The 72,089-nt window shown below is 40.0% G+C and overlaps 5 protein-coding genes across 5 annotated transcripts in view; 3 read left to right on the top strand and 2 right to left on the bottom strand.

Moving 5' to 3' along the window:
• Window positions 1-11,896: 11,896 nt before the first annotated feature.
• Window positions 11,897-18,973, bottom strand: LOC139466028 (multimerin-2-like). The gene is made up of 3 exons (XM_071248043.1): window positions 18,862-18,973; window positions 18,724-18,786; window positions 11,897-12,285 (listed from the first exon to the last, which is right to left on the bottom strand). Exons 1-3 carry the CDS (start codon window positions 18,971-18,973, stop codon window positions 11,897-11,899), a joined length of 564 nt encoding a protein of 187 aa, XP_071104144.1.
• A 10,282-nt stretch (window positions 18,974-29,255) lies between these two features.
• Window positions 29,256-34,865, top strand: LOC139465225 (uncharacterized). The gene is made up of 4 exons (XM_071246898.1): window positions 29,256-29,526; window positions 30,029-30,226; window positions 33,614-33,799; window positions 34,373-34,865. The coding sequence occupies exons 1-4, from the start codon at window positions 29,274-29,276 to the stop codon at window positions 34,573-34,575; spliced, it is 840 nt and encodes a 279-aa protein (XP_071102999.1). The 5' UTR covers window positions 29,256-29,273; the 3' UTR covers window positions 34,576-34,865.
• An 8,729-nt stretch (window positions 34,866-43,594) lies between these two features.
• On the top strand, window positions 43,595-50,256 carry LOC139466027 (uncharacterized). The gene is made up of 4 exons (XM_071248042.1): window positions 43,595-43,847; window positions 48,366-48,566; window positions 49,303-49,488; window positions 50,048-50,256. Exons 1-4 carry the CDS (start codon window positions 43,595-43,597, stop codon window positions 50,254-50,256), a joined length of 849 nt encoding a protein of 282 aa, XP_071104143.1.
• Window positions 50,257-60,570: 10,314 nt separating this feature from the next.
• On the top strand, window positions 60,571-65,556 carry LOC139465224 (E-selectin-like). The gene is made up of 3 exons (XM_071246897.1): window positions 60,571-60,923; window positions 64,305-64,490; window positions 65,064-65,556. The coding sequence occupies exons 1-3, from the start codon at window positions 60,770-60,772 to the stop codon at window positions 65,264-65,266; spliced, it is 543 nt and encodes a 180-aa protein (XP_071102998.1). The 5' UTR covers window positions 60,571-60,769; the 3' UTR covers window positions 65,267-65,556.
• A 5,305-nt stretch (window positions 65,557-70,861) lies between these two features.
• The window catches only part of LOC139466026 (innexin unc-9-like), a 2,147-nt gene continuing 919 nt past the window's right edge, over window positions 70,862-72,089 (bottom strand). The window contains exon 2 of the mRNA XM_071248041.1: window positions 70,862-72,077. Coding sequence (XP_071104142.1) covers window positions 70,862-72,077 — 1,216 coding nt within the window. The remainder of the gene's footprint in view (window positions 72,078-72,089) is intronic.

Here is a 72,089-nt window from a genome sequence, read left to right as displayed (position 1 = left end):
ACTATTGCTGTGTGCGATGTTCAACATAAAAAGAAAAAACAAGCATATATTTTGCCGTCGTACATGTTTTACACTTTTGTCCCATGACAATTTTTCCTGACAATTTCCTTCACAGGTTTAACGCCATTTTCGTCTCCTCGGCTTATATCGCAATCTATACAGTACCAACGGAAGAATGAGAATATTTTACATGCCCACCTTTCACAAATGCGTCAATGGGCATTATCAACAGATCTGCGTCAGAAGTTCAACAGTACTTCCTTCATACAATCTTTACAGTGCTGACTACGATTTACATCATCCTGTTGCCGCAAGAATAATGTAAATTATGCAGATTGCAGATTTGAAAATTTACGTATTTTACATGCATAAGATACAATCGTAACATTCATCACATAGTATTCATGGCACATATGTTAGGAATAGTGGTCATTGTTTAGTGGGTAAAGCATATGTAAAACTTAACATGTATTGTCAACACATCCCAGCTTCCAGGACATATGGTAATAGAAAGTTAACATTCATACGAGTATATGTAGTGGGTCGATCTAATGGATATTGTTAACTGGATCAAGCGTACGTAAAAGTCACTATATCACAGGTGTTTGCTGCAAGATGGCATTTACATCACGAGCAACCTTGCCCACGTTCTGTAACACGTTCCTGTAATAGAAGAACGTGGATGAAACGGTGTTCGTGTGGTAAAATGAAACTGCGTGAGGTTGTTTGCCCGATTCTCCTCCGTGTAAGCATGTATCAGTGTATACTTTGATATGTAATTAGTTGTGCAAGAATAGCAAGACTGACCCAACAAGCGTGTGAATTAACCTTACGAAATATAAACATTGTTTGACAACGTTTTTGGTCTTATGTCAGCAATTTGAAATGAGAACAATATCATGAGCTCAGCATAAATGTTTAGCCTTTTAAATATTAGTATTTGATCTTAAAAGGCGTCAACCCCAGATAATAACCAGTCTCGAATATCAGCCGAAACAGACCTTGCTGGAATGTGACCTAATTAAAAGTGAGTGAGTGAGTGAGTTGGGTTTAACGCCGCTTTTAACATTATTCCAGTTATATCACGGCGTGTCAGCTTAATGTTTGAGGAAAGCCCGAAGTGATGCAGGTTTCAGACGTTTACCACTTCGGTGAAACCCACGAGCACGGGTATGGTGCTGACAAACCTAAAAACATAATCTGGGCGAACCTGGATCCGAACCCACAATCATAGGTTTCTGGCGTGTCCAAGGGACGCAACTCTGCACAGCGAATCGCAGCGCCTTAGACGACTGCCCCCGTGCCCCCCTAATTAAAAGGATGCCTTTCTGAAGTGCCATAAAACCTTCCAAAATGGTGTCTATGTCAATACGAATAGTGGACACAGTCCTGTATTGCTTGAAGTGTACATTAATTTTCAGCTTGCTCCCACGAAGGACACGTTATCATGGATAATCAACTTCTTTAATACAAATGTATCTGCTTCATGAGGATGTTCGAGATGTGTCTACAATTGTAATATTAAAGTTGAACATCCGCGCTTTCTTGTCATTGGCTACAATGAATATGAATATCACTCAAAAACATTGCCATGATCACCAAGTTTGTTTTGATGTCTCGTATTCGCCACATTTGCTTCATGATTGAAAGTATCATGGTAAAGGGGTTCAAACTCAAAGCAAGTGCGTGATCTGTCTTTTCACGTGGATGCATTTCTCTGAGTTGCTCTTGTGTGTGTGAGGCGCTATATAGCGATCAGTATAAGTGTGGCACGTCAGTGGTTCAGTATGTGAAGATGGTTGGTTAACAATGTCTTATATATGAAGATTCAGATAATATATGCAACAAGATGTATTTAGACAAACAGTAACCTACGTTTATAACGAACTGACCGGTGTAACGAACTTATTTTTTAGTCCCGACCATTTGTTGTATAAATGCTGTATATACGCATATAACGAACTACGGTTATTACGAACTAAAATTAGTGGTCCCTCCGAGTTCGTAGTTTACTTTATTTGATTATAGTTTAAAAATCATGAAATACATGGGAACCCAGAACTAGATTGGATTAGAGAGCATACATTTTGTCGAGTATCCAACATTATGTCATATCAGCTGATTAATAAACAAACTTTATCTATATACATGTGTCTGTGGTCTTCATTTCTATAACTCTTACACTTTTGAATAAAATGGTTATTCAATCATCATTGACAGTCATCACATTGAAAGGATGCGTTTGTATTGCAACGTCTTTGTCAGCTAAAACTCCAAATGGAATGAGTGAGGAAGTAAGTTTGGTTTTACGTCACCTTGAACAGTGTTATATTTCCACGTGTGAAATTCATGTGGAAAGAAAGGCTGAAGTAATGATTCTTGTACGCCTAAGGGACTCTTTACGACTCTATACAACTCTGCTCGACTCTGTTCGACTCTGTACGAGTCTGCTCGACTCTTTACGACTCTGTTCGACTCTTTACGCCACTGTTCAACTTTACACGGCGGTTTGTTGCATGTTTGACGCCTGCGTCAGCGATGCCAACTTTAAGAAACAATGACATTGTACCAAAGTTTATAACATATAGTGCATTGGTGTGAATTGGTTAAGCCCATTACGACTGTGCAATCTGTGTGTAATGGTGTAACTGTAAGGTAACAGATCGGGCTTGCGCCTGGCTGTTCACAAGAATAACAGATGGACATCGCTGATTAGAGTAATTGTTTTTCACAACTCGGTGTGCAGAGTAAGTCCCGCCAATAAAGATAAAATCTGTTGCATGATATATTCAGGTGAGATCACCATGTGTTATGCAATATGTGTTATGCTCAACTCGGAAATAACGCCATGTCAGAGACCGTACCGTGCACTCGCAATCTGAGCATGAAAATGTTATGAAAAAATGTATTTATGAAAGAAGATGAAAGCTGAATTGATACGTCTTAAATGCACAATAGTTCGTATTTTGTCACTGCATTTACTTGGACTGACATTATATAATTATATCTACTGATAGCCACCTAATATATGTAGTCCGTACCATAGTTCTATTGTTCAGAACGAAATCATCAATGAGAAACAAGAAATGACTAAAGGAAAAAAAGGGAGGGGCAAGACGGCTTTAGAACATTTTAAATAGACGCCACAATTGTGTGCCATTTTGTTTAAAATGGATCAAACTTCAAATGTCATAACACCACAAAACTTTTGAACATCATTTGTTGTCAGACTGCTTACTTACTTACAGAAGTTAGGAATTTAACGTGCGCCTTCCGACATATGCGTATTTCGCGCACGGGCCCGCCAGGCCATTTGGCGTTTGGTCGAAAAGGGTATGTCCGAAAAGGTGAGGCAACCTAGGTGGGGCTTTTAGGGTTGCTTAATTAATTTGGAGAACAAATTTTGAATTTTGAAATATGGCATGCAAAAGGTGTAGTGTGTGTGTGTGTGTGTGTGTGTGTGTGTGTGTGTGTGTGTGTGTGTGTGTGTGTGTGTGTGTGTGTGTGTGTTGGGGGGGGGGGGGGGGGGGACTAATAAATCACTTTGACAAATGATCTTTTTCATATACTATTGCTGATATTGAATCTGGAAGTCATTTCGCACACAAGCTGTTCCCTCTTATCACCAAGGACCTCATCTCTCACAAAACACAATTTTATATTTCAAGTGTGACATCAATTTCTAAGAAACGTCTGATGTTTTTCTACTGCAACACGTCTGTGAAATTAAAAATGTTTTTTAGGTGTTACATCCTTCCAGTAATAATTTTCAATTGATTACGCACAAAGAAGTTTGGAAAAGATATCTAGAAAACTCTTTACGAACTATTCAACATTCAAATACCGCAGGTATCCAGGTGCTAGTATCTGCTCAAATGCAATTTTATTTGTTTCCTGACCAGTAGATATGTTTGCATTCCAGACATCAATCTTAACTCCCTAGGAAGTATACAACTCAGCGTGCCTACGGGCGCTAGGTTTTTACATCCATCTGACATATCGGGTACCCATTCCTTGCTGCGTCAACAGAGGCACATTTTAACGATAGTCACTAATTATTATTATAAACTTAAAATGAATGAATGAATGAGAATGGTTTTACGCAGCTTTTAGCAATATTCCAGCAATATCACGGCGGGGGACACCACAAATGGGCTTCACACATTGTACCCATATAAACTTAAAAGGTAGAATTGCATGTGTGTAAGCAAACAGAAATGTTGACAATATTCTAACCCAAAGTTTCTTTATTCAGATTGACTGGGGGTGTTACAATCAGTGCTGATGAATCAAGGTTCCTCCGTAACCTGAGTGGATGGTACACCAAATGACTGTTGTGTACGGAAATGTTCGAAACCACACTTTCTCTCCCCGCCGGACTCGTACCATGTATGAAAAACTCGCAGGAGCCCCCTTGGAAGTAGTGGAAAACATTGCATGTTTTTCTTTCATTAGGACGACGTGGACGTATTTACCTGAATACGGCAGTATGCTGGCCCAGAATAGGTAAGTGCCAGTCACAGGACATTCAAATATACCAGTAGGTGCGTGGTAGCCTCCTCCATTGTTGAGAGTTACCCTTTGAAACTTGTAAATCTGATTACCATAGAGGGTCAGCCGTGATTGGTTCTGGCAGGTAACCTCAAAAGAAACGTCAGACACCGTCATTTCTGAAAATATATTACACGGAATATTAGACAGAGGAGGCATTTCCGGTGTATATATGAGTAACATAAATTGTATCTATGGTTCATCGTTCTGTCAACAAATTCAGCCTTCCCACATAATGATGCTGATCTTGGTCAAAACCTTTTGTGATTATAAGGAGTATGTTTTTTTCCGGAATGAGGACATAAATTCTTGGTTCAGCAGACATTCTATATATAGAATCTTTGCAGGCCTTTAATGACAAAAGTATTGACCTTGACCTCAGTCATGATCTGTCAGACAATTTCAAATTGCATGCCACCATTTGTTTCAGCTTCATTGTTCCAGTGATTTCTGAGTAGATGACGTTTACGGCGCGAGAAAATACATTTTAATGTATTTAAAGAAACAAAAATTCAGAAGCGAAAATATGTTGCGACCCAACAATAACTACTTACAAATCAAATTGCATTAAACTGAGTTAAATGTTCTATGCAATAGCTATAAAAAAAGGGTTTTCAATATGGTTTCCTTGGCGGCCATATTGAAAATCGGATGTGCAGGTCTTTAATAAATGCAGGTGTCATCATAAGATGGAACCAGCAAATATACAGAGAATACTACACTCATTCTCGTTAGATACCATTTTTACGAAACGAGTATCTGACTGAGCGAAAAGCGAGGTCAAATACCATAGAAAAATCACGAGTGTGGTATTGTATTTATTACCCACGTTGAATATATATTTAAGTGTAAATTCATAACAACTTTCGTTCGTTGCCAGACGAAGCTAAAACCGGTTGCAAAATCTGGTTGCGCACGAATAGTGATACATGCCCAAATATGGGCATTGTTAACATTTCTATGCATACGCATTAACAACATGCTCTTGCAAACATAACAGCACCGACGCTCAAGATCCTTTTTGAAGAAATTCTTCAACTTATGGTAATTCAAGCGCATTGTTCTTAGTACACAGGAAACCTATAAGAATAGTTTAAAAGTCACACATGCGCCGCGCTTTGAATGTGGACCAACGGTCGGTTGCTCGCACTGCAGGGGTCCCGGCTGTGCAATCAAAATCATCAAAATTTATATCCTGTCCGTACTATTAAGGAAGAGGGAAATCAGAGTGTTCGCCAAAGACATTCATGTTAACCGTACCACCCTATACTGAAGACGTGAACATCAAGTCTACTTTTATGTCAGTGACAGCTTTGAACGAAGGGCAAGGTCACCTCCGGAACAAGAAAAGACAACCGTGGTCTACTCACAGCGTTTTACGCTAGAGATAGGGAATGTTATTGTTCACATTTGGGATGTTTTGGGACACATAATCAGAAGTCAGGCACACTTCTACGGAGTTTTCGAATGATTTGTATCGGACATGTTCCTTTTCAGTGATATGGTCTGCAGTCGTATGTTCATTCATGAACAAACACTTTCGGAAACATTGTCACAAAATACGCTTCGAATGGCGACACTGGTGGCACAACCGGAGCATCGAACGTAAGTCTAGATATCTGTCCAGATCGTTTAAACTGACTTCATTTCACCACGCCTAACCTTTTACGATAAATCAAATTGAAAGTCGCGAAAGTGGTCGAGTGCGTCACGCTCATTGGGACCCTCGATCTATCGGTAGACATTGCATATGGATATGGCTCGATTATGTAATGTCTGCAGTAGCTCTGTGCATAACATATATAGAATGCAAAGCGAATTTAATGCGTGGGACGATCTTGTTTGGTTTAATAAGTGTGTGTAAATGTCTCTCGCTTTCGTGAGATTCCTTTAGTTCTGCCTTGTAGTTGAGAAAGCGAATGACGTCTCGCGATTTGTTTATGAATGAAAATCCGGTGTGATAGGTCATGGTTATCCAATCAAAACCAAAAATAAATCTTGTACGACACACGTGTAACGTAAGGATTTAGTATCTTACCACCATCTTCACCACGTGGGTAATAATGTAAGAAACTAATGTCAATCATTGTAGGCTGGCATAATGAAATAAGGACGTATTCAGTTGTAGTTTGCAAAATACCGAATTTTGGTTACTACAATATTCAAAGTATAGAAGACAATACTTTGTGAGCAGAAATCATAATGGAAATGGACAAGAGTACTTCAAAATTTCTGGAGAACTGAAATATTGGAATTTTGTGCTTTCGTTATCTTTCATAATGGTGATGACAACTTACGTTGGTGCTGGCACAAATTTATAGAGCCGATTTCACGATTTGTTTGTAACGACGCACTTAACAATATGACGGCCTGAAATTTAACTTTCAGAGCCAAACCTTAATTCTAATGGTACATAGGCATTGGAAGGCACGGGGGGGGGGGGGGGGGGGGGGGCCCAGTTGTCTAAGGCGCCGCGATTCACTGTGCAGAGTTGCGTCCTTTGGTCACGCCAGAAACCTATGATTGTGGGTTCGAAGCCCGGTTCGCCCCGATAATGTTTCTATGTTTGTCAACACCATACCCGTGCTCGTGGGTTTCACCGAAGTGGTAAACGTCTGAGACCTGCATCACTTTGGGCTTTCCTCCCACCTTAAGCTGACACGCGATAAAACTGGAATACTGTTAAAAGCGGCGTTAAACCCAACTCACTCACTCACTCATAGGCAATGTGGTGTCAGGTGAACTTAGCACAAATTGACTACTTAGAAACTGCTGTGACAAAACTGATAGTTTGTATATATGTATTTCTGCTCTGTAGCTTCTACTGATCGAGAGCTTTAAACCAGGAAGTCACATGTTTCTAACTTTAAAAACACAGATTGAATAAAATAATCAAAAGATCAACTTCTGGAACGAATTCTGATGTTATCCTTTGTGGGAATAAGCATGCCAAGTTTCAGCTTAATTCGTAAAATGTGATCATATATACCATTATAAGGGCCTGTCGGGTAGCTCAGTTGTGAAAACATTGGCCCGTCATACCTCACATCATTGTTCGATTCCCCACATGGTTACAATGCGTGAAACTTAGCATTCATGTCCCCAGTCATGACATGGCTGGATTAATTCTGAACGTAGCATAAACGAACTTAAACTAATTAATGTGTAATTTGTTTCAAAGAGGATATAATGTTTTGAGAAACAGACAATGCATACTCACTTTCGATGATTGCTTCTTCTTCATAGAGAGTTGAATTGACAGCCAAAAGATGACGTTCCATGGCCTCGAGTCGGGCATTCACTGACTCCAGACCATCTGGTTTGTTGCAGTCGAAACCTGCAGTGAGGGCGATTGTGGCCAGAAGAAAGATGTCACGAATGTGGACCTTTCCCATGATGTGCGGCTGTGTGCAGTTAGCTGACATCTAGTGTACATTTATACTCTGCTAAATTGTAGTTGTGACATCATGATAAGGCGGGTGCGACATATTGAGTGGGTGGAATACCAGATGGCACATTCATAAACACAAACCGCTTATGTCTTTCCCATAACGTGCAACAATCTCTCACCCATTGTTTTTGTACAGTAAAAAGTAATGGGTTCGATAAGTTGAGGTCGGAATCAAACACCTAGGTCTGTACTTGATGTACATATGTAACTTTTACAAGACCCGTGAAGATCCGGGATAGAATAGATCTTCAGCAACACATGCTTGCCGTAAAAGGATTCTAAGCTTGTTGTAAGAGACGACTAACGGGATCGGGTGGTCAGGCTCGCTGACTTGGTTGATGCTTGTCATCGTATCCCAATTGCGTTGATCGATGCTCATGATATTAATCATTGGATTGTCTGGTCCAGACTCGATTATTTACAGACCGCCGTCATGTAGCTGGAATATTACTGAGTGCGGCGTAAAACAACAAACCAACCAACCAACCAGACTCGATTATTTACAGACCGCCGTCATATAGATGGAATATTGCTGAGTGCGTCGTTCAACAACAAACAAACCAAACCAATCCAAGGTTTGTCATTCAAGTTGATACGAAATTTGATGGTCTTTGGTGATCTTGTTTGCGAACCAGTATAAAAGACTCTCGACACGCCGCTGTGTTTACGTTGTCAGTAATTGTCTGAAACTTCCGCCACCTTGCGGGCTATAGAAGAATAGGGAGTTTTCTTTACATAAATGCGCTTGTTCTTCTCTATAGTAGATATATCTATAGGCCCTATCGCCAATTCAGAAAACAAGCAGGACTGAAGGCTGTAGTGAAAGTTAATATTAGTAAAGTTCAGTTCATATTTCATAGCGTGTTGAAATTTCACTTGTGACAGATTGACTGCAATAAATAAGAAAATATAGCATGACATAATGCTATTTTACATTGTGATACTATTACAACCTTATGTATCAAACATCACCAATAAAGATATATTTTTACAAAGTCTACATCTTTGAAATTCTGGAGAACCGAAACATGTCAGTCAAGTCATATAACCAATATTTCTATAAATATGCATTTACTCTTATATAAGTTTGAAAAGCCCTCGCAAAACAACCTGTTGCAAAATCTATTTTAAACATCTCGTGCAAAGCGAGCGAGTTTTGAATGCAGCCAACAGCTTCAAAAGCCATGTGAAAATACAGACTTAATAACGTGACTGAATACTATAGAAAGTGCTGCTGATAAGTTAATAATATTAACACAAAATGCTTCCAAGCAAAGACTGCTAATACAGTAATTCATACCGTTTGTAGACCATCTATTCTTCCAAAAGAATAACCCACATGGCAATGATGGCAGGCATGCCAGCGATATACTTCCAAAATAAAACCTACCAGCAGTTATCCCCCTTTGTAACCACGAAAATTGCAAACCGCTAAAAAACAAACTTGACAATAAATCACTGCTATTTGCACTAGGGTTAATCATAGCAATTCTCAGACAATCTATCTAGAACACATAAATACCAAATAATAATTTTATCATTTTGGCCGTAACAGCTCTGTAATGTGCGTACCGTAAGATCACATCGCATGACACGACAGTGGAAACATATAGTTTAATTCGAATAACTATTTTAGCATTTACATCTAGATCATGACAAAAACGTAAATGGAACATAAGAGTTGTGTTGGGATTGTAATGTGTGAGAATGACTGGCAAGAGTTATATCAGCAGAACCAATATGAAAGTGAGCAGTGGCAGTAGCCTACGACAGCTGCAGTGCACTCGTGAAAGTGGCTCTGTAACCGATACTATAACAGCATCGTGCACGTTGCAGTCAAATGTATGTGTATACCACCCTTGCCTCGCGTGGCAAGGCAAGAAACCTATCAAAAATCGCGATCATGCCTAACAAAGATCGTGCCTACCTTTCACAAATGTGGCTCACAGACTGTATTAGCAGTCTACCCGTTTCCAATATCTTGTATCTTTTGTGTTGGCTAAGATGACTTCTTGGAATGTGTGAAGCAGATTGTGAGCACACATATACATAATCCGGATGATGCACGAATCATAAATGCATGCCACATATAAAATCGTTTGCATTCATAATAGTAATATGTAAGTAATGGATATTGTCTACTGGGTCAAGCGTAACAATTAACATGTACAGTCAACACGTCAGTCTCCCATACAGTCAGTTACAAAATGTAAACACGCCAAAGGGCATGGCGTCAATCGCTTCCTTTGTTTCAAGTGAGTGAGTGAGTTGGGTTTAACGCCGCTTCTAACATTATTCCAGTTATGTCGCGGCGTGTCAGCTTCAAGTGGGAGGTAAGCCCGAGGTGACGCAGGTCTCAGACGTTTACAACTTCGGTGAAACCCACGAGAATGATTGATTGTCAGGAAAGTAGTACTGTTTAACGTAAGTAGTGGTGAGGAAAATGCTATGTTTACATGCTAGTGTAAACTTCCAGAATACCGTGGGCTGATGTGGAATATTCTGTCAGGCTGTCAGACTGGTTCCAGAAGCTAGTTCAACTGTATATAAGGGGACAAGAGCGTTCCCTCTCGTATCTCTCTCACACATCAAGACCAGCTTTCCCTACCTAGGCCCATCACGGAAGCTTGACCACCGTCGCCACTGGGTGACTATATTATCATCATTGACTTTTGCTATCACCACTATATTTTTGGTTTTTGATACTGTCATTTTATGTATTGCCATTGGAGATTGTACTACAACTCTATTGTGTATTGCCATTGTAATTGCTGTGCAGTAATTTGTATTGATTTGTAACATATTCCTGTGTTAACATATTGTTTCAATTTGGGAATTGACACGTAACAATAAAGCTATATTATTACTCAGAAAATAAGTACCTGTACCTAGGAATTTTGAAGAAACACGTTGAAACTGACCATGATTTACGTGTTACAAAGTACAAACTATGACAGCTGTTGCATACATTTGGTTACAATGTATTTCTGGAGTGGGTGAAAGATAAATTAGTCCCAGCTTTGCCAACCAAGTCTCTCATTGTCATGGACAATGCACCGTATCATAGTGTGCAGGATCCAGAAAGTAAGACTCGAATCTCTAATAACCGTAAAGGAGACATGGTTACTTGGCTGCAACGGAGGAACATTACTTTTCCTTCTCGAGCGACGAAACCACAGCTCTATGAAATCATCAAAACTATGAAACCTGACCCCGTGTATAAAGTTGACAGTTACATCAAGGGTCAGGGTCACGCTGTCTTACGACTGCCACCTTATCACTGCGACCTGAATCCAATCGAGTTGGTATGGGGCATCGTCAAGGGTGACGTTGGAGGATCGAACACAACGTTCAAATTACGAGACGTTGAACAACTCGTAAAGGAATCCCTTGGTTTGGTAACAAGAGAAACATGGAGGCGTTGTGTGGCCACAGTCGTTGACGAGATAGAGCCACGTTTTTGGTCACGAGATGGACTACGGCCAGCAACAGTCCAACCTCTTATAGTGGCAGTCGGTTCAGGCACCAGCAGTTCCAAAGAAGATATCTATGGCATGAGCGAGTCAGATTGCGACTGAAATTATCATGAGACAGCCCCTATAACGCTCTGTCATTTCCCCTACCACAGAACGTTCAGTGCATGCGTGTTTGCGCTGTGCCTTCCACGGTTTGTCCCCCCTACGTGTTATGTACACATTTCTATACAACATTACATGATAGTTTCTTAAAGAACTTCATCCGTCATGGGTCTTAAAATAAACAAAATTCAGATTCATGATAAACATACCGTTAAACGTCCAACCACGATGAACGTAAAAACAAATGTAATGACAAAATTTAGACTGGCTTAATTTCTTTATTCAGATTTAATCTGGACAGGAGAATGTCGCATTGTTACAGCTGATGAATCAAGGTTCCTCCGTAACTTGAGTGTCGATTTCCCCAGATGGTGGTTTGCCCACGGTGTTGAAACCACACTTTCTCCCTTCGTCTAAGTCGTACAATGTATGACAAACTCGCAGGAGACTCATGGCTGACAGTGAGACATATTATTCTTCCTTCTTTGTATAGGAACACGGAGACGCCTTTCTTAGGATATGGTAGTATGCTGGCCCAGAACAGGTAGGTGCCGGACACAGGAGCTTCAAATATACCTGTAGCCGCATGGTACCCTCCGCCACTGTTTAGGGTCACTGTGTCAAACTTGTAAACTTCATTTCCGTGGAGAGTAAAGGGTGACCTACTGCATACTACCTCAAATGACACATCGGCCCTCGCCATTCCTGAAATAAAAGAAGTCATAAAAGTATATTAATATATGGAATACTTTCCCATTAGCCGCTCATGATTTTTCCACTCAATAGGTCACAACCAGAGGTAAATGTTGAAGTAGGTTCGTAATAATGAATATAAGCTTATAGATCAAATGACATCACTAGTACCCAGACAATTGGGCGGTGCTGGGTAATATGTTGAGATTACGCGTTAGTCACATGATGAACGTAAAATAAGATGTGGAGGGCACGTGAAAAAGGACTGCGATTGACAAGGACGTTGACTGCTGCGAGGACCGACATCCTACTCATGAAAGGTCAATCTCCTGACGAAGAAGACGGCATCTGGAAAGCTCCATTTACACAGTACTGACAGAAACCAAGGTGAAGAATGTCATTCCTTCCAATTGTTCAGGTTTTTTTGGATGCAAAACTGGTTACTCATAAAAGGGATTTCATAAATGAATCTCAACAGTTGAATTTATCATTGGCTAAAAAGTATTTTAAAAAATACTCTACCAATTCTAAGATCAATTGTAAATTTGGGATTCTCTTGAATTTATGAAAGCAGACTGGTTCGGAAAAGATATAACCTCAATCTGATATGTTGCCTCTGATTCTGAAGAGAAGAGGAAGTTTGAAAGGACTAATGCCGATGCCTCCAGGAACTGGAGTTGGGTCCCCAGCAGAACAGACATTCGTTACAGCCTGCCGTCGGAAGCCCAAAGCGATCCACGATCAGGTCAGAATACCAATAGTTTATATGATCAGCCTTCTAGTTCTTTTCTGAGCACTTTACGTAGGAGTCCCAGCCTCATCAACAGTACTACTTCAATCAATCTTTATTTCTAAATACTGAGAAGGCCATTGGCCTATGGTACATTTATCAACAATAGTTCAGGGTACATTTATACAATTTACTATACAACAATAGCCATGGTAACTGTTAAATAACATCACATCGTTGAATAAGTGCATGGAAAATGAACATTGACAAATGTTTAATTGTTACTGTATTTTTAATCTTCATTAGTAAGAAAACTTATACATGTGAGGATCCTTGAAAAAGTAATCATTAATGAATTGGTTTCTAATGTCAACATAGAATGGACAAACAAATAAAAAGTGATATTCATCTTCTATATTATTAAAACTACACAGTTGACAGATTATGTCTTCTCTTGGAATTCTGCAGTATCTTCGTGGGAGATGCATCAACATCGGGTTAACGCCACTCTATAGTTCAAATAGTGCTCTCTGTTTAAGTTTGTTTTGATATCCCGAATAGTGATTTAATTATTGGACAAGGATAGAGAAGATAACCATTTTTGGCAGTATGTGTCTTTTAGTATGTCTGAAGTCAATGAATTGCTCTGGCTTAGCTACATGAAGTTCAGTCCACACGAACACATACTCAGTTGAATTAATTAACTTTTTGACACACGATGCCCATTTAGAATGACCCTGACGATGCGTAGAATCACATCATATTGTAACATGTCTTTGGCTATCTTGAAATTTGGCATCTGTAGAAATTTAGACCAGTATTTAATAACCTTGGGCATTGGGCATTTTCCTCATTCACCATATACCACTACATTTGGTGTGCTAGTTTTAAAATCGAGAAAGTTCTTACAGGGCATATAAATGAATCTTTCAACAGCATATTTATTTCTGGATCCCCATATTTCGGCTCCATACATCAACATGTCAAACATCCATTCCATTCATCACATTCATCACAGAAGGATGCAAGTTCAAATATTTGTTTTTGTGATCAAAGTATTGTGCTTGAAAACATTACTACATCATCAGAGTACAAAAGAAGAAATAACTTTACAGTTTCAGGGTGTATCTGTATACCATCTGTATAGTTTGCTTTGATTTGCTCTGTTTATTCATTTATAAAGAAAGAATAGTCCATGCGCCTTAAATAGCTCCCAGAGTTTATCTCTATCAACAGAGTCAAATGCTTACGCAAAATCTAAAAATAAGGCATATAATTTGTCACTATTTGTTGTTAGACATCTTGGTATAATTGACTGTAAAATAAAAACCTTATCAATTGTGTTAAATCCCTGTCTTTTTTTGCAATTACTCTTTTCCATATGTGAAACAGCCGTACATAAGGCCTCCGTAATATATCTCATGCTTTCATCGATGTTATCATATGCCGTATGCTCAAATCTCATTTGTAATGAGTTCATTTTCGGACCATTAACGTCATGGAAAAACTCGAGAGCCCACTGCCAGTGAGACCGCTTTATCTGTTTCATATTCAGATATGTGCATAACGATTAAGAGTGACTTCAACTTTCCAAATTGCTCAAAAGATGATTGCTGAAGGGTATAACAAGCAAAGTAAAGCTTTCAAAATGATTTATGGTAGACGTGAAGAACATTTGAAAAACTTGACTTATCTGTGACAAACATTATGTCTGATGCAATTTCATATTTTGACTTGCACCATATGTTTCCGTGTTTATTAGGTGAACAATTGACTTGTTTTTGCATGTATGTATGAACAGTGCCGCCGGTGGGGTAGGATACTTGTCGCGAACAACTGGTATCACTGGATAGTGATTCATGAGCACATGCTCATGATATAGTCAGAATCGTACAATGGACTCTGTCTTTTGCGACGTGTTTCTGACAGGTGCCGGCGTTGGGGCAGCATACGCTCACCTTTTCGCGAACACCTGGTATCATTACTCTGTGATGATAAACACATTCTCATGATAAAGCCGGAATTGTACAATCGACTATGCTTTATGCAGAGATAATGATAATATTAATCTAGATCTTGTTTCTCCTTGTCGACATTTGTCTTCTCCAGCTTGGCAAATAGTTCGGCCGGAAGTTGATCTTACTCTTACTCAATTTAAAAAATCTGACACGAATCAATTGGTCTTTCAACAGGAATATCTACAATTGAGAGCACAATATGACTCACATCGCTCAATATTTACAGATGGGTCCAAGGATGGTGACAAAGTAGCGTGTGCCACTGTCATTGGAGCAAAAATTATATCTTTCCGAATACCAGACTGTAGCTCAATTTTCACTGCTGAAGCAAAGGCTATTCTGACTGCCTTGGAATATGTGCAACATCAATCGAGATGTAAACAATTTGTTATCTTTTCAGATTCCCTGTCATGCCTTCAGGCACTAAAACATGTATCTTCCAATCATCCATATGTTCTTGACAGTTTAGAATTGTATAATGATCTTTCTACTGCCCAATACGACATCGTTTTTTGTTGGTTACCGAGTCATGTCGGCATAACCGGAAACACACAAGCTGATGCTGCAGCTAAAGCAGCTCTGGATAAATCTCTCTCCCACCTTCTTATACCGTATTCTGATTACAAACCTTATGTCAGCAATTATATCAGGCGGTTAATGCAGACAAGGTGGAATACCCAGTTAGGTGCAAACAAACTTCACCAGATTAAACCAACTATAGGCTATACTTTCTTGGGTTGCCAGTCCAGGTATGATGAAGTTATTCTACAACGATGTCGCATTGGCCACAGTCGTTATACTCACGAGTATTTATTGAAAGGCGAAGATCCTCCCTTTTGCTTCAATTGTGATGAGAGAATCACTGTCAAGCACGTTTTGCTTGATTGTGTAGAGTTTTCTCTCACAAGGGATACTTTTTATCAAGTTTCAAATTTAAGGGATCTTTTTATCAATGTCAATTCTCATTTAATTATAGATTTTTTAAAGGAAATAGATCTGATAAGCAGCTTTTGAGTAAATGTGTTTTAACTTAGTTAGATGCAATTGATAACTTCTATTATTCTGGTTGTGGCATTTTATGGGGTTGAAGTACAGTAAAATTATTGTCCCCTGATAGTGAAACATAAATCCGCATAATATTTAGTACATTGCTGAGAACTAGAATTTTAATACTTTTCCTATTTTGATTTGAATGTGTCTTAATTTATGGCTAGTATTGTCTACTCCTACCAGTGACTAAAGCTATGACTTAAATCCTGTTGGGGATTCATGCAGGTAGCTAAAGTACTGGAAGTCCCCATGATCCCCAATAAGGTGGTCTGGCTTTAGTTACTGGTGGTATATAGCTCGTATTTTAAAAATTAAAATAAAATGTAAAGTTGCTGTATATATGTTTGTTAGAGGTTTTAGAGTTGAATTTGTTAGTTTTTAGACTTCAATCTGTGATACCATGCTAAAGTTTTACTGTCCTTTGTGACAGATATTTATCTTTCAATTTGTTCTCGTCACTATATGGCTGAGATACTGCCGATGTGACGTAAAACTTTAACTCACTCACTCACTTATGCAGAGATTTCTACTGGATATGGAAAGGGTTTTGTGGCTTTATTTATGAATATAGAAAGGGTTTTGTTACTTATATATAATGATACAAGTGTTGCTCATGTTGGAAAGCCTTCGACTTACTACAAATTGAGGGTGACAAATGCAGGTGTACCTGACGGCCCTTTTAAATTCCATGGTAGATGGTGTTCGGAGACTGCTGAAGATTTATTGCCAAGTAAGTGTTACCAAGATTTTAGGCTTGTAATTTGGAGTGAATATGTGCATACGTCTTAGCATTATCCACAGTCATTAGGATAATTTGATTTTAGAATAGTAAACATTTTCTCTCGTAAACCAGCTTTTCGTAGTACATGTAAATACCTTAAAGCGATTAACGGAATCAATAATCTACAAATTCTAAATACAATTTATGCTTACGAAAGTTTTTTGAATAAGTGTATAAAGTGTGAATATATGATCCGAGGTAGAATAACTTTTTTTCTGAAACCAGTTTGAAATTCAGGCATGTTCGCCCATTTAGAAATACTATTGTTTGATATTGTAGTAAATACATTTTCCAAATACTCATAAATGAAATACCTCTATAGTTGTGTCTCGGCCTATTTTTATGCAGGGGAAATATTATGACAGGACATGACCATTTGCGAGGGATAACCTCAGTTTCAAATAAAATATTTATACATTTGCAAAGAGAAGGCATACTTCAAAATAAGAACACTTCAACATTTCGATAACTGCAGTACATCACGAGGGCCAGCTGCTTTTCCCTTTACGGGGTGAATTATCGCATCTATTGTTTCGTTTTCAACAATGGGTGAATCTAGTATAAGTTCATTAACATCGGTAGTATTCAGTTAAATAAGTTAGCAAATCATCGATTGTCGTTTGCATCATTTGAAACAAAAAACACCTTCTTATAATGACTAAACCACTGTGCAACGACTGTTTCTATTGCATTTGCAAGGGCTTATAATGGCCCAACAGACGATGCGTGCCCGTCCGTAAACTGACCATTGCATATTTCATAAGAGTGTTAGTTTGTTTGTTTACTTGTTGTTTTACGCCGCACTCAGCATTATTCCAGCTATATGATGGCAGTCTTTATATAATGGACAATAAATAAACCAGACGATCCCGTGAATATGATATCATGATATCATGAGCATCGATCCACGCAACTGGGATACGATGACATGCATCATCCAAGTGAGTTGCTGAAGACCTAGTCCACGTATAATAAGGTAGCCGCTCCCATAACTCTTTGTCCGGAGGGCATGGTTTGGAGGATTCGGATTTACGGGTTCCACCTCCTATTAATACCCGACGTCTAGTACGCAGATGTAACAGTAGACCGTTGATACCAAATATCACCCAGAATGGTGCACGCCCACTCCCCACGTGCACCCCCTTTTCCTTAAAACATAAAAGTTGAGTGACATATTTTCGATAAAAAATAATTGACCATTTTAACAAACGCAAATTGTTTGCCGAAAAGTTTCATTTATTATTGTTTACTTTTAAGCGCACCCCCTTTCCCCCAAAACAGTATCCGTCACACATATGAACAACATTAAAATAACGGGTGAAATGAAAATGATACACGATTAAATTCTCAGGACATCTTTTTTCAAATAATCGAGTCTGGACCAGAAAGTCCAGTGAATGATATTATGAGCATCGATCCAGGCAATTGGGATACGATGGCATTCATCAACCAAGTCAGCGAGCCCGACCACCCGATCCCGTTAGTTGCCTCGTGCGACAAGCATAGTCGTCTCTTACGACAAGCATGGGTTGCTGAAGACCCATTCCTACCCGGATCTTCACTGGTCTACATGTAGGTTTTCCTGTTACTATATCCTAGAGACGCATCTCTCTCTCTCACCCTCCCCAATTTGTTGAAGGAGCTGGCTATTGCAGGATTTGACATTATATTATGACAGGTTATGTCTTACGAATACGAATAGCTCTTAGGTAGATATTTCTTTTGATTTTGGAAAGTGTTTGTCGCTGTTATTCATAAGATAAAGATGGCTATTGTATAGTTTCAAAGATGATACATCCTATTTAAAAGATATAGTTGCGCTTCAAGAAATTTGGAGGCCCCTATGTTCTGTTTGATACATTTTAACTTACTGTTGTGGTGTCTTGTTCGTTCGTAGAGTGTTGAATTGACTGCCAAAAGCTGACGTTCCATAGCTTCGAGGCGGGCCAGTTCTTTTCCACTCCTTGCATAGTGTGTTGAGTTGACTGCCAAAAGGTGACGTTCCATACCCTCGAGTCGGGCCTTCACCGCGTTGCTATCATTTGATTTGTCTAAATCGGACCCTGCAGCAAGAACTGCCATGAGCATAGCGGAGATGACATGCATTTGGACCTTCCCCATGATGATGGTACATTGTCAACTATCGGGCAGTCATTTATAGGGATCTGGAGAAGGAGTGTTCTGTTTCTGGTAACGTGAGCATGCAATGTAAACACGCACACAAATGACATATCATTGATTCTCTCCATGGCGGTGATGTCTGTGTAAATATATGTTCATACATCACATGTCAAGACCCAGCTGGTACATATATCGCATAGATGCAATCATGGTTTCATTACATGGACATAGATTTCAGTAATGATAAATGTGAATCCGAAACAAGATCTAGCATCACTTTCGACAGTTCTCGTTGCCGTTTGATTGAATCATCAGAAGATAAGTTATCCTCACTACACTGGTACAGTAACATTGACTTCAGACCGTTCCAAGGGCCAAAACCATTTCCATAATTACACGAAATCTCTTCTAAAAGCCGAGTTCATTCTACGACTCGGACTATGTCATGAGAATGTGTTTATGAATCATTATTATATAGTGATAATACCAGGTGTCCCCTAAACACATGCAAGGGCAAGTGAATTGTTCACTCGAAAAGGAACAGGGGAAGTTATGGCACAAGTCAAGACAGGGAATGGCTTATGTTTGTCACATTGAAAAATTTAGAAATGTCCATCACATGTCAACCATAAAAACGTTTTGAAGTTTTAAAAGCGTTAATGAGGTACTACACTTTATAGTAAGAGTCACATGGCATCTTGGTCGAAAGAACTTGCTGTGAAATGTCGACACCACGGGGATGCTTACTCCTTGCCTAAAGGTTTCATCTCCTACTGGAAACCATTGTTTGAAATATGAAATGTTTTCTCGGACAATTCACATTAGCAAATTACTAGTGACTGCTAATAAAATGTAAACCAAACATCAGTCAGTGTTACTTCTATATTAACATTCCAGTTTGTTTTGAAAATATCTAACATACAAACAACTCCTCACTCCCCTGCATATCAAATATCTTAAGATGTGTGGAGCAGTTGGTGGTCACAAGAATCTACTTCACAGATATTTGCATACGGTAACACCATGCTATACAGATACTGATTGCCTTTCATTTTTGTTATGGTGATCATATTTACCCATGTAACATGCTTCAAAACCATGACGCATATCACATACACTGCTTCGTTCTTTATCAACACCCAGAAACAGTGTAAATATCCAAATATGCTAAACAAAAATGTTAAGACAAAACGTTGGACTACACTAAAACTTAAAACTCGAATCCAATTGAACATTGGATTGCAGCGTTAAGTTTTATTAGTTTCATTAAATGATTGTTTTCAACCTTTTCTGGTGTTTCTCAACTCCTGTTGAAAACATTTTCCTCGCCATTCTATAAGTTGAGAAAGAATTGAACTACTGAATAAGTGACAAACTGATCCTCCTCACAGGCAAAATAAATTATATGGAAAGTTATTTTCCTTGAACAATAGTGTCATCCGCCTAGATATTAGGGGAAAGGGCTATGATAACTGGAATAATGTTCAAAGCAGCGTTTAACCCAACTCACTCACCCAGTGAGACCTGTTTCTGTCATGCGTATATCATGAACAAGGCAAGTTGTTGCACAACATCGTGGTCAAATATTGTTTTTGACAGGTTTGCAATCCAGGTTTGCAATAGTTTCTATACGGCAATGCCGAACGTGCTCATCCTGATAATGAAGGCACTTTTCCTTCCTGTCAAATCTATTTAAGTCAACTCTTTTCACTTGATCTATTCTTACAGTCTCCTGAATGTTACTGTATATGTAAATAGCGTTACTACGTTTAAAAACAGAGCAGATAATCTACTTAGTTACACACTTATTTTCACTTTATGTTAATAAAATATGTTTCAATCAAAGTCTAGCATAGAGCACCAATGATGATTCATAACCAATGACCAACCGATCCTTGCACGACTAAAGTATCTTGACCGAAGAAACTGCGACTGATAAAACTTTTGTCCCTGTACTTATTGCGGCCGATGTCAAGGTCAAGGTCACAATAAAGGTCGTACAATATGAGAAATAATTTTATGTCTAAATTGATTAAGTGCCCTTTGGAGAAGAAGACCTTTTTTTCATAAGTGTCATTATATTGTGGTCATTTATTAACAAATATACTATCGAGTACTATCGATCATCTAGTTCGTTCAACATCATTAACAAACAGCATCCTGTGTCTATCTTTTTCCATCTCGAAAAAGCATACATGTACGATACAAAATGGGAATACGGTATTTTTAAAGATTTACATGACTTCGCATTGAGAGGCCGTTTGCCTCAATTTATATCCCGTTTTTTATCAGACAGACAATTTCAGCTTCGTGTGGGATCTAATCTGTCTGATAATTATACTCAAGATCAGGGTGTCCCGCAAGCCAGTATTTTGTCTGTCACGCTGTTTAGTATAGACATAAATAGCCTGTCTAAGGTTTTAAACGATTCCATTGATGGATCTCTATTCGTGGATGATTTTAACGTTTCCTATCGTGGTAAGAATATGAATATTATTGAAAGGCAGCTACAGTTATGCCTAAGCAAAATCCATAATTGCTCATTAGCAAAAGGTTTTAGATTTTCAAAATCTAAAACTAATTGTATACATTTTTGTAGAAAGCACAAGCTTCACAAAGACCCAGAACTAGTTTTAGATGGCACTCTGTAAATAGTGATCTCACAATCATATCTCCGCGTCAAATTCTCTCGTCTCCTCAATGGCTACTAGTAAAGCCACAGGTAGATCTTTCATTAGCGGCACAGTCCCCCGCCGTGATATTGCTGGAATATTGCTAAAAGCGGCGTAAAACCAAACTCACTCACTCACATTAGCGGCACTAAAGAAATCAGACACCAATCAACTAATGTATGAGCAAGAACATAATCAATTAAGAAGCACATACAATACTTACAAGTCTACATTTACCGATGGCTCCTAGGATGATGACGCAGTTGCTTGTGCCACTGTCATGGGATCCAGAACCATATCATCCAGATTACCAAATGAAAGTTCCATTTTTACAGCGGAATCACAGGCAAAATTAATAGCTCTCAAATATATAAATACTCAGTCCAAATATAATCAGTTCATCATGTTTCTGATTCCCTTTTTATCTTCAAGCCATTAAGAATATTTCATATGAACATCCACTTTTACACGAAATTATAGAATTATTTAATGATCTTGCTTCTGGCCAATATGACATCGTCTTTTGTTGGTTACCAAGCCATGTTGGTATCATTGAAAAAGCTGCACTCAACAAATCTGTGACACCATTTCTTATCCCATACACTGTATAAACCTGTAATCAGATCTTACATCCGTGATATTATGCAAAAGAAGTGGGACATCCTGGTAGGTATAGATGAATTACATGAAATTAAACCTCATGTCGGTTACACCTACTTGGGCTATCAGTCCAGATTTGAAGAGGTCATAATGCGACTATGCCGTATTGGCCATTCGAGATATAAACCGGGGTACAATAGGTCTTCAGCAACCCATGCTTGCCATAAAAGGCGTTTATGCTTGTCGTAAGAGGCGACCAACATCAAAACAAACAAACAAAGTGCTCAACCACATTTCACATCCAAGAGTAGAAATGGGCATCATGTCCTCCTTTAAAGCTGAGACAGCGGGATATCACTGAAACACACTTTAATGCCGCGTAATACCTAACTCATGATTTAACTCCTAACTCACCCCGTATGAGGTGATACCACGGAGTGTCATGGTCACGAGTGGAAGAGATAGTGTGTTATGACGGAGTGAGTTAGGTTTTAACGCCCATTTGAACTCACACTATATACAAAATATCAAGCATGACATAATGTGGCAGAGAAGCCCGAACAGCTGAAGGTCTGAACCATTTACTCTTTAGGTTTACCATATGAGAAAGGGATTGGTGCTGACAGACAAAGACTCATAATCAGAACCTATCTGAGATTTGAACCTATATTCATAGAATTCTCACAGGCCACCAGGACACGGAGTGTGGCACCTTGGACCTGTGCCGGAGACCATGTGTATGACGCTTGGCTGTTTGACTCGGATACCAGGATGTAAGATGAGTATAGCGGATAAGAGTCATTGATATACATTTCACCCCTGGTAAACAGACCTGCGTGTTATACGCTATCGTACAAAGATAAAACTACTTCCCTGTGTTTGTATTACCGCCATGTGTGACAAAACATCCTGGTCGACACTGTGAGGCTGCAATCACGACTTGAAACAAGAGCCTCGGGACAATCACGATTCGTAGTTAGCCATTCCATGTGAAATTTCAACGTCAACATGACCATACATTTCTCAATTGATCCTCTACCATGTTTCATGGCATCCTGTTTCACAAAGCGACCTCAGAGCTGCTACTGACGTCAGTCGACCCGTGAAAACCTGGGGTAGAATAGGTCTTCAGCTACCAATGCTTGCCGTAAAAGGCGTTTATGCTTGTCGTGAAAGGCGACTAAGGGGATCGAGTGGTCAGGCTCGCTGACTTGGTTGATGCATGTCATCGATGCCAATTGTGTGGATGGATGCTCATGATATCAATCACTCAATTGTCTGGTCTAGATTCGATTATTTACAGACCGCCGTCATATAGCTGGAATATTGCTGAATGCGGCGTTAAACAACAAATCAGCCAACAAACTTCAGCAGCTCATGCTTGCCGTAAAAGGCGTCTGACAGGATCGGGTGATCAGGCTCGCTGGCATTGTTTGACGATGCATGTCATCGTATCCCAAATGCGTGGATCGATGCTCATGATTTCAATCGCTGAATGGTCTGGTCCAGACACGATTCTTTAGAGACCGCCGTCATATAGCTGGAATATTGCTGAGTGCGTCTTTAAACAACAAACAAACAAACAAAACTGACGTAGGTCAATGTTTAGCGCTAAGATCGCTTTGTAGAACAAAACCCTGTTCAACCTCTGGATGGTCTGATGTCTACTCTGTCCTGAAGAGGGAATGCAATATATCACCAGTTTCTTTTGTATTACAGAGGTTTCACATACAATGACCTTCATATGACGTTTTCACACTTGCTGACTAAATTACATCTTTAATTAATTAACATTGTGTGAGTTGAGGATCCATTCAGATAATAGCAATCACTCGTTTGCCTGTTACGCCATATGGAATCTGTTTCGTCAGATATTTCAGACTGATTATTCTCTGGCGCTGACTTTTTTAATTTGGCATGAAGAAATATAACTTTGATGTCAACAAGTAAGTAAATTGGGTTTAAAAATTAGGTTTAATTTCGTTCTTCTTGCCCTTTCAACGTAATGTGCAGCGTTTACTACAGTGGTGAAACCCACAAACATTGGTATGATTCTGAAAAGGTATTCATGAGGAATATCGGATCCGATCGGTGGCTCCTGACACGGCCAATGGAGACAACTCTGATCCATGATGTCTGCCACACTCAGCAATATTCACAGCGGCATGCTCATAATGGAGTCTGGACCAGACAAACAAGTTATTGATATCATAAGCATTGTGAAACAGCTGGATTTTACTGAATGTGATGTTAAAAAGCAAACAGGCAAAAACAGATAACTGTATTGGGTTCGTCATGTGGCTGGCATTCAGTAGTTATCTATTCTCAGTGTATTTATTTCAGCATACAATATACTAACTTCATCCTCATATTTCTGATCAGGTACATTCCGAGTAATGTTAAAGATCTGTGTGGTGAAGATTTCCTCGTCAAATAAGGAAAGTGTGACAAACAATCCATCTTGAGTATTACCACATTTGATACTCTGATGCTTCGCAGGGTTGTCAGCGATGAGTTGCTGAAATCTGACGGAAACCTGAACCGTCTGTCATATATTTTCTAGACATAATTCCAAAATCTATGTGGCTTGTGGCTTGCAAAGCAAAATCTTTTAATATTGAAGTGTGAACTGGTTAAATTTGTATTTAATTTAGATTCAATCTTTTGATTGGGAGCGGCTTCAGTCTTCATTCAGCCCAATTAAGGTACCAGCTTATGATCTTCTCATATTTGTTGTTATGGATGATAATGCTTGGATTTTGAGATAAACATGATGGAAACATAATGTACACAACAATCTGTATTGATAAATCCTACGTTGTTTGTTGTTTAACTTCGCACTTGGCAATATTCCAGCCATATGACGTCAGTCTGTAAATGATCAAGTCTAGACCAGATAACCCAATGATTGATATCATGAGCATCGATCTACGCAATTGGGAAACAATAACATGCATCAACCAAGTCAGCGAGGCTGACCACCCGATCCCGTTAGTAGCGTGTTACGGCAAGCATGAATTGCTAAAGAGCTGTTCTCTACCCGGAACTTTACAGTTCATCCTGTGTTGGCAGATGGTGGATTTACACTGATGACTGTTTGCACGAGGCCGACAATAATGATAATATAAGTGAAAAGCTGAAGCAGTTTCATTGACACCCATTGAGATTTGAAGTTTTGTGGAGTCCGGGTACACATCGTGGTCACCTGCTTTGATATCACACCTCTCAGATGTGACACGCCTTTCTGTTTCACATCTGTCATTGGGGCTGATGTGAACTGCCTGGTCTCAACAAACATCCGTCAAATAGCATTGGATCACGAAATACTGACTATTTGTTTGTCAAATTGGGAAACAAATAGACAAAGAGAATAGGGCACATTTTATCAATGGAACAAAACACGTCGTCTATCATGTGTCCACCAGTATTACGTGATAAATGATAACATTACACTTTCCGTATAGAATCTTCCAACTGACAACATGAGGAAGCGACGTGTAGTATATATACTACTCAAAAGAAATTAAAGAACACCCAATTTGTTCACATGACTACAGTTAATTTGTCATGGCTGGTGCGTATTGCAACACACTGCCTTTCAATTAGGGGCGTTCCATACTACTTCTTTTGAGTAGTATATAACAACATGTGTAGTGATGCGAATCGAGGCTCTGTAACTGAAAAATGAAACTGTAATATGTCACTTGTATTTGTACATGCATACTGCTCCAAGGTTTAAAAGAATACATGAATAGTAAACCTAAATGGTTTGTGTGAAATGCATGTCTTTTCTTTGATGAATGACATATTGGACGGATACGGAAAGAAATGCATTTCGTATAATTCAGTTTCCATTTCGTAAACCTATACATTATGGAAAGTGTGTTTATTTGTTTGTTTGTTGTTTAACGCCGCACTCAGCAATATTCCAGCTATATGACGGCGATTTGAAAATAATCGAATCTAGACCAGACAATTCAGTGATTTACATCATGAGCATCGATCTATGCAATTGGGATACGATGACATGCATCACCCAATTCAGCGAGCCTGACCACACGATACCGGTAGTCGCCTTTTACGGCAAGAATGGGTTGCTGAAGACCAATACTAACCCGGATCTTCACGATCTTTCGTGAAAGATTTTAATGTTTCTTGTCGTGGTAAAAATATGAAAATTATTAAAAGACAGCTATAATCAGGTCTAACAATTCATAAATTGTCGCTTGCTAACGGCTTCAAATGTCCTAAAGCTAAAAGTAGCTGTATATATTTCTTTAGGAGATATTAACTACACAAGGTCTGGCAGCGTCATTTCTGACATAGAGAAGTGTTTAAACCACCAGGAGGAAGCCTTCTGAGGGATCAAGACACTCCTGTATCTTTGGCAGAAGTGTGTGGACCTCGGGGGCATTATGTTGAAAAATAGTTAGCAACCACCTCCATCAACTCAGTCCATCATATATTGAACATCAAAAGTTCCTGTGACACTGAATAAGATTGAATGCAAAGTTATGTTTTTTTACCAAATCGGAAACAATTTCGGTTTGCAACAGATGAATGACTCCTGTAAGTGTTCAAATGGTTTGATTTGCCATATTGTCATCAGAAAATGCGTGATTTCATAAAAAAACATGAACATGCCAAAATGTCAATTTACAAATCAATAGAGTGTGTGTTCACCTCTGGTTGCGATGCAAGCAACACATCTTCGTCGCATGGAATGGACCAGGCGTCGCACAAAGTCCTGTGGGATATCTGCCCGTATCTGCTGGAGCATGTTTCGAAGTCACTGGATTGTCTGTGGAACACGTGTTTGACGTCGATGGCGCCGATCCATCTCATCCCACGTGTGCTTGATTGGTGAGAGATCAGGGGAGCGAGCCGACCAGGGGATGGCATTCACGTTGTTTTGTTGAAGAGAATCCTGAACAAGTCGAGCAATATGAGACCGGGCGTTGTCATGTTGAAAGGTAATGCCTGGGCCGTGACGACGCAAAAGCGGTAAAACAACAGGGCCGATGATCTCATCGCGATAGCGCTGTCCATTGAGATTTCCCTCTACCACTATCAAACGGGTCCTCTGTCTTGCTGTAATCCCAACCAATACCATAACGCTGCCGCCCCCGAACCGATCTTCTTCCATGACACAATGATTGACGTAACGTTCACCTCGACGTCGGTACACTCGAATCCGTCCATCGCTGTGGCTGGGGTGAAATCGAGACTCGTCGGTGAAAAGAACTTCTGCACCACTGTACTTGTAGACGTGCTTGACGGTGGTTTCCTGTCAAAATGGGGCGTCTGGCGGGTCTTCTGGCGACAATCCCTGCACATCTGAGGCGGCGACGTACGGTTTATGAAGATATCCAGTTGTCTTGTCGATTATCGGTTGTGCGTGGCCTGCCACTCCGAGGATGGTCTCTGACTGCATTCGTCTGTTGCCAACGTTGACATTAACACCCAAATGGTGTTTCTGTGGACGTTAAATTGTCTTGCATCATCACGTTGACTCGATCCTGCTTCAAGCATAGCAACGGCCCGCAGACGGACAGACGTGGCATTTCGTAATTTTGTTGTTGTTCTGGGTGGTTGCTGTCAGCACGATGCTAAACAATGCATATGGAATCCCGTTAACGCACATGTTTTTTATACCCATTCTTTGGTAGTGAAATGCATTGGGCTTGCATAAAAGTCATCTTTTGCATAGAATGCATGTTTTTTTCTGTAGCAGTTGCGGTTTTGTGACTTGATTCCATACATGTACATGTACTGCCATATTGAGAACCAAACTTTACTTGTTTGAAAAATAGGCTAAAATATTGGTGTCACAGGAACTTTTGTTGTTGAGTATAGTTCGGCTCGGACGTCTTCATCCACCACTTAGACCTTCCTCCATCACATAACTGTGTGCGTCAGCATGAGGTGAGGGGTCATGTGAAAGACGATCATAGATGCAATATCATAGTGTGACCTACTTAGTGAGATGGTGCTGACCCACAGCGACATGCTGTTCAGTTTATCAGCGCTTATCTTTACAGTGTAATGATGTTGGCGTTACCAGACTCCACCACATCTGTCTCTTATTTAAGTTAAGAACCGTGAAGATCCGGGTTAGAATTGATCTTCAGCAACCCGCCATAAGAGGAGACTGACTTGGTTGATATATTGTATCCCAATTGTGTGAATCGATGCTTATGATGCTAATCACTGGATTGTCTGGTCCACACTAGATTGTTTACAGGCCCGTGTCTTATAGCTGGAATAATGCCGAGTGTTCAAACCAAAGGTCTCGTCTTAAACCAATTCATGTTGAGTCAATGAGGTGGCTGGGAAGAAGATATCACCATCACTTAGGTTGATTAAAGTGGGTCTCATTTGAAAAAATATACTCTCTTCAAATGTATGAAAGCAATTTTATTCAGGTTTCCACGAGAAAGGAATGTCATCATTTCATCAAAAATTAAACGTAGTGTTTTAACTTTATTTCGTGAATATGACAAACAAACGGACTCACAAATTGGTTTCCATCTAAAATCTCTCAATAGCTTCAACTTGCTTCAAAGAATTTGTAACGAAGCAAAAGTGATCAATTCATGGAGACTTTAACTTCCTGATAATTGTGCTGTTGCTAATGTGTCAGCATCTACCCGTTTGATGTTAATGAAAGCCCTATTCCCATGCGTTTGTGCAAGAAGTAAGGAACCTGCAACTACGGTGTTTTAATTATGCAAATGTCCCATATTTTGGGAAAATAATTTGGTTGTCCTTTAAAACTTAAATGTAATCATGCAATGTTGTTTAATCGGAATAGAACACAGTGGTGTGGATTAATTCTCCATACTGACATTTAACAGAAAAAGAAGGAACTGTGTACCTACAACGGGAGTTGCATGGATAATGAATATTCATGAATAGTCAAATTATATCTCTGCGAATCCCGACCATTCAGCGACTCTGCTTCTGACCTAGAGGGCACATATGCATGTTATTTAACAGCCACAGTTCTGTTTGTCAGAACGTTCACCATGGGGTTTCAGTCGAGTGTTCCGCTTCTCTGTTTTGCTGTACTGGCAGTGATGCAGTGTGGTGGCCACACAAAAGATGAGAGGAGAATGTTTAGTAATTTTCAGCAAATGCTACAAATTACTAAACAGAAAGTAGGTGCTGTTGGGGACAAACAGAGACGGGATATGGAAACACTGAATAGTGGACTTAACAGTCGTATTGAGGAGCGCGTCAAGCATCTTTTTCGGAAGTGGGCAGGAGTGCCTGAAATACGTAAGTACAACACATTTGTCATTCGATGACAGATTAACTGCAGTTATATGAAAGAAAGGGTTGGTCCTTAATTTCTTTTGAGTTTGTTTGTTTGTTGTTTAACGCCGCACTCAGCAAAATTTCTAGCTATATTACGGCGGTCTGTAAATAATCAAGTCTGAACCAGACAATGCAGTGATTGATATCATGAGCATCGCTCCAAGCAATTGCTTGGTTGCTTGGTTGGTTGTTTAAAGCCGCACTCAGCAATATTCCAGCTATATGACGGTGGTCTGTAAATAATCGAGTCTGAACCAGACAATCCAGTGATCGACATCATGAGCATCGATCCACGCAGTTGAGATACGATGACATGCATCAACCAAGTCAGCGAGTCTGACCATTCTTTGAGAAGAATATCTAAGGTTTTAAAATAGTTTTTATTTACGTGTTTCATGTGACTGTTACGTGTTTCCTGTTATGAAGGACACTTTCATATTACAATGATTTTCGTCTGGCACAGCTATCTACTGCCCATATCCTGTGTTATCTGATAAGACCTTGGAGATGTCCTGTAAAGGACCATTCACGGAGGGTACGGTGTGTGAGCTCAAGTGCCCAATGGCCATCCGCCTGATTGGATCTTCTATCATCACATGCACCCGGCCTGCAAGTGGCTATGCTGGCTACTGGGATGGAGATGGAGAGCCACAGTGTAAAAGTAAGTACAACCAAGAAAGGCTACTGATTATAACGTTCGTAGCATTGGGGATTTAGGTTATTCGCTGTGCAGAGTTGCGTCCCTCGGGTACGCCAGAAACCTATGAATGTGGGTTTGAATCCCGGGTCGCCCCGATTATGTTTCTGGGTTTGTCAGCACCATACCGTGATCGTGGCTTTCACCGAAGTGGTAAACGTCAGAGACCTGCATCGCTTCGGGCTTTCCTCCCACATTAAGCTGACACGCAGCGATATAACTGAAATAATGTTAATAGTGACGTTAAACCCCACTCACTCATTTAAAGAAGTACTGGCTTAATGTTGGGGTCCCACTTCATTTCGAAAACTCCACTTATGAATAGATAGATTAGATTTCTGGATGACTGGCTCGCTAAGAAACAATTTTTACAATTAACATAAATAGGCTTACATGAGGAAGCGTTGAGAGGTAGAGATTTAGAGCTGGAGTAGTCGGTGGAATTTCGTACTGTAGGAAAATACTCTTTCGAAAGCTCTACTGGGAGACACAAATGCCAAATAGTGAAAAGCAGCCTCGCGATTTAATATCTTATGGTTGTGAGATTACTCACAAGTAAACAAGGTGGCGCAACATATTTCGTTATTTTGAAGTTGGATGGTTCAACTTCTCAATTACAATTAAACCAAGAATTTGGAAATTACTCCATTTTGATTGGTCAAGCAGAGGTATCAAATCACAGTAACCACCTCTGAAACAGTTGATTTGACGGCCGTACCACCGCGAAAGCTAATATTTTTATAAAAAAAATTATTTCCCAGTCACTGTCGGTGGGCATTTTTAAACAATTAAATGTACAATTGAATATACTACAATACTACAATATACATAGTAAGTGTGACAATACATTTTGGGGAGAAATCACGATAGAAATCACTAAGAGAGTATATTTCAGGTATTAAGGACCAAAGAGAGGAGAGAGCTTGCAACTTGGTGCTTTTATATACGTGTTCAATTACAAATTCAATTAACACGGTTAAATCTACAGGTAACCTAGCTCTACTTTGAAAACACAGTATGTGTATATATTAATTGTAGCCACGTTTTAGCGTGTATGCTTCAAACCATGCTTGTAATGCATGGTGATTTCACAAACCTCCATCGGGCAGAACAAGTATTACATAATCCACTTCCACAATTATTTTTATCAAAGGTGAAAAGTGAAGTGGAATTGGTGTTAACGTTGCGTTCAAGATTATTGCACTTCCATAGGGACGTGTATGTCTATATGCGTGTGTGTGTGTGTGTGTGTGTGTGTGTGTTGTGTGTGTGTGTGTGTGTTGTGTGTGCTGGCCCACCACTGAGATACCATGCCGCAGTTTAACATGGATACTCCACTTAGACACTGTATGCTGACTCCGTGCCTTCCAGTACTTGCTTTATCCCCTAAATGCCGAACGCAAGGCAGGGGAAGAACAAGTATTCTACCATGACATTGATGAATGCTTGCTTCTGATTGGTTAAAAAGAGGTTTCCTTTTTGTTACGGAAACCCCTCTCAAATATATTAAGGCTTGTCACAAAAAAACGTCAAATGAATAAATAGATAGCCTACATATCGATTCATAGAAAACGGCTGCCGATCGATCACCCATATGAACTGTAAAACGTATCTATATTTCCTCTAATACCAGCCAGGTCTCTAATACATGCCGAGTCAAGGGTTGTCGCGAAATTAACAGACGGCATAGCGTCAAATAGAGGAAATATGGTACTTTGATGCCGGATGTTTTCGGCGTTGGCTGGGCCGCAACCCTGACTGCTTCGATGATGACATTAAAAGAATTAACAAAGGCATATCTTTTGCATACAGATGAAATGTTTATGAAACTGTTAGGGAAATGTTCTATGATGACGAGAATCGGAACAATTTAAGCTATTTTAACATTGAAACAACCAACAATGAAAGTAAAATATTACATTATACAAAATTGTTTGAAAAAACTTCATTCATCACAAACTGTTGTTTACAAACCATTTTGTAATCGATATTCGTCGCTATCTACGTCAACCACCATCGTAAGGATTTGGCAGAAGAGGATTTTGAAATTCCATTCACTCAGAAAACACTTGTCCATTCGAAAATCCACGAAATCAATGTCCCTACATCTTTGAAGTCAAACTTGATGAAATTCATTTCAGAACACGCACAATTAAGAAAATCATACACGACCCACTATATCTGGGCCACGAATGTCTCATTCCATTCACACTCTGGCTTTGGAATTCATGAAATCTTGAAATTGAAATGTTCTGAGATAGGCCCTACCTCGTGTAAAAAATGTCCGGCTCGTCGGCAGGCTAAAAAGCGGCTGTTCAGTCATACTCAGTTCCATTGGTAATCATATTGTACCAGCAGGCTCGATCATTCCCAGTAAATTTATGGGTTAATGTTGAACCACATCATAGATCGGGGTTGTCATCTTGCTTACGGAGCAACGGAGAATGTAAACACAAGATTGTAAGCCATTGACAGCTGCGAGGTGTGAGTAACCGTGGTGAAGGTCAAGTTCTGCCACATACAAGTTCGGGATGGAGAGGCATTTATTTTGATGTTATTATTGTTTACTGGGGGTAATTGCTAACACTTACATATGTTAAATGTATAATAGAATAATATAATTCAAAAAGTTTGTTGTAGAAATGTATTCGTTTAGCATTTTAAGACCTTTTTCTACAACCTGTCATCCCTACAATAGAAATGATGGCATGTTCGATTTCCAAGAAATGACCTCTCTCGCAGCTTCCAAGAATTGACAGTGTTCAACAGTGTACATCAAGTTGGTAGAAATAAAAACATCTGTCTTTGGACTAAGTTTGGGGTGTTATTTGTCAACTTCTTTTGAAAAACTACGTGTTTTGAACACTTATTTTGAACTACTCACGACTATGGTGTTTTTAATCTTGAACTTTAGTAATAATTGTTACAAATATAAGTACATGTGACCACTTTTCGGAATGTTCTAAGATTGCGGACCTGTGTGCCTGTGTTGTTACACGTTGCAAGAGTGGGCCGTTTTCAAGGCGTTGTTGCCGTCATGGTAGAATGGAGATAAACGTACTGTGTTCCAAATTATAATAAAGCGGTATCTATTCTGCAGTGGGACTACATCAAACTTCAAAACACAATAGGTTTATCTCCTCAACGTCTTATGGTATGAAGCGGCTGGGGAAAGAACCACCGAACTTTACAGCTCTTCGGGCGGACGCTCTATCCACTGGACCACGAAGGCGGTCAAATACTATGAAGAGGGGTCCAGGCGGATATTGCGTCTGTGACTTCGAAAGCTTCAATCATCGCTCATACCTTCGTAAAATGTCATTACCTCACTCTAATTGATTTATGTTGTAGAAGCAACATGTCCACCATTGCGTGCACCCAACAATGGCGCTCTTGTTTGTGACAAATGGAGCGGCGGTTTCATGTGCCAGATCCAGTGCAACGAAGACTATGATATTCCATCCAGTACTTCTCTTCCGACATACGTCTGCCAAGATAATGGTGTTTGGAATAACCAACATGTACCAGATTGTGTATGTAAGTATAAACATGTGCACTAAATAGACGATAGATCTAAATGAGATGTGGTGTCAGATGTATGTCGCGTCATGAGGCAAGGAATGGATGTTTCTGTATCAGACGTTCAGAAACAGATGTGTCCTGTTGTGGAAGTTGAATAGAGACAGGATATAAGCTTTAATTATACACTGTATATATGACGTCTTACGTATACTATACTCGTACTGATAACAAATGGAAAAGAAACAGAATTCCATGTTACAAGGAGTGAAATCCCAATCTTTTTATATATACGGTATTTTGAGTTATATCACGGCGCGTCAGTTTGATGTGGGAAGAAAGCCCGAAGTGATGATTGTCTTAGACGGATTCCGCTTGTGTTGAAACGTACGAGCATTGGTATGGAGCTGACAAACCTGAACACATAATCAGAGCGAACCGATATTCGAACCCACAATCATCTTTTTCTGACACGTAAAGGGGCGCAACTCTGCGCGGCGCATTGGACGACTATGCCACCATATCACAGATTTAGGGTAGAAAGTTCTTTTTGTAAGGAATATCATCAAAAGACATTTTTATTTTTTTCAGATCGTGAGTATGGCGAGCCATTAAGGATGCCGCAGAATTACTATTTTAGAGGACAGTGCCATCCCGGTCATCCAGAAGTGAAGAAATCATTTCTGGACTACGCAGAGGCTCGTGTTATGTGCCCAATTCGTGCATATTGCACTGTGGAAAACGTGGAGATAAAGTGTGGGGATGAAGTTGATGATGAATTTGAGGATTTTTAATTTTAATCACCAACACGTGTGTCAAATATGTAAATGTGTGTCAAATATCTTTTGAATGGTATGGCATAATACACATATCACCTGCATGGCAAAATTCACATCATATTTTAATTGTTTGAAAAGTCTAACACACAATGTGTCAATGAGTGGAATAATCTCACTGAGATAAATGAAGTACAGGTTAGTGGATATTCTGTATCTTCAAGAAAGATAATTTCATTCAAAAGCAATTGTCATGGACTCTTGTTAATATGCAAGCTTCTGGAAATATTAAACCTGTCTTGGCTGCTCGTGATTGGTTCTTGATCTTTAAAATGGGCGGGCGAAAATAAACCCACATACAATACTTCATATTAGATCGAGCTCGAACTCAAGATTTGTTATCGGGTTGTTCTGAAGTCCGGTTCCTGACGTAAAACAAAATGGAATGGGTGATCAAGTCAATGTACAGTGAGTGTAGTTCTTAAAGTTCCAATCATCAGTGAAAATGTTCCAAAGATTTCTTCTTGATTCTGATATGTCAGAACTTGAAGTCAACTCTGGTTAAATAGATGCCATCGATGTACCTGATGTCTATATGTCAGTCCAAGATAACTTCGGTCTCTGTCTTAAGTAGCGAACATACTAATGTTACACTTGACACGCGGAAAAAGGTTATCGATAAATACGTGGCTATTCAAGAAGTGGGAATGTTTATCGAGAAAGTTCGTGTTTGACATAAAATTGTATATCCCCACATCTGTTCTTAACAAAAAGCATAATTAAATGTAGAGGTAACAGCTGCGTGTGAGTCGGCCTATTTAGTAAAATAGGGTCCCTTGAAGATTCCGGGTTAGATTGGTCTTCAGCAACCTATTCTTGTATGCAGGTCGCTATATAAGTGCCATAATCTTGAACGTGGCGTCAAACAACATTTCACCTCACTTGTGGGAACCGGAAAAAGCCCAATTACACACAAAATGGCAGTTATAAACCCAGTAAACCCAAATCATCAAAAGCCACCAGTTCCCAACCAGACAAATCTATATAAAAAGTTTCAACAAGAAATATTTAACGGTTTTGGAAACAGGAAACGGACGACTGTACATGCTGATCGCTATATCCCAACGTTTCTCAAACCGGGGAGATAATAAATACTTAATACTTAATGACACTGGTGGTTCTGTACACGATGGTGTTGGAGCATTGCGTCGCTAAGGACATGCAGGACGATTAAGTGAGTTTTGTTTTAGGCCGCTTTGAACTGTGTGTCATGCAGTTATATTACGGCGTGGCAACTGAAGTTGACAAACGCCTTTGGTGAATCCCATGACCAGGGATCAATAGTGGTGCTATTCTGGATTCGAACCCACACCTTTGACTACAAAGCTACCGTGCCTTCCAGGGCCCATAGGACTACTACATCACACACTGCTCAATCAATAACAATAGCAATCTAATGACAAGTTCGGGTGGAGTGAGTCCAGGCGCAGTGTCGGCAAATAATAATTCTCAGATTTCATCAGATTGAAGTAGTGTATCGCCTCAAATTATCGCATGGAGGTGGGGTAGTCGGGTAGTTAAAATGTTTGATCATCATGCTGAAGACCTGGTTTCATTTCCCCAAATGGGTACAATGTGTAAAGCACATTTCTGTGCCCCGCCGCGATATTGCTGAAATATCTCTAAAAGAGACGTAATACCAAACTCACTCTCATTATCGCCTGGTGGAAAACACGCTCACTACTGACATATCATTGATTCTCTCCATGGTACGGTGGTACCATGTCTAGACCCAGCTGGTACACATATTGCATAGATGCAATCATGGCTTCATGACATGGGCATAGGTTTCAGTAATGATAAATGTGAATCCAAATCGGGATCAAGCATCACTTTCGGCAGTTCACGTTGCCGTTTGAATGAATCATCAAAAGATAAGTTAGTTGGGTGGTTTGCTGTATAATGCCGCACTCAGCAATATTCCAGCTATATGACGGCGGTCTGTAAATAATCGAGTCTGGACCAGACAATCCAGTGATTGATATCATGAGCATCGATCCACACAATTGGGATCGATGACATGAATCAACCAAGTCAGCGAGCCTGACCACCCGATCTCGTTAGTCGCCTTTTACGACAAGCATGTCACATTTTACGGCAAGCATGGGTTGCTGAAGACCTATTCTACCACGGGTTTTCACGGGTCGACTGACGTCAGTATTAGCTCTGAGGTCGCTTTGTGAAACAGGATGCCATGAAACATGGAAGAGGATCAATTGAGAAATGTATGGTCATGTTGACGTTGAAATTTCACATGGAATGGCTAACTACGAATCGTGATTGTTCCGAGGCTCTTGTTTCAAGTCGTGATTGCAGCCTCACAGTGTCGACCAGGATGTTTTGTCACACATGGCGGTAATACAAACACAGGGAAGTAGTTTTATCTTTGTACGATAGCGTATAACACGCAGGTCTGTTTACCAGGTTTGAAATGTATTTCAGTGACTCTTATCTGCTATACTCATCTTACATCCTGGTATCCGTGTCAAACAGCCAAGCGTCATACACACGGTCTCCGGCACAGGTCCAAGGTGCCACACTCCGTGTCCTGGTGGCCTGTGAGAATTCTCTGATTATAGGTTCAAATCTCATATAGGTTCTGATTATGATTCTTTGTCTGTCAGCACCAATCCCTTTCTCATATGGTAAACCTAAAGAGTAAATGGTTCAGACCTTCAGCTGTTCGGGCTTCTCTGCCACATTATGTCATGCTTGATATTTTGTACATAGTGTGAGTTCAAATGGGCGTTAAAACCTAACTCACTCCGTCATAACACACTATCTCTTCCACTCGTGACCATTACACTCATTGGTATCACCTCATACGGGGTGAGTTAGGAGTTAAATCATGAGTTTGGTATTACGCTGCATTAAAGTGTGTTTCAGTGATATCCCGCTGTGGCAGCTTTAAAAGAGGACAAGAAGCCCATTTCTACTCTTGGAGGTGAAATGTGGTTTAGCACTTTGTTTGTTTGGATGTTTTACGCCGCACTCAGCAATATTCCAGCTACATGTATATGTCGGTGGTCTGTAAATAATCGCGTCTAGACCAGACAATCCAGTGATTGATATGATGAGCATCGATCCACGCTATTGGGATCGATGACATGCTTCAACCAAGGCATCGAGCCTGACCCTCCGATTCCGTTGTTCACTTCTTACGACAAGCATATTCGCCTTTTACAGCAAGCATGGGTTGCTGAAGACCTTTTGTACCCTGCTGTATATCTCGAATGGCCAATACGACATCGTCGCATAATGACCTCTTTAAATCCGGACTGATAGCCCAAGTAAGTGTAACCGATATGAGGTTTAATTTCATGTAAGATCGCTTTGTGGAACAAAACCCTGTTCAACCTCTGAATGGTCTGATCCAGACTTGATTTTTTACAGACCGCCGTCATATAGCTGGAATATTGTTGAGTGCGTCTTTAAACAACAAACAAACAAACGTAAGTCAATGTTTAGCGCTAAGATCGCTTAGTGGAACAAACCCTGTTCAACATCTGGATGGTCTGATGTCTACTCTGTCCTGAAGAGGGAATGCAATATATCACCAGTTTCTTTTGTATTACAGAGGTTTCACATACAATGACCTTCATGTGACGTTTTCACACTTGCTGACTAAATTACATCTTTAATTAATTAACATTGTGTGAGTTGAGGATCCATTCAGATAATAGCAATCACTAGTTTGCCTGTTACGCCATATGGAATCTGTTTCGTCAGATATTTCAGACTGATTATTCTCTGGCGCTGACGTTTTGAATTTGGCATGAAGAAATAAAACTTTGATGTCAACAATTAAGTGAATTGGGTTTAAAAATTAGGTTTAATTTCGTTCTTTTTGCCCTTTCAACGTAATGTGCAGCGTTTACTACAGTGGTGAAACCCACAAACATTGGAATGATTCTGAAAAGGTATTCATGAGGAATATCGGATCCGATCGGTGGCTCCTGACACGTCCAATGGAGACAACTCTGATCCATGATGTCTGCCACACTCAGCAATATGCACAGCGGCATGCACATAATGGAGTCTAGACCAGACAAACAAGTTATTGATATCATAAGCATTGTCAAACAGCTGGATTTTACTGAATGTGATGTTAAAAAGCAAACAGGCAAAAACAGATAACTGTATTGAGTTCGTCATGTGGCTGGCACTCAGTAGTTATCTATTCTCAGTGTATTTATTTCAGCATACAATATACTAACTTCATCCTCATATTTCTGATCAGGTACATTCCGAGTAATGTTAAAGATCTGTGTGGTGAAGATTTCCTCGTCAAATAAGGAAAGTGTGACAAAAAATCCATCTTGAGTATTACCACATTTGATACTCTGATGCTTCGCAGGGTTGTCAGCGATGGTCACAGTTGAGTTGCTGAAACCTGACGGAAACCTGAACCGTCTGTCATATATTTTCTAGACATAATTCCAAAATCTATGTGGCTTGTGGCTTGCAAAGCAAAATCTTTTAATATTGAAGTGTGAACTGGTTAAATTTGTATTGAATTTAGATTCAATCTTTTGATTGGGAGCAGCTTCAGTCTTCATCCAGCCCAATTAAGGTACCAGCTTATGATCTTCTCATATTCGTTGTTATGGATGATAATGCTTGGATTTTGAGATAAACATGATGGAAATATAATGTACACAACAATCTGTATTGATAAATCCTATGTTGTTTGTTGTTTAACGTCGCACTTGGCAATATTCCAGCCATATGACGTCAGTCTGTAAATGATCAAGTCTAGACCAGAAAACCCAATGATCGATATCATGAGCATCGATCTACGCAATTGGGAAACGATAACATGCATCAACCAAGTCAGCGAGGCTGACCACCCGATCCCGTTAGTAGCGTGTTACGGCAAGCATGAATTGCTAAAGAGCTGTTCTCTACCCGGAACTTTACAGTTCATCCTGTGTTGGCAGATGGTGGATTTACACTGATGACTGTTTGCACGAGGCCGACAATAATGATAATATAAGTGAAAAGCTGAAGCAGTTTGAGATTGACAGTTTCATTGACACCCATTGAGATTTGAAGTTTTGTGGAGTCCGGGTACACATCGTGGTCACCTGCTTTGATATCACACCTCTCAGATGTGACACGCCTTTCTGTTTCACATCTGTCATTGGGGCTGATGTGAACTGCCTGGTCTTAACAAACATCCGTCAAATAGCATTGGATCACGAAATACTGACTATTTGTTTGTCAAATTGGGAAACAAATAGACAAAGAGAATAGGGCACATTTTATCAATGGAACAAAACACGTCGTCTATCATGTGTCCACCAGTATTACGTGATAAATGATAACATTACACTTTCCGTATAGAATCTTCCAACTGACAACATGAGGAAGCGACGTGTAGTATATATACTACTCAAAAGAAGTTAAAGAACACCCAATTTGTTCACATGACTACAGGTATTTTGTCATGGCTGGTGCGTATTGCAACACACTGCCTTTCAATTAGGGGTGTTCCATACTACTTCTTTTGAGTAGTATATAACAACATGTGTAGTGATGCGAATCGAGGCTCTGTTACTGAAAAATGAAACTGTAATATGTCACTTGTATTTGTACATGCATACTGCTCCAAGGTTTAAAAGAATACATGTATAGTAAACCTAAATGGTTTGTGTGAAATGCATGTCTTTTCTTTGATGAATGACATATTGGACGGATACCGAAAGAAATGCATTTCGTATAATTGAATTTCCATTTCGTAAACCTATACATTATGGAAAGTGTGTTTATTTGTTTGTTTGTTTTTTAACGCCGCACTCAACAATATTCCAGCTATATGACGGCGATCTGTAAATAATCGAATCTAGACCAGACAATTCAGTGATTGACATCATGAACATCGATCTACGCAATTGGGATACGATGACATGCATCACCCAATTCAGCGAGCCTGACCACAGGCCTTTTACGGCAAGAATGGGTCGCTGAAGACCAATTCTAACCCGAAGCTTCACGATTTTTCGTGAAAGATTTTAATGTTTCTTGTCGTGGTAAAAATATGAAAATTATTAAAAGACAGCTATAATCAGGTCTAACAATCAATAAATGGTCGCTAGCTAACGGCTCCAAATGTCCTAAAGCTAAAAGTAGCTTTATATATTTCTTAGGAAGATATAAACTACACAAGGTCTGGCAGCGTCATTTCTGATATAGAGAAGTGTTTAAACCACCAAGAGGAAGCCTTCTGCGTTAGAGGGATCAAGACACTCCTGTATCTTTGGCAGAAGGGTGTGGACCTCGGAGGGCATTATGTTGAAAAATAGTTAGCAACCACCTCCATCAACTCAGTCCATCATATACTGAACAACAAAAGTTCCTGTGACACTGAATAAGATTGAATGCCAAGTTATGTGTTTTACCAAATCTGAAACAATTTCTGTTTGCAACAGATAAAAGACTCCTGTAAGTGTTCAAATGGTTTAATGGTTAAAAATGCGTGGTTTCATAAAAAGAATATGAACATGCCAAAATGTCAATTTACAAATCAATAGCGTGTGTCTTCACCTCTGGTTTGCGATGCAAGCAACACATCTTCGTCTCATGGAATGGACCAGGCGTCGCACAAAGTCCTGTGGGATATCTGTCCGTATCTGCTGGAGCATGTTTCGAAGTTCCTGGAGTGTCTGTGGAGAAAAAATCATTCCTATATTCCAGGAATCTGGAAAAACACCAGTATCTAGAATTTTATTATACGGGTTTATAAAATTTGTTATACTTTTCAGATATTCAGGTGGTATACCATCCTCACCGCCTGCTTTACCCACTTTTAACCCATTTAAAGATTGTTTAATTTCATTTTCAGTAATTTCACCTGATAAGAGCTGGTCAGTAAAAGGCATATAATTACAATGTTGACATGAATGGGAATCTAAAAAATCCTGAACTGATTTATCAAATTCATTTACATCTCTGTTAAAATCTGGATTCAATAAATTCTTAAAATATCTAAACCAAGTATCAGGGGTTATATCACCTTGTCGTGCGTTACTTCTCAAATAGTGCTTTATAGTATTCCAGAACTCTTTACAATCACTCATATTTGCAGCCTCGGTTAATTTTTTTACTCGTATGTATTTTATACTCATTTTGTTTAGTTTTACACTTCTTTCTGAATTCAGTTTTTGCACATAAATAGTCTTTTAAGTTTTCAAGTCACTCTTGAATGATCTGAAACGATTTAGTAGCATGTATTTCTTAGATTTAAGTTGACAGCACTCTGCATCAAACCATAACGGTTGCTCTTCAGAGGTTTTATTTCTAGACCATCTATAGACTGCCTCCGCCTTTTCCCCACAGTAGATCAGTATATCAGCTAATTTGACTGTATTCGTCTGTTGCCAACGTTGCCATTAACACCAAATGGTGTTTCTTTGCACGTTAAATGGTCTTGCAACATCACGTTGACTCGATCCTGCTTCAAGCATACCAATGGCTCCAAGACGATCATTTTCGGACAGGCGTGGCATTTCTTAATGTTTAATAATTTCATAAAATTGTCGTTTTTCTGAATGGTTGTTGTCAGCACAATGTTAAGCAATGCATATGGAATCCCGTTAACGCACATGTTTTTATACCCATTCTTGGGTTGTGAAATGCATGGGGCTTGCATAGAACTCAGCTTTTGCATGGAGTGCATGCTTTTCTGTAGCAGTTCCGTTTTTGTGACTTGATTCCATACATGTACTACAATATTGAAAACCAAACTTTACTTGTTTGAAAAATACACTAAAATATTGGTGTCACAGGAACTTTGGTTGTTGAGTATAGGTCGGCTCGGACATCTTTATCCACCACTTGCACCTTCCTCCATCACATAACATAACACATGAGTCAGCATGAGCTGAGAGTCATGTGAAAGACGAACACAGATGCAATCTCATAGTGTGACCTACTCCGTGAGATGGTGCTGACCCACAGCGACATGCTGTGCAGTTTATCAGCGCTTATCTTTGCAGTGTAATGATGTTGATGTTACCAGACTCCACCACATCTGTCTGTTATTTAAGTTAAGAACCGTGAAGATCCGGGTTAGAATTGATCTTCAGCAACCCTATGCTTGCCATAAGAGGAGACTGACTTGGTTGATAATTTGATGTTATTGTATCCCAATTGTGTGGATCGTCGCTTATGATGCTAATCACTGGATTGTCTGGTCCACACTAGATTGTTTACAGGCAGGTTTACAGGTCTCGTCTTAAACCAATTCATGTTAAGTCAGTGAGGCGGCTGGGAAGAAGATATCACCATCGCCTTAGGTTGATAAAAGGGGGTCTCATTATAAAAATTATACTCTCTTAAAAAATAAATAAAATGTATTTAAGCAATCCAGCTCTCAATAAAAAGGAATGTCATCATTTCATCAAAAATTAAAGGTAAGGATAATTGTGTTTTAACTTTATTTCGTGAATATGTTCCGAGACATTCTGACACACAAATTGGTTTCCATCTAAAATCTCTCGATAGCTTTAATTTGCTTCAAAGGATTTGTAACGAAGCAGAAGCAAGCAATTCATGGAGAGTTTAACTTCCTAAACATTCTGTTGTTGCTAATGTGGCAGCATCTACCCGTTTGATGTTAATGAAAGCCCTATTCCTATGCGTTTGTGCAAGAAGTAAGGGAACTGCTACTTCAGTGTTGTAATTATGAAAATGTCCCATATTTGGGGAAAATAGTTTGGTTGTCCTTTAATACTTAAATGTAATCATGCATTGTTGTTTAATCGGATTAGAACACAGTGGTGTGGATTAATTCTCCACACTGACATTAAACAGAAAAAGAAGGAACTGTGTACAACGAGAGCTGCATGGATAATGAATATTCATGAAGAGCCAAATTATATCTCTGCCAATCAAACGACCATTCAGCGACTCTGACCTAGAGGGCACATATGCATGTTATTTAACAGACACAGTTCTGGTTGTCAGAACGTTCACCATGGGGTTTCAGTTGAGTGTTCCGCTTCTCTGTTTTGCTGTACTGGCAGTGATGCAGTGTGGTGGCCAAGCACATGAAGAGAGAAGAATGTTTAGTTATTTTCAGCAAATGCTACAAATTACTGAACAGAAAGTAGGTGATATTGGGGACAAACACAGACGGGATATGGAAACACTGAACAGTGGACTTAACAGTCGTATTGAGGAACGCGTCAAGCATCTTTTTCGGAAGTGGGCAGGAATGCCTGAAATACGTAAGTACAACACATTTGGGTGATAATTATAGGAGGGGTGGGCTAAGGAGCCTTTTGGTCGGGTCGGGTCCAAATAAATACTACTTGTTTGCCAGCCTTAGTTAAATCGTTTGAGCTTTTTAGTATTTGATTTATTAGTACAGGGCAGTTTTTGATGTTTTTATTTTGGAGGGCTTGTAGTCCACTGAGCGAGTCGGTAAGTATTAGGATTTTTGTTGTTTTTTAGATTGTTGTTTATGAAGGGCTGAGGCCATGCCCATTAGTTCGGCCGTGAATATTGATTGATTGTTTGGGAGTCGGTAGGAGTGTGTGGCTTTAGTTGGTTGTGTGATGTGGACTCCGAAACCTGTGTGTTTGGAGATCGGATCTGAGGATCCGTCTGTGTAAATGTGACACCAATTTGGCCAATTTTCATGTATGTATGCTAGTGTGGTGGTTTTTGCTATGTTTGGGTTTGTTTGTTTGTTTATTTATTGTGCTAGCTAGTGTTATGTCAATTTTGGTTGTTTTAAGTTTTGGGGTGAAGCTATTTGATTTTTTATTTGGTGTTCATTTAAGTAATTGGTTATTCTTTTGGATATTTGAGTAAGTAGAGGGTGTTTTCGAGCTGGGGCTTGGTTTTTGGGACTGATGTTTTTGTTTATTAGGTTTTGAATTAGGGGGTTGGATTGAGACACGGCCCAGATATTTAGGGTAAATTGTTCCCTACGTAGATTTAGTGGCATTTCTGTTAAGGCCTGGCGTGAAGTGTAGGAGGTGCCATGTTGTGTGCGTGTTATTAGTTTTAGAGCCTGATATTGGATTGAGTCTAGTTTTATGCTTAGGGATTGGTTTAGGGTGTCGTATATGGCACATCCATAGTCTATTTTAGATCTAATTAGCGATATATAGAGTGAGAGGAGGGTGTCTTTGGAGGCCCCCCAGTTTGAGTGAGTTAGGCATCTTAGCGTATTTAGATCTTTGCTACATTTAGTTATTAGATTATTTATGTGAGCGTCCCAGGAGAGATGTTCATCGAAAATTAGTCCTAAGAATTTGTTTTTTCGAATTGGATTGGTTTGTTGTTTAGCTGGAGTTTTGGGGAGGCAGGTTTCATGTTTTTGTGTTTAAATACTATTCCTGTATTTTTTCCGAGTTAAGGGAGAAGCCCCATTTGTCAGCCCATTGCTGTATTTTGTTTAGAGATTTTTGAAGTAGGTTTTTGGGCCGTTTTGATGCTTTTTGTGCGGATCCAGAGGGCTCCATCATCCGCGAATTGAGATGTGTTTATTTTAGGGGATAGGCCCTCGAATAGATCATTTATCATTATATTGAAGAGTGTGGGGCTGAGGATACTGCCCTGGGGAGTGCCATTTTGTAGGGGACATTGGTCCGATAGCGCTTGGTCTATATCCACGGTTATTTTACGATTGTTTAGGAAGTCCTGGATGTAGTTTACTATTTGATCTTTGAGTCATATTTTTGTAGTTTTTGTATTAGCCCGTCGTGCCATACCATTTCGAAAGCTTTGGAGAAGTCGAAGAAGATGCCTGTAGTATATTGTTTGCTGAGTTGTCCTGTTTCAATGTCCTGCTCTAAACGGGCGAGGTTATCTAGTGTTGAGCGGCCAGGAGTGAAGCCACTTTGATCTGTGTTTATGATGTTATTTTGAGTTAGGTAATGTTGTAGTCTGTTTTTAGCCATAGATTCCATTAATTTACATAAGTTTGAAGTTAAGGAAATTGGTCTATAGGAGTTTCCAGGGAGTAGGTACTTGTCCGTTTTGATAGATGAGATTGTATAGTTTAAGTAGTGCCTGGAGTAGTTTAGGGGGGAGTTTTTTAATTATTTGGTAGGAAGTTAGGTCCAATCCTGGGGCTGTGCCCTTTTTCCTGTTTTGGATGACGTAGAGTAGCTCCTCCATTGTGTAAGGGTGGTATGTTTCTAGGTTGTCATTATTTGATTCTTTGGTGGATTTGTTTTCTGTTTTAAGCTTATCTTGAAATTTTAGGCTAAGGTTGTTGTTACTGCTTACGGCCGAAAAGTGGTTGGCGATGTTATTTGACTTTTCGGCGGGGTTTGTTAAATTATTAATGTTAGGTGTTTTTTTTATGACACTTTAAGCCTCTAATGGCGTGGAATTTTAGCCAGACCATTCTGGCGTCTGTACGGTTATTTATTTCTTCACAGAAGTTTTTCGAGTTTCTGGTTTTAGATATTTTGACTAGACTTTGAACTTGGTGGTTTAGTTCGTGAGCTATTTTTAGATGTTTATAGTCGCGTTTGGCTTTATTGAAGGCTGAATTACGTTTAAATCTTGTTTGTTCTATTTCTTCGTTCCACCATGGTACCGTAGGTTTGCATGTTTAAGTTGTTTTAAAAGGGATGGAGGTTTTGGCTGCTTTTGTTATGTAATCTGTTGGGTTTTTACAGTAGATTTCTGGATCATTATTTTCTTATTCGTTTAAATTAGCCTGATTGCAGATCACTTGAAATTGATCCCTGTTAGCTTGGTTATAACGGAATTTTGGTTCTTGATTTTCTGTTTGTATTGGTACGTTTGTGTTTTCCTATGGTTATGTTTATGGGGAAGTGATCACTACCTAGTGGGACTTCGTGTACTTCCTATTGAGTACTCTGGGCTAGATCTGCGGTGCATATAGTTAGGTCGATAGCCGACATTTTAACCTTATCGTACTTCGTGGGTTGGTTGTTATTTAGGAGTATTAGGTCGTTTGTTTCTATCCATTTGGATATTAGTTTTCCATGATTATCTATTTTATCATTTATGCTCCTGATTGACCGTGTCCGTCATTTTTGTAGATAGAGGAATTACGTAACGTGGTGTAGGGTCAGTGACCCAAATACATGTACATAGGTAACATCCGGCAACGTAAGGAGGTGTTAATTGACATTTATAGGTAGCACTGGGCAAGAAGGGTCCTGCCCGGAGGGAGCCAATAATTAGAGGGGACACGCCGAATGTATGTTGTATGGAAAGAGGATAGAATTTCGGTGCACTTCGGAAACAAATTGAAACAATTAGGTATTTTGGATAAATGGAGTTTCAAAGAAAAGTATTGAAATGGTTTGCACTATAACAAAACTAGGTTAAAAAAGGCAGGGTTCGCTTAGCTCAAATGTAGGGTTCATTTCCGGAACATTACTCCTACACGGTAATTTTGTCATTCAGTTTTTGTGTTTTATACAGATACCTAATGGAGGCAAGATTCCATTGCACTGCATTCCCAAGAGTATAGATGTTTTCCCGACAGAAGGCGGTAGTTTAGAGAGAGTTTTTCATATCTTCTTGTGTCCCTGGGTATTCAAAAGTATCCATTGTGTCGTACACATCAAACTCGGTCATTGTCCTACCTCGGTAGGTGTCGTGTTCATCTGTACTTCATATGAATATTCATGTTGATTCACACGTTTCATGTAAGGCTGCGCACCAGAGCTTCATACGAGGCTGACAATAATTCGTAGATTCAATACAGACCAGTAGGAACGGAGATTAAAAAAGGGCTAAGGTTGAAAAAGATGCACACAAACACATCTCATTTGTTTTATGTTGACATATGTTGAATTTATATCCGCGCTATTTCAAATGTACTGACAGTGAAACTTAATTTTTTCCCTGTAGTCTTCATTGTTCCCTTATTCGTTTCCCTCAATATATATAACATCTTGGGACAATATGATCTTTGTTCATGTCTTTCAATACCACTTGAGGGACTTCGTACAGATTAATTAAGTCACAGCTTTCTAATGCATAATGCATCCTCATATGAGTTTAAATCAATGGTAACGCCAATGTAATCTCTGTATATGTATCCGACCTGGGACATGAAAGAGAAAGCATTTAAAAATATATTGATCTACTTTCTGAGCATGTGTGTTAGACTCATTAGTTAACACAGTCTCTTCGCCAGTGGTAATGTTTTCTTCAAGGGGGTACGGGTGGCCCAGTCATCTAAGCGCTAAAGTGCAGAATTGCGTCCCTTGGGCACGCCAGAAACTAACGAGCGTGGGTTCGAATCCCGGCGATTATACAACTGTAAGGCGCAAGAAGGTTAACAGACCATTACCATCTCAACCTACCCTATGATCTACCTATTCACTGCTGGGTGTACAGCGGTATATTTGGAAATAAGTCAGTTGCCGTTGGAGAAAACCCAGGTGTCAGGCGATGACAGATTAACTGCAGTAATATGAAAGAATGGGTTGGTTCTTAATTTCTTTTCAGTTTGTTTGTTTGTTTGTTGTTTAACGCCGCACTCAGCAATATTCCAGCTATATGACGGCGGTCTGTAAATAATCGAGTCTGGGACAGACAATCAAGTGATTGACATCATAAGCATCGATCCACGCAGTTGAGATACGATGACATGCATCAACCAAGTCAGCGAGCCTGACCATTCTTTTGAGTAGAATATCTAAAGTTTTAAAGTAGTTTTCATTTACGTGCTTCATGTAACTGTGACGTGTTTCTAATTATGAAGAACACTTTAATATTACAATGATTTTCGTCTGGCACAGCTATCTACTGCCCATATCCAGTGTTATCTGATAAGCTATTGGAGACATCCTGCAAAGGAGTATACACGGAGGGTATGGCGTGTGAGCTCAAGTGCCCAATGGCCATCCACCTGATTGGGCCTAGAATCATCAGATGCACCCGGCCTGCAAGTGGCTATACTGGCTACTGGGACGCGGGAGATGGAGAGCCACGGTGTAAAAGTAAGTACAACCAAGAAAGGCTATTGATTATTACTTTCGTAGCATCGGGGATTTAGGATATTATTTGAACAGCAAATGCTGTGTGAAAGGTACTGCTTTGCATTTCAGTGATTGTATAACCGAAATATACGGTGGCCCATCCCCGCCACTGGTGAGATCATTTTCCCCTGTATACCTTTATATCATTAAAAAATGATCTCACCAGTGGAAGTATCCGGCGGCTGCCAGAAAAGTATTTGGCGGCCGCCAGATATAATTTAGAGGCATATAGACACGAATGCTAAATAGTGAAAATTAGCGTCGCGATTTAATATCTTATGGCTTTGAGATTAATCCAGCAGGTGGGGCTATATATTTCGTTATTTTGAAGTTGAATGGTTCAAATGAAACAGTCGATTTGAGGGCCGGATCATCACGAAGGCTAATATTTTTAGAAAAGTAATTATTTCCCGGTCACTGTCGGTAGGCATTCATGCTAAATGCTGAAGTCGAGGCAGGGGAACAACAAGTAACGTTTTTTGGTAAGAAGGGACCGGGGATAGAACCTGCGAAATTCAGCTCTGCGGGCAGACGCTCTATCCACTGGACCACGGAGGCGGGCAAATAGTATCAAACGTATTTAGCAAAGACCCCCAATAGTCCAGGCTGATAGTCCGCCCGTGACCTCGGAAGCTTCAATCATTGCTCATACCTTCGTAAAATGTCATTACCTCGCTCTCATTGGTTTATGTTGTAGAAGCAACATGTCCACCATTGCGTGCACCCAACAATGGCGCTCTTGTTTGTGACAAATGGAGCGGCGGTATGATCTGCCAGATCCACTGCCGCGAAGGCTATGATATTCAAGACAATATTATCACTCTGGTCTACATCTGCTCATCTAATGGTGTTTGGATTGAACAACATGTACCAGATTGTACATGTAAGTATAAACATGTTTACTAAATTATGACAACGATAGACCTAAATGAGATATGTCTCCTCATGAGGTAATGAATGGATGTTTCTGTATCAGGCGTTCAGAAACACGATATGTCCTGTTGTGGAAGTTGAATAGAGACAGGATATAAGCTTTAATTATACATGTATATATGACGTCTTACGTATCCTATACTCGTACTGATTACAAATGGAAAGAAAAAGAATTCCATGTTTCAATGAGTGAAATCCCAAACTTTTTATATATACGGCGCGTCAGTTTGATGTGGAAGGAAAGACCAACGTGATGCTGGTCTTAGACGGATACCACTTTGGCGAAACCCACGGGCATGGTGAAACCAACGAGCACGGGTATGGAGCTGACAAATCTGGACACATAATCAGAGCGAACCGATATTCGAACCCACAATCATCTTTTTCTGACACGTAAAGGGGCGCAACTCTGCGCGGCGCATTGGACGTCTAGGCTACCATATCACAGATTTATGGTAGAAAGTTCTTTTCGTAAGGAATATCATCAAAAGACATTTTTTTATTTTCAGATCGTGAGCATGGCGAGCGATCAAGGATGCCGGAGAATTACTATTTTACAGGACAGTGCCATCTCGCTCATCCAGAAGTGAAGAAATCATTTTTGGACTACGCAGAGGCTCGTCATATGTGCCCAATTCGTGCACATTGCACTGTGGAAAACGTGGAGATAAAGTGTGGGGATGAAGATGAAGATGAATATGATGATTGGATCGATTAATCACCAACACGTGTGTCAAATATGTAAATGTGTGTCAAATATCTTTTTAATGGTATGGCATAATACACATATCACCTGCATGGCAAAATTCACATCATATTTTTAATTGTTTGAAAATTCTAACACACAATGTATCAATGAGGGAAATAATCTCATTCAGATAAATGAAGTACAGGTTGGTGGATATTCTGTATCTTCAAGAAAAATAATTTCAGTCAAAAGCAATTGTCATGGACTCTTGTTAATATGCACGCTTCTGGAAATATTAAACCTGTCTTTGCTGCTCGTGATTGGTTCTTGATCTTTAAAATGGGCGGGCGAAAATAAACCCACATACAATACTTCATATTAGATCGAGCTCGAACTCAAGATTTGTTATTGGGTTGTTCAGTAGTCCGGCTTCTGACGTAAAACAAAATGGAATGGGTGATCAAGTCAATGTACAGTTAGTGTAGTTCTCAAAGTTCCCATCATCAGTGAAAATGTTCCAAAGATTTCTACTTGATTCTGATATGTCAGAACTTGAAGTCAACTCTGGTTAAATAGATGCCATCGATGTATCTCATCAAACTCCAAACTCCATATGTCAGTCCAAGATAACTTCGGTCTCTGTCTTAAGAAGACTGTCTTTAGCGAAAATACTAATATTACACTTGGCACGCGGAAAAAGGGTTATCGATAAATACGTGGCTATTCAAGAACTGAGAATGGTGTGTTTATCGAGAAAGTTCGTGTTTGACAAAAAATTGGATATCCCCACGTCTGCTCTTAAAAAAAAGCATCATTAAATGTAAAGGTAACAGCTGTGGGTGAGTCGACCTATTTGGTAAAAAAGGGTCCCGTGGAGATTCCGGGTTCGATTGGTCTTCAGCAACCTATTCTTGTAAGAGGCGACTAAAGGGATCGGGTGGTCAGGCTCGCTGATTTAGTTGATGCAATTGCGCACATCGATGCTCATGATGTCAGTCACTGGATTGTCTGGCCCAGACTCGATTATTTACAGACTGCCGTCATATAGCTGGAATATTGCTGAGTGTGGCGTTCAACAACAAACAAACAAAACATTTAGAATATAAATAAACGTCGGATTAGTTTTTTTCAGTGAAATAGTCACAACTGAATGGGCAGAATGTGGGGCAAAGTTACCAGTACATTGAATATTCCTACATTTGATAGTAAGCTTACGCATTCTGTAAATTATACACTGTAGAAATCCCACCTTTTGTCCCGTTTGAGTAAGATAAGTAATGCCCTCCCAACCGTGCCATTTATTTATACAAATATGAAACGCTCTGTTCACCTTGACCGCCTCCGTGGTCTAGCGGATAGAGTGTCTGCCCGGAATAGAATGCCGTTGGTTCGATCCACTGGCCGCTTCATATCAAAAGACGTTAAAGTATGGTACTGCCTGGCGCTCGGCTTTAAGGGGATAAGACAAGACTCGGCCCAGAGTCAGTATAATGTGTTTAATGTGAGAGCGACATGGTATCTCAATGTATTAGCATTATAAAACCGGGGTAATTCTGGAGTAGCCGCACGCACGCACACACACACACACACACACACACACACACACACACACACACACACACACACACACACGTGCCATAATCTTGAACGCGACATCAAACACCATTTCACCTCACTTGCGGGAGCTGGAAAAAGTCCAATTACACACAAAATAGCAATTTTATAAACACAGTTAAAGAATAAAAATCCTAAATCATCAAAAGCAACCAGTTCCCAACCAGACAAATCTATATAAAAAGTTTCAACAAGAAATATTTAAGGTTTTTGGAAACAGCAAACGGACGACTGGACATGCTGATCGCTATATCCTCCCATTTCTCAAACCGGGGAGATAATAAAAATCTCATGCTTTTATACTTAGTGACACTGGTGGTTCTGTACACTAAGCTTTGCGACATGCAGGACGATTAAGTGAGTTTTGTTTTAGGCCGCTTTGAACTGTGTGTCATGCAGTTATATTACGGCGTGGCAACTGAAGTTGACAAACGCCTTTGGTGAAGCCCACGACCAGGGATCAATAGTGGTGCTATTCTGGATTCGAACCCACACCTTTGACTACAAAGCTACCGTGCCTTCCAGGGCCCATAGGACTACTACATCACACACTGCTCAATCAATAACAATAGTAATCTAATGACAAGTTCGGGTGGAGTGAGTCCAGGCGCAGTGTCGGCAAATAATTATTCTCAGATTTCATCAGATTGAAGTAGTGTATCGCCTCACATTATCGCATGGAGGTGGGGTAGTCGGGTAGTTAAAATGTTTGATCATCATGCTGAAGAAGTGGTTTCATTTCCCCAAATGGGTACAATGTGTAAAGCACATTTCTGTGTCCCCCGCCGCGATATTGCTGAAATATCTCTAAAAGAGACGTAATACCAAACTCACTCTCATTATCGCCTGGTGGAAAACACGCTCACTACTGACATATCATTGCTTCTCTCCATGGCGGTGATTTCTGTGTAAATATATGTTCATACATCACATGTCAAGACCCAGCTGGTTCACATATTGCATAGATGCAATCATGGCTTCATGACATGGGCATAGGTTTCAGGAATGATAAATGTGAATCCAAAACGGGATCTAGCATCACTTTCGGCAGTTCACGTTGCCGTTTGAATGAATCATCAAATGATAAGTTGGTTGGTTTGTTGGTTTGTTGTATAACGCCACGCTCAGCAATATTCCAGCTATATGAGGGCGGTCTGTAAATAATCGAGTCTGGACCAGACAATCCAGTGATTGATATCATGAGCATCGATCCACGCAACTGGGATCGATGACATGAATCAACCAAGTCAGCGAGCCTGACCACCCGATCCCGTTAGTCGCCTTTTACGACAAGCATGTCGCCTTTTAAGGCAAGCATGGGTTGCTGAAGACCTATTCTACCACGGGTTTTCACGGGTCGACTGACGTCAGTATTAGCTCTGAGGTCGCTTTGTGAAACAGGATGCCATGAAACATGGAAGAGGATCAATTGAGAAATGTATGGTCATGTTGACGTTGAAATTTCACATGGAATGGCTAACTACGCATCGTGATTGTTCCGAGGCTCTTGTTTCAAGTCGTGATTGCAGCCTCACAGTGTCGACCAGGATGTTTTGTCACACATGGCGGTAATACAAACACAGGGAAGTAGTTTTATCTTTGTACGATAGCGTATAACACGCAGGTCTGTTTACCAGGTTTGAAATGTATTTCAGTGACTCTTATCTGCTATACTCATCTTACATCCTGGTATCCGTGTCAAACAGCCAAGCGTCATACACACGGTCTCCGGCACAGGTCCAAGGTGCCACACTCCGTGTCCTGGTGGCCTGTGAGAATTCTCTGATTATAGGTTCAAATCTCCTATAGGTTCTGATTATGATTCTTTGTCTGTCAGCACCAATCCCTTTCTCATATGGTAAACCTAAAGAGTAAATGGTTCAGACCTTCAGCTGTTCGGGCTTCTCTGCCACATTATGTCATGCTTGATATTTTGTACATAGTGTGAGTTCAAATGGGCGTTAAAACCTAACTCACTCCGTCATAACACACTATCTCTTCCACTCGTGACCATTACACTCATTGGTATCACCTCATACGGGGTGAGTTAGTAGTTAAATCATGAGTTTGGTATTACGCTGCATTAAAGTGTGTTTCAGTGATATCCCGCTGTGGCAGCTTTAAAAGAGGACAAGAAGCCCATTTCTACTCTTGGAGGTGAAATGTGGTTTAGCACTTTGTTTGTTTGGATGTTTTACGCCGCACTCAGCAATATTCCAGCTACATGTATATGTCGGTGGTCTGTAAATAATCGCGTCTAGACCAGACAATCCAGTGATTGATATGATGAGCATCGATCCACGCTATTGGGATCGATGACATGCTTCAACCAAGGCATTGAGCCTGACCCTCCGATTCCGTTGTTCACTTCTTACGACAAGCATATTCGCCTTTTACAGCAAGCATGGGTTGCTGAAGACCTATTGTACCCTGCTGTATATCTCGAATGGCCAATACGACATCGTCGCATAATGACCTCTTTAAATCCGGACTGATAGCCCAAGTAAGTGTAACCGATATGAGGTTTTATTTCATGTAAGATCGCTTTGTGGAACAAAACCCTGTTCAACCTCTGAATGGTCTGATCCAGACTTGATTTTTTACAGACCGCCGTCATATAGCTGGAATATTGTTGAGTGCGTCTTTAAACAACAAACAAACAAACAAAACTGACGTAAGTCAATGTTTAGCGCTTAGATCGCTTAGTGGAACAAACTCTGTTCAACATCTGGATGGTCTGATGTCTACTCTGTCCTGAAGAGGGAATGCAATATATCACCAGTTTCTTTTGTATTACAGAGGTTTCACATACAGTGACCTTCATATGACGTTTTCACACTTGCTGACTAAATTACCTCTTTAATTAATTAACATTATGTGAGTTGAGGATCCATTCAGATAATAGCAATCACTAGTTTGCCTGTTACGCCATATGGAATCTGTTTCGTCAGATATTTCAGACTGATTATTCTCTGGCGCTGACGTTTTGAATTTGGCATGAAGAAATAAAACTTTGATGTCAACAATTAAGTGAATTGGGTTTAAAAATTGGGTTTAATTTCGTTCTTTTTGCCCTTTCAACGTAATGTGCAGCGTTTACTACAGTGGTGAAACCCACAAACATTGGAATGATTCTGAAAAGGTATTCATGAGGAATATCGGATCCGATCGGTGGCTCCTGACACGTCCAATGGAGACAACACTGATCCATGATGTCTGCCACACTCAGCAATATGCACAGCGGCATGCACATAATGGAGTCTAGACCAGACAAACAAGTTATTGATATCATAAGCATTGTCAAACAGCTGGATTTTACTGAATGTGATGTTAAAAAGCAAACAGGCAAAAACAGATAACTGTATTGAGTTCGTCATGTGGCTGGCACTCAGTAGTTATCTATTCTCAGTGTATTTATTTCAGCATGCAATATACTAACTTCATCCTCATATTTCTGATCAGGTACATTCCGAGTAATGTTAAAGATCTGTGTGGTGAAGATTTCCTCGTCAAATAAGGAAAGTGTGACAAACAATCCATCTTGAGTATTACCACATTTGATACACTGATGCTTCGCAGGGTTGTCAGCGATGGTCACAGTTGAGTTGCTGAAACCTGACGGAAACCTGAACCGTCTGTCATATATTTTCTAGACATAATTCCAAAATCTATGTGGCTTGTGGCTTGCAAAGCAAAATGTTTTAATATTGAAGTGTGAACTGGTTAAATTTGTATTTAATTTAGATTCAATCTTTTGATTGGGAGCAGCTTCAGTCTTCATCCAGCCCAATTAAGGTACCAGCTTATGATCTTCTCATATTCGTTGTTATGGATGATAATGCTTGGATTTTGAGATAAACATGATGGAAATATAATGTACACAACAATCTGTATTGATAAATCCTATGTTGTTTGTTGTTTAACGTCGCACTTGGCAATATTCCAGCCATATGACGTATGTCTGTAAATGATCAAGTCTAGACCAGAAAACCCAATGATCGATATCATGAGCATCGATCTACGCAATTGGGAAACGATAACATGCATCAACCAAGTCAGCGAGGCTGACCACCCGATCCCGTTAGTAGCGTGTTACGGCAAGCATGAATGGCTAAAGAGCTGTTCTCTACCCGGAACTTTACAGTTCATCCTGTGTTGGCAGATGGTGGATTTACACTGATGACTGTTTGCACGAGGCCGACAATAATGATAATATAAGTGAAAAGCTGAAGCAGTTTTATTGACACCCATTGAGATTTGAAGTTTTGTGGAGTCCGGGTACACATCGTGGTCACCTGCTTTGATATCACACCTCTCAGATGTGACACGCCTTTCTGTTTCACATCTGTCATTGGGGCTGATGTGAACTGCCTGGTCTTAACAAACATCCGTCAAATAGCATTGGATCACGAAATACTGACTATTTGTTTGTCAAATTGGGAAACAAATAGACAAAGAGAATAGGGCACATTTTATCAATGGAACAAAACACGTCGTCTATCATGTGTCCACCAGTATTACGTGATAAATGATAACATTACACTTTCCGTATAGAATCTTCCAACTGACAACATGAGGAAGCGACGTGTAGTATATATACTACTCAAAAGAAGTTAAAGAACACCCAATTTGTTCACATGACTACAGGTAATTTGTCATGGCTGGTGCGTATTGCAACACACTGCCTTTCAATTAGGGGTGTTCCATACTACTTTTTTTGAGTAGTATATAACAACATGTGTAGTGATGCGAATGGGGGCTCTGTAACTGAAAAATGAAACTGTAATATGTCACTTGTATTTGTACATGCATACTGCTCCAAGGTTTAAAAGAATACATGAATAGTAAACCTAAATGGTTTGTGTGAAATGCATGTCTTTTCTTTGATGAATGACATATTGGACGGATACGGAAAGAAATGCATTTCGTATAATTCAGTTTCCATTTCGTAAACCTATACATTATGGAAAGTGTGTTTATTTGTTTGTTTGTTGTTTAACGCCGCACTAAGCAATATTCTAGCTATATGACGGCGATCTGTAAATAATCGAATCTAGACCAGACAATTCAGTGATTTACATCATGAGCATCGATCTACGCAATTGGGATACGATGACATGCATCACCCAATTCAGCGAGCCTGACCACACGATACCGGTAGTCGCCTTTTACGGCAAGAATGGGTTGCTGAAGACCAATTCTAACCCGGATCTTCACGATCTTTCGTGAAAGATTTTAATGTTTCTTGTCGTGGTAAAAATATGAAAATTATTAAAAGACAGCTATAATCAGGTCTAACAATTTATAAATTGTCCCTTGCTAATGCCTTCAAATGTCCTAAAGCTAAAAGTAGCTGTATATATTTCTTTAGGAGATATTAACTACACAAGGTCTGGCAGCGTCATTTCTGACATAGAGAAGTGTTTAAACCACCAGGAGGAAGCCTTATGCGTTAGAGGGATCAAGACACTCCTGTATCTTTGGCAGAAGTGTGTGGACCTCGGGGGCAATATGTTGAAAAATAGTTAGCAACCACCTCCATCAACTCAGTCCATCATATATTGAACATCAAAAGTTCCTGTGACACTGAATAAGATTGAATGCCAATTTATGTTTTTTTACCAAATCGGAAACAATTTCGGTTTGCAACAGATGAATGACTCCTGTAAGTGTTCAAATGGTTTGATTTGCCATATTGTCATCAGAAAATGCGTGATTTCATAAAAAAACATGAACATGCCAAAATGTCAATTTACAAATCAATAGAGTGTGTGTTCACCTCTGGTTGCGATGCAAGCAACACTTCTCCGTCTCATGGAATGGACCAGGCGTCGCACAAAGTCCTGTGGGATATCTGTCCGTATCTGCTTGAGCATGTTTCGAAGTCACTGGATTTTCTGTGGAACACGTGTTTGACGTCGAAGGCGCCGATCCATCTCATCCCACATGTGCTTGATTGGTGAGAGATCAGGGGAGCGAGCCGGCCAGGGGATGGCATTCACGTTGTTTTGTTGAAGAGAATCCTGAACAAGTCGAGCAATATGAGACCGGGCGTTGTCATGTTGAAAGGTAATGCCTGGGCCGTGACGACGCAAAAACGGTAAAACAACAGGGCCGATGATCTCGTCGCGATAGCGCTGTCCATTGAGATTTCCCTCTACCACAATCAAACGGGTCCTCTGTCTTGCTGTAATCCCAACCAATACCATAACGCTGCCGCCCCCGAACCGATCCTCTTCCATGACACAATGATTGACGTAACGTTCACCTCGACGTCGGTACACTCGAATCCGTCCATCGCTGTGGCTGGGGTGAAATCGAGACTCGTCGGTGAAAAGAACTTCTGCACCACTGTACTTGTAGACGTGCTTGACGGTGGTTTCCTGTCAAAATGTGACGTCTGGCGGGTCTTCTGGCGACAATCCCTGCACATCTGAGGCGGCGACGTACGGTTTATGAAGGTATCCAGTTGTCTTGTGGATTATCGGTTGTGCGTGGCCTGCCACTCCGAGGATGGTCTCTGACTGCATTCGTCTGTTGCCAACGTTGACATTAACACCCAAATGGTGTTTCTGTGGACGTTAAATTGTCTTGCATCATCACGTTGACTCGATCCTGATTCAAGCATACCAACGGCCCGCAGACGGACAGAAGTGGCATGTCGTAATTTTGTTGTTGTTCTGGGTGGTTGCTGTCAGCACGATGCTAAACAATGCATATGGAATCCCGTTAACGCACATGTTTTTTATACCCATTCTTTGGTAGTGAAATGTATTGGGCTTGCATAAAAGTCAACTTTGCATAGAATGCATGCTTTTTTCTGTAGCAGTTGCGGTTTTGTGACTTGATTCCATACATGTACATGTACTGCCATATTGAGAACCAAACTTTACTTGTTTGAAAAATAGGCTAAAATATTGGTGTCACAGGAACTTTTGTTGTTGAGTATAGTTCGGCTCGGACGTCTTCATCCACCACTTAGACCTTCCTCCATCACATAACTGTGCGAGTCAGCATGAGGTGAGGGGTCATGTGAAAGACGATCATAGATGCAATATCATAGTGTGACCTACTTAGTGAGATGGTGCTGACCCACAGCGACATGCTGTGCAGTTTATCAGCGCTTATCTTTGCAGTGTAATGATGTTGGCGTTACCAGACTCCACCACATCTGTCTGTTATTTAAGTTTAGAACCGTGAAGATCCGGGTTAGAATTGATCTTCAGCAACCCTATGCTTGCCATAAGAGGAGACTGACTTGGTTGATATATTGTATCCCAATTGTGTGGATCGATGCTTATGATGCTAATCACTGAATTGTCTGGTCCACACTAGATTGTTTACAGGCCCCTGTCTTATAGCTGGAATAATGCCGAGTGTTCAAATCAAAGGTCTCGTCTTAAACCAATTCATGTTGAGTCAATGAGGTGGCTGGGAAGAAGATATCACCATCACTTAGGTTGTTTAAAGGGGGTCTCATTTGAAAAAATATACTCTCTTCAAATGTATGAAAGCAATTTTATCCAGGTTTCCATGAGAAAGGAATGTCATCATTTCATCAAAAATTAAACGTAGTGTTTTAACTTTATTTCGTGAATATGACACACAAACGGACACACAAATTGGTTTCCATCTAAAATCTCTCAATAGCTTCAACTTGCTTCAAAGAATTTGTAACGAAGCAAAAGTGATCAATTCATGGAGACTTTAACTTCCTGATAATTGTGCTGTTGCTAATGTGTCAGCATCTACCCGTTTGATGTTAATGAAAGCCCTATTCCCATGCGTTTGTGCAAGAAGTAAGGAACCTGCTACTACGGTGTTTTAATTATGCAAATGTCCCATATTTTGGGAAAATAATTTGGTTGTCCTTTAAAACTTAAATGTAATCATGCAGTGTTGTTTAATCGGAATAGAACACAGTGGTGTGGATTAATTCTCCATACTGACATTTAACAGAAAAAGAAGGAACTGTGTACCTACAACGAGAGCTGCATGGATAATGAATATTCATGAATAGTCAAATTATATCTCTGCGAATCCCGACCATTCAGCGACTCTGCTTCTGACCTAGAGGGCACATATGCATGTTATTTAACAGCCACAGTTCTGGTTGTCAGAACGTTCACCATGGGGTTTCAGTCGAGTGTTCCACTTCTCTGTTTTGCTGTACTGGCAGTGATGCAGTGTGGTGGCCACACAAAAGATGAGAGGAGAATGTTTAGTAATTTTCAGAAAATGCTACAAATTACTAAACAGAAAGTAGATGCTGTTGGGGACAAACAGAGACGGGATATGGAAACACTGAATAGTGGACTTAACAGTCGTATTGAGGAGCGCGTCAAGCATCTCTTTCGGAAGTGGGCAGGAGTGCCTGAAATACGTAAGTACAACACAATTGTCATTCCATGACAGATTAACTGCAGTTATATGAAAGAAAGGGTTGGTCCTTAATTTCTTTTGAGTTTGTTTGTTTGTTGTTTAACGCCGCACTCAGCAAAATTTCTAGCTATATTACGGCGGTCTGTAAATAATCAAGTCTGAACCAGACAATGCAGTGATTGATATCATGAGCATCGCTCCAAGCAATTGCTTGGTTGCTTGGTTGGTTGTTTAAAGCCGCACTCAGCAACATTCCAGCTATATGACGGTGGTCTGTAAATAATCGAGCCTGGACCAGACAATCCAGTGATCGACATCATGAGCATCGATCCACGCAGTTGAGATACGATGACATGCATCAACCAAGTCAGCGAGTCTGACCATTCTTTGAGAAGAATATCTAAGGTTTTAAAATAGTTTTTATTTACGTGTTTCATGTGACTGTTACGTGTTTCCTGTTATGAAGGACACTTTCATATTACAATGATTTTCGTCTGGCACAGCTATCTACTGCCCATATCCTGTGTTATCTGATAAGACCTTGGAGATGTCCTGTAAAGGACCATTCACGGAGGGTACGGTGTGTGAGCTCAAGTGCCCAATGGCCATCCGCCTGATTGGATCTTCTATCATCACATGCACCCGGCCTGCAAGTGGCTATGCTGGCTACTGGGATGGAGATGGAGAGCCACAGTGTAAAAGTAAGTACAACCAAGAAAGGCTACTGATTATAACGTTCGTAGCATTGGGGATTTAGGTTATTCGCTGTGCAGAGTTGCGTCCCTTGGGCACGCCAGAAACCTATGATAGTGGGTTTGAATCCCCCGAGTATGTTTCTGGATTTGTCAGCACCATACCCGTGATCGTGGGTTTTACCGAAGTGGTAAACGTCAGAGACCTGCATCGTTTAGGGCTTTCCTCCCACATTAAGCTGACACGCAGCGATATAACTGAAATAATGTTAATAGTGACGTTAAACCCCACTCACTCATTTAAAGAAGTACTGGCTTAATGTTGGGGTTCCACTTCATTTCGAAAACTCCACTTATGAATAGATAGATTAGATTTCTGGATGACTGGCTCGCTAAGAAACAATTTTTACAATTAACATAAATAGGCTTACATGAGGAAGCGTTGAGAGGTAAAGATTTAGAGCTGGAGTAGTCGGTGGAATTTCGTACTGTAGGAAAATACTCATTCGAAAGCTCTACTGGGAGACACAAATGCCAAATAGTGAAAAGCAGCCTCGCGATTTAATATCTTATGGTTATGAGATTACTTCAGCAGGTGGCGCAACATATTTCGTTATTTTGAAGTTGGATGGTTCAACTTCTCAATTACAATTAAACCAAGAATTTGGAAATTATTCCATTTTGATTGGTCAAGCAGAGGTATCAAATCACAGTAACCACCTCTGAAACAGTTGATTTGACGGCCGGACCACCGCGAAAGCTAATATTTTTAGAAAAGTAATTATTTCAGTCACTGTCGGTGGGCATTTGTAAACAATTAAATGTACAATTGAATATACTACAATACTACAATATTCATAGTAAGTGTGACAATACATTTTGGGCAGAAATCACGATAGAAATCGCTAAGAGAGTATATTTCAGGTAATAAGGACCAAAGAGAGAAGGAGAGAGCTTGCAACTTGGTGCTTTTATATACGAGTTCAATTCCAAAATCCAATTAACACGGTTAAATCTACAGGTAACCTAGCTCTACTTTGAAAACACAGTATGTGTATATATTAATTGTAGCCACGTTTTAGCGTGTATGCTTCAAACCATGCTTGTAATGCATGGTGATTTCACAAACCTCCATCGGGCAGAACAAGTATTACATAATCCACTTCCACAATTATTTTTATCAAAGGTGAAAAGTGAAGTGGAATTGGTGTTAACGTTGCGTTCAAGATTATTGCACTTCCATAGGGACGTGTATGTCTATATGCGTGTGTGTGTGTGTGTGTGTGTGTGTGTGTGTGTGTGTGTTGTGTGTGCTGGCCCACCACTGAGATACCATGCCGCAGTTTAACATGGATACTCCACTTAGACACTGTATGCTGACTCCGTGCCTTCCAGTACTTGCTTTATCCCCTAAATGCCGAACGCGAGGCAGGGCAACAACAAGTATTCTACCATGACATTGATGAATGCTTGCTTCTGGTTAAAAAGAGGTTTCCTTTTTGTTACGGAAACCCCTCTCAAATATATTAAGCCTTGTCACAAAAAAACGTGCGTATGAATAAATAGATAGCCTACATATCGATTCATAGAAAACGGCTGCCGATCGATCACCCATATGAACTGTAAAACGTATATACATTTCCTCTAATAAGAGCTGGGTCTCTAATACCAGCCAGGGTTCTGATACACGCCGAGGCAAGGGCTATCGCGAAATTAACAGACGGCATAGCGTCAAATAGAGGAAATATGGTAGTTTGATGTCGGATGTTTTCGGCGTTGGCTGGGCCGCAACCCTGACTGCTTCGATGATGACATTAAAAGAATTAACAAAAGCATATCTTTTGCATACAGATGAAATGTTTATGAAAATGTTAGGGAAATGTTCTATGATGACGAGAATCGGAACAATTTAAGCTATTTTAACATTGAAACAACCGTGAATGAAAGTAAAATATTACATTATACAAAATTGTTTGAAAAAACTTCATTCATCACAAACTGTTGTTTACAAACCATTTTGTAATCGATATTCGTCGCTATCTACGTCAACCACCATCGTAAGGATTTGGCAGAAGAGGATTTTGAAATTCCATTCACTCAGAAAACACTTGTCCATTCGAAAATCCACGAAATCAATGTCCCTACATCTTTGAAGTCAAACTTGATGAAATTCATTTCAGAACACGCACAATTAAGAAAATCATACACGACCCACTATATCTGGGCCACGAATGTCTCATTCCATTCACACTCTGGCTTTGGAATTCATGAAATCTTGAAATTGAAATGTTCTGAGATAGGCCCTACCTCGTGTAAAAAATGTCCGGCTCGTCTGCAGGCTAAAAAGCGGCTGTTCAGTCATACTCAGTTCCACTGGTAATCATATTGTACCAGCAGGCTCGATCATTCCCAGTAAATCTACGGGTTAATGTTGAACCACATCATAGATCGGGGTTGTCATCTTGCTTACGGAGCAACGGAGAATGTAAACACAAGATTGTAAGCCATTGACAGCTGCGAGGTGTGAGTAACCGTGATGAAGGTCAAGTTCTGCCACATACAAGTTCGGGATGGAGAGGCATTTATTTTGATGTTATTATTGTTTACTGGGGGTAATTGCTAACACTTACATATGTTAAATGTATAATAGAATAATATAATTCAAAAAGTTTGTTGTAGAAATGTATTCGTTTAGCATTTTAAGACCTTTTTCTACAACCTGTCATCCCTGCAATAGAAATGATGGCATGTTCGATTTCCAAGAAATGACCTCTCTCGCAGCTTCCAAGAATTGACAGTGTTCAACAGTGTACATCAAGTTGGTAGAAATAAAAACATCTGTCTTTGGACTAAGTTTGGGGTGTTATTTGTCAACTTCTTTTGAAAAACTACGTGTTTTGAACACTTATTTTGAACTACTCACGACTATGGTGTTTTTAATCTTGAACTTTAGTAATAATTGTTACATATATAAGTACATGTGACCACTTTTCGGATTGTTCTAAGATTGCGGACCTGTGTGCCTGTGTTGTTACACGTTGCAAGAGTGGGCCGTTTTCAAGGCGTTGTTGCCGTCATGGTAGAATGGAGATAAACGTACTGTGTTCCAAATTATAATAAAGCGGTATCTATTCTGCAGTGGGACTACATCAAACTTCAAAACACAATAGGTTTATCTCCTCAACGTCTTATGGTATGAAGCAGCTGGGGAAAGAACCACCTAACTTTACAGCTCTTCGGGCGGACGCTCTATCCACTGGACCACGAAGGCGGTCAAATACTATGAAGAGGGGACCAGGCGGATATTGCGTCTTTGACTTCGAAAGCTTCAATCATCGCTCATACCTTCGTAAAATGTCATTACCTCACTCTAATTGATTTATGTTGTAGAAGCAACATGTCCACCATTGCGTGCACCCAACAATGGCGCTCTTGTTTGTGACAAATGGAGCAGCGGTTTCATGTGCCAGATCCAGTGCAACGAAGACTATGATATTCCATCCAGTACTTCTCTTCCGACATACGTCTGCCAAGATAATGGTGTTTGGAATAACCAACATGTACCAGATTGTGTATGTAAGTATAAACATGTTCACTAAATAGACGATAGATCTAAATGAGATGTGGTGTCAGATGTATGTCGCGTCATGAGGCAAGGAATCGATGTTTCTGTATCACACGTTCAGAAACAGATATGTCCTGTTGTGGAAGTTGAAAAGAGACAGGATATAAGCTTTAATTATACACTGTATATATGACGTCTTACGTATACTATACTCGGACTGATTACAAATGGAAAAGAAACAGAATTCCATATTACAAGGAGTGAAATCCCAATCTTTTTATATATACGGTATTTTGAGTTATATCACGGCGCGTCAGTTTGATGTGGGAGGAAAGCCCGAAGTGATGCTGGTCTTAGACGGATTCCGCTTGTGTTGAAACGTACGAGCATTGGTATGGAGCTGACAAACCTGAACACATAATCAGAGCGAACGGATATTCGAACCCACAATCATCTTTTTCTGACACGTAAAGGGGCGCAACTCTGCGCGGAGCATTGGACGACTAGGCCACCATATCACAGATTTAGGGTAGAAAGTTCTTTTTGTAAGGAATATCATCAAAAGACATTTTTTTTTTTTTCAGATCGTGAGTATGGCGAGCCATTAAGGATGCCGAAGAATTACTATTTTACAGGACGGTGCCGTCCCGGTCATCCAGAAGTGAAGAAATCATTTCTGGACTACGCTGAGGCTCGTGATATGTGCCCAATTCGTGCATATTGCACTGTGGAAAACGTGGAGATAAAGTGTGGGGATGAAGTTGATGATGAATTTGAGTATTTTTAATTTTAATCACCAACACGTGTGTCAAATATGTAAATGTGTGTCAAATATCTTTTTAATGGTATGGCATAATACACATATCACCTGCATGGCAAAATTCACATCATATTTTAATTGTTTGAAAAGTCTAAAACACAATGTGTCAATGAGTGGAATAATCTCACTGAGATAAATGAAGTACAGGTTGGTGGATATTCTGCATCTTCAAGAAAAATAATTTCATTCAAAAGCAATTGTCATGGACTCTTGTTAATATGCAAGCTTCTGGAAATATTAAACCTGTCTTGGCTGCTCGTGATTGGTCCTTGATCTTTTAAATGGGCGGGCGAAAGTAAACCCACATACAATACTTCATATTAGATCGAGCTCGAACTCAAGATTTGTCATCGGGTTGTTCTGAAGTCCGGTTCCTGACGTAAAACAAAATGGAATGGGTGATCAAGTCAATGTACAGTGAGTGCAGTTCTTAAAGTTCCAATCATCAGTGAAAATGTTCCAAAGATTTCTACTTGATTCTGATATGTCAGAACTTGAAGTCAACTCCGGTTAAATAGATGCCATCGATGTACCTGATGTCTATATGTCAGTCCAAGATAACTTCGGCCTCTGTCTTAAGTAGCGAACATACTAATATTACACTTGACACGCGGAAAAAGGTTATCGATAAATACGTGGCTATTCAAGAACTGGGAATGGTATGTTTATCGTGAAAGTTCGTGTTTGACATAAAATTGTTTATCCCCACATCTGTTCTTAACAAAAAGCATAATTAAATGTAGAGGTAACAGCTGCGTGTGAGTCGGCCTATTTAGTAAAATAGGGTCCCTTGAAGATTCCGGGTTAGATTGGTCTTCAGCAACCTATTCTTGTATGCAGGTCGCTATATAAGTGCCATAATCTTGAACGTGGCGTCAAACAACATTTCACCTCACTTGTGGGAACCGGAAAAAACCCAATTACACACAAAATGGCAGTTATAAACCCAGTAAACCCAAATCATCAAAAGCCACCAGTTCCCAACCAGACAAATCTATATAAAAAGTTTCGACAAGAAATATTTAACGGTTTTGGAAACAGGAAACGGACGACTGTACATGCTGATCGCTATATCCCAACGTTTCTCAAACCGGGGAGATAATAAATACCTCATGCTTTAATACTTAATGACACTGGTGGTTCTGTACACGATGGTGTTGGAGCATTGCGTCGCTAAGGACATGCAGGACGATTAAGTGAGTTTTGTTTTAGGCCGCTTTGAACTGTGTGTCATGCGGTTATATTACGGCGTGGCAACTGAAGTTGACAAACGCCTTTGGTGAAGCCCGCGACCAGGGATCAATAGTGGTGCTATTCTGGATTCGAACCCACACCTTTGACTACAAAGCTACCGTGCCTTCCAGGGCCCATAGGACTACTACATCACACACGGCTCAATCAATAACAATAGTAATCTAATGACAAGTTCGGGTGGAGTGAGTCCAGGAGCAGTGTCGGCAAATAATAATTCTCAGATTTCATCAGATTGAAGTACTGTATCGCCTCAAATTATCGCATGGAGTTGGGGTAGCCGAGTAGTTAAAGTGTTCGCTCGTCATGCTGAAGACCCGGTTTCATTTCCCCTAATGGGTACAATGTGTAAAGCACATGTCTGTGTCCCCTGCCGCGATATTGCTGGAATATCTCTAAAAGAGGTGTGATACCAAACTCACTCACTCACATTATCGCCTGGTGCTTTTTGCTTGGTCATGGTCCCGTTCCACCAAGCGATTTTAGCGCTAAGACGAGTATGACTCTCATACTTTTACACAAACTCACAATTGTAGCTCTAAGATAGCTTTGTATACCAAGAACGGGGTCCTAGTCACATTAAACCATACAATGCGAACATACTGAAATGGCACTTGACACTATTAACAGCAGCGAGCTTTGGAAAAATCAGCAGCTATTCCAAAATCGAAATCGAATGAATAAAAAGATCAACTTTATTTCGAAAACACAATCAGATTAAATCATAACATGATCAGAACTATCAAAACGTTTAATGAATTCATATGTACACGAAAATACAGCTTTTAGATTCAGAAGTTCAACTACTAGTATTGCCCTGATTACTAAGATCATATACAGTGAAACCCGTCAATCAGGGCGACACTGTTCCTCATGTTTAAAACCGGACGGATTGAAAATAAGCCTGATTAACAAGCCCAGGTTTGTTTGTTTATTTGTTTTTTAACGCCAACCTCAGCAAGATTCGAGCTAATTGACGGCGTTCTGTAAAATAATCGATTCTGGACCAAACAATCCAGCGAATGACATCATGAGCATCGTTCCACGCATTTGGGATAAGATGACATGCATCAACCAAGTCTACGAGCAAGACCACCCGATCCCATTAATCGCCGCTTACGACAAACATCGTCGCCTTTTACGGCAAGCATGGGTTGCTGAAGACCTATTTTACCCCGGATCTTCATTGGTCAAGGAGCCGAGTGTAATGCCCTTTGTACCATTTACCGTTTTAGAGAAATTCGTGCATATGCTTCCCCATCCCCGTTTCCTTAAAGCATATAACGTTTCGTGACACATTTTCGACACAACTAAATTGAGCAATTTAGCAAACGCAAATTGTTTCAGGAATAATTTGCATTCATTGTTGTATACTTAAAGCGCACAACTTTCCCCAAAAATAGTATGCGTTACACATTTCAACTACATTAAAATATGAGGTGAAATGAAAATGATTAAAGGATTGAATTCTGAGGACAGCAAATACTACAGCTAGATGACAGACTTGAAGAGTCAATGGAAAAAAGTACATGAATGGAAAATGTATATTATTTGACATCAACACCTTCAACCCAAACCCCCCAAAAGGACCCCGAACTCATTGTAGTTTGACATAGTTGGAAAATAGTTCCTTTGATCAAACATGACCTATATTTTGAACTTTTATCCAATACTGTCGTTGAAATATATGTGTTCATGAATATTTTTTCACAAATAAAACTATTTATATATGTCCAGACACGCCCATTTTAAGCATAAAACATACCAGACATACTTTCACAAAATGTGGACACGAACCTTACATGCGATAATAGGTGAAAAAATGGGTGACATGTCTTCTCAGAATTCCGGTGTATGAAAAAACCCCAATAAGCTTTTATACTGTATGATACTGATGGTTTTGTAAACGATAGTGGGTTTTTTTTCGTCCTCAAGACACGCAATCTAAATATGTTGCGTCCTTTCACACTTTGTATGCGTATAGGACGAACAATAGTGCGTCCGGTTTGTTTGTTGTTTAACGCCGCTCTCAGTAATATTCTAGCTATATGACGGCGGTCTGTAAATAATCGAGTCTGGACCAAGCAATCCAGTGATTGACATTATGAACTGGGATACGCTGACATACATCAACCAAGTCAGCGTGCCTGACCACCCGATCCCGTTAGTCGCCTCTTACGACAAGCATAGTCTCCTTTTACGGCAAGCATGGGTTGCTGCAGACCTATTCTACCCCGGAGCTTCACGTAAAACCTAGAGTAAATGTTTGCGCCACGCCTTATGTTTCAGCTATATGTAGGTTGAAGAACCAGAAAGAGAGATTGATAGCATCAGCATCATGTCCCTATTCCATTTTAATGGCATTTTACAAGCATGGTGTATTGGGAACCTATCCCGACTTAGGGACCCAAACTATACATAGTAAATACATGTGACGTATTTAAATAGCGTTGAGTAATAGAAATATTTCATGTCAGTCACAAGCAACGAAATTATAGTCATTAACACAAATCGACAGTTCATAAAAGAAACAGAAATAAGTCTGCAAACCGGCGAAATATCCTGAAGGAAAAAGTACAGATATCTACATAGGGAGTTGAAAGAAGAAAGTATTGGGCCGACTCATTAAATGATTGAAACACGAGTTCTCTGACTGTATCATCTGTCATGGATTAAACCTGTCAAACTCTACCATATCGACACGTACCAAAGGTACATATTGGTACCTGTGTTTTCAGACCCGTGGCAATTAGTACAAGTTGATACTCATGGTGCGTAATTCATGAACACGCTCAATCACCTCTTATTTCACAAGAATATTCTAATGTCGTGATTATAAACAATATTATGTATTTTTACCCCCCCCCCCCCAAAAAAAAAAACACCCCCAAAAAACCAAACAAACACACACAAAAAAACACACAAAAAACAAACACAAAAACCCATTCATCTTTACGATCGTTTTACTTCTAAACCTGAAATCGCTTGCGTTAGGAAAACACTATGGAGCAGTCCGCAACTCTGTGTAGCGACAAGTCAATATCAAAATCGTCAATGGGTAGCAACAGAGAAACGGTCACCGCAGCTACGCGTTCTAATCATCCATCGGACGACGGGTTATCCAATCTGATTTACTGGAATAAATCGCAGGTGCAATGGACATGCCAACGATTTGAATATTGCAAACACAAGAATGTTGCAGAATATTTTCTCAAGGTGTTGCAACCAACATATTATAACAAACGTTTTCTTGGCTTTCGTCTTTTTCGAAAATGTAAGACTGGATCATAAGCCGTACGCATTCAGATTAGGAAGTATAATTTGATTTTCATCCATGTCTTTCGAAAATGTGAGACGGGAGGCATTATATTTTTCCTGTCATTATCAAAGTGTGTTCAAGGCATTGTGTACATTAACTGTCGACGTATGTGATTCAACTGTGGCTGGACTACGTTTTCGGCATAATTCATCACTTGGCATAATTAAAGAAAGAAGATAATACACGAATTTCTTCGTACTTGGGTGTAATCTAATAACTAACTTAATTTTGTCTTAAATGGCGTGTTGTTTGACAGCCAACTCAAGTGAACCACATACCTACCTCCAACTATTAAGCATCTAGAGATGGCCCTTGTCCTAAAATTAAACAAAATGTTTTGATTTCAGTTCTGGTAGCAGAACCATCAAACTGAACAAGATCTGCAAAATTCATGGGCGTAGAGCCAGTACCTGTCACTATACAAGTTTGTCCTTTCGTACAAACGATACATTAATAAGTTTGACTTTACAATATGTAGCAGCGTTAAAACACCAACCCATTAGACATGGCTGGTAAATATCACAAAAGGCCACTAGAATATAGGACCTTTAACCTGCTGAATAGGCAAATTTGACAGCGACTGCACAGATACCTAGCCCCATAGACTTAACAGTAGTCGTTTCCAAAGTTCAACGGGACCGAAGTTCTGGGATGAACTTTGATTCATATTACCCACTGCACTAATGAGTATGTGAATAGGCACGTCACTTCGTCACTTCGCATAGTGAAGCCTTTTGTGAAAAATAAGAAACATCCTGAAGGTGAGTGTATATATCTGAGGGGGTAATTACATATTGTATGTGTACTTTATAATATGAAGAATCATATCACATGACATCAAAATATTAGTCTTCAATGTACCTACCCTAGATTAGATTAAAAAAAAGAAGCTTTATTGCTTTTTGAACTAACGAACTAAATGAATGAGAGATAAACAGATTGATAATCCTTTTTTTCATCAACCTACACTCGACATTTCAATGACCTGTAGTTCAAGACGTCATATATGCTCCTCTCTCTGCCTGACGAGTTGACTTTTCCATCATGGGGTTGATCTTATACAGCCGCCATAGACTCTGAATGATGTCTCCCAGGACAATCTCATTCGTGTTCTTGCCGACCACTCGGAGGACGAAGATGCCATCACTGCGGAGATACTGCTCTGCAAACTTCCGGGCCAACTTCCGGTCGTCGTCTCCATGAAGCTCGTCCATGACCTTGAGATACTTCTTGACATAACCAAATTGATTCACGCGCACGTTGTTCCTGACAAGCCAAAACAGGAAGTTTGCAATGGTGATGGTTGCCACGCACACGTACCAGAACCACAGGAAGGCAAAGATTCTTTCGTTTAAAATGTTGTAGGGCAGGTTGCAGTGAAGTGTAAATGGTTGGATGTTTGTAAACTGGCGAACCTTAAAGTCGCACAACGTTTCGAACGGGAAACGGGGATTCTTCAACATAAGGTCGCTGTTGTCTGACATGAGCGAATTGATAACCTCGAAACCATACAGACTGTACCATTGTCCAAGGAAGGCATTTAGGAGGTAGAGCTGACTGAGGACCACGATAATGTAAAGAAGCTTAATGAAGATATAGAGTCGCGTCAGATACACCCCATCTCGCTTGCCGCACATACAGCAACACATCCTAGACATCCGGTGACGTATGCGCACGCATATATTCCAGTGATAGTCTCGGTGAGCCTGAAGCCATCGGTTGATATACTGTGCCATATGCCTAATCGTTTCTTCTGACTTCTCGGCTGGACACAGTTGAGTATCAACCGCCATAGTAACCAACTTGTCAAGGCTCAACCCAGTCGCGCCATTGAACAATCGCCAGAATACAGACGGAAGCTTGAAAAGGAATGCCATGAATAGAAGGATTATGGGAACCCATTGATAGTAAGGAATTTCGGTCGACTTCCGGTGTTCCTCTTGAGAAGGGATCGCATCATCCACGTGAACATAGTATGTGTTTTTAACCCAGCAGAGTGACTTGACATAGGCAACCCGTGCTGCAGAAAAGTCGGGTGGACAGAAACATTCAATAGGATTGCCAAGGAATTGACCATAACCCACAAACACAGCAAATACCGTCAGGATGATGACAGTGTACAGGTGATTTAGTCGGTCTACCCAGTCATCGTCACTGCTAGACCGGAGCTTTGCAAACGTGGCAAAACCACCCAAGATATAGTTGATGCTGAAAGGAAAA

This window comes from Haliotis cracherodii, unplaced genomic scaffold, assembly GCF_022045235.1.
Source record: "Haliotis cracherodii isolate W230 unplaced genomic scaffold, xgHalCrac1.p SCAF_18, whole genome shotgun sequence".
NCBI classification, from domain to species: Eukaryota; Metazoa; Mollusca; class Gastropoda; order Lepetellida; family Haliotidae; genus Haliotis; species Haliotis cracherodii.
This window is presented reverse-complemented; position numbering and strand designations above follow the sequence as displayed.

What these genes read in the sequence shown, in the direction of transcription:
- LOC139466028 (XM_071248043.1), bottom strand. Translation starts at nt 18,973, where the DNA reads ATGGGGAAGGTCCAAATGCATGTCATCTCCGCTATGCTCATGGCAGTT. An exon ending in GGTGAAGGCCCGACTCGAGG is followed by an intron (nt 18,787 to 18,861) that starts GTATGGAACGTC and finishes CCCGCCTCGAAG; the next exon opens with CTATGGAACGTCAGCTTTTG. An exon ending in ACGAACAAGACACCACAACA is followed by an intron (nt 12,286 to 18,723) that starts GTAAGTTAAAAT and finishes CTTTTATTTCAG; the next exon opens with GAATGGCGAGGGCCGATGTG.
- LOC139465224 (XM_071246897.1), top strand. Translation starts at nt 60,770, where the DNA reads ATGTCCTGTAAAGGACCATTCACGGAGGGTACGGTGTGTGAGCTCAAG. An exon ending in TGGAGAGCCACAGTGTAAAA is followed by an intron (nt 60,924 to 64,304) that starts GTAAGTACAACC and finishes TTTATGTTGTAG; the next exon opens with AAGCAACATGTCCACCATTG. An exon ending in ACATGTACCAGATTGTGTAT is followed by an intron (nt 64,491 to 65,063) that starts GTAAGTATAAAC and finishes TTTTTTTTTCAG; the next exon opens with ATCGTGAGTATGGCGAGCCA.
- LOC139466027 (XM_071248042.1), top strand. Translation starts at nt 43,595, where the DNA reads ATGGGGTTTCAGTTGAGTGTTCCGCTTCTCTGTTTTGCTGTACTGGCA. An exon ending in GGCAGGAATGCCTGAAATAC is followed by an intron (nt 43,848 to 48,365) that starts GTAAGTACAACA and finishes CGTCTGGCACAG; the next exon opens with CTATCTACTGCCCATATCCA. An exon ending in ACATGTACCAGATTGTACAT is followed by an intron (nt 49,489 to 50,047) that starts GTAAGTATAAAC and finishes TTTTATTTTCAG; the next exon opens with ATCGTGAGCATGGCGAGCGA.
- LOC139465225 (XM_071246898.1), top strand. Translation starts at nt 29,274, where the DNA reads ATGGGGTTTCAGTCGAGTGTTCCGCTTCTCTGTTTTGCTGTACTGGCA. An exon ending in GGCAGGAGTGCCTGAAATAC is followed by an intron (nt 29,527 to 30,028) that starts GTAAGTACAACA and finishes CGTCTGGCACAG; the next exon opens with CTATCTACTGCCCATATCCT. An exon ending in TGGAGAGCCACAGTGTAAAA is followed by an intron (nt 30,227 to 33,613) that starts GTAAGTACAACC and finishes TTTATGTTGTAG; the next exon opens with AAGCAACATGTCCACCATTG.